Source organism: Micrasema longulum, unplaced genomic scaffold (genome assembly GCF_059751315.1).
Source record: "Micrasema longulum isolate JH-2025_06_02 unplaced genomic scaffold, ASM5975131v1 h1tg000295l, whole genome shotgun sequence".
Lineage (NCBI taxonomy): Eukaryota > Metazoa > Arthropoda > Insecta > Trichoptera > Brachycentridae > Micrasema > Micrasema longulum.
Window position 1 is genome coordinate 3,687 of NW_028277499.1, and position 72,089 is coordinate 75,775.

General features: G+C 34.8%; 5 protein-coding genes across 7 annotated transcripts; 2 read left to right on the forward strand and 3 right to left on the reverse strand.

The window, feature by feature from the left end:
• Positions 1–1,171: 1,171 nt before the first annotated feature.
• Uvrag (UV-resistance associated gene) lies at positions 1,172–24,766 on the forward strand. 3 transcript variants are annotated; one of them, XM_088224554.1, is made up of 9 exons: positions 1,172–1,305; positions 2,844–4,102; positions 8,573–8,741; positions 9,608–9,783; positions 11,253–11,479; positions 14,025–14,192; positions 15,072–15,243; positions 17,042–17,131; positions 19,518–24,766. In XM_088224554.1, exons 1-9 carry the CDS (start codon positions 1,296–1,298, stop codon positions 20,958–20,960), a joined length of 3,714 nt encoding a protein of 1,237 aa, XP_088080680.1. In that variant the 5' UTR covers positions 1,172–1,295; the 3' UTR covers positions 20,961–24,766. The 3 variants fall into 3 exon arrangements, with proteins under 3 accessions (XP_088080680.1, XP_088080681.1, XP_088080682.1); XM_088224555.1 differs by having other exon boundaries at positions 9,611–9,783; XM_088224556.1 differs by lacking the exon at positions 17,042–17,131.
• A 1,399-nt stretch (positions 24,767–26,165) lies between these two features.
• Positions 26,166–28,622, reverse strand: Chrac-14 (DNA polymerase epsilon subunit 3 Chrac-14). The gene has a single exon (XM_088224562.1). It carries the CDS (start codon positions 27,588–27,590, stop codon positions 27,216–27,218), a length of 375 nt encoding a protein of 124 aa, XP_088080688.1. The 5' UTR covers positions 27,591–28,622; the 3' UTR covers positions 26,166–27,215.
• Positions 28,623–29,109: 487 nt separating this feature from the next.
• LOC148282780 (uncharacterized) lies at positions 29,110–31,045 on the reverse strand. Its single transcript, XM_088224561.1, has one exon. The coding sequence runs from the start codon at positions 30,820–30,822 to the stop codon at positions 29,245–29,247; it is 1,578 nt and encodes a 525-aa protein (XP_088080687.1). The 5' UTR covers positions 30,823–31,045; the 3' UTR covers positions 29,110–29,244.
• An 11,013-nt stretch (positions 31,046–42,058) lies between these two features.
• On the forward strand, positions 42,059–44,781 carry LOC148282781 (uncharacterized). Its single transcript, XM_088224558.1, has one exon. It carries the CDS (start codon positions 42,314–42,316, stop codon positions 43,889–43,891), a length of 1,578 nt encoding a protein of 525 aa, XP_088080684.1. The 5' UTR covers positions 42,059–42,313; the 3' UTR covers positions 43,892–44,781.
• A 19,230-nt stretch (positions 44,782–64,011) lies between these two features.
• On the reverse strand, positions 64,012–65,906 carry LOC148282782 (uncharacterized). Its single transcript, XM_088224557.1, has one exon. The coding sequence runs from the start codon at positions 65,821–65,823 to the stop codon at positions 64,243–64,245; it is 1,581 nt and encodes a 526-aa protein (XP_088080683.1). The 5' UTR covers positions 65,824–65,906; the 3' UTR covers positions 64,012–64,242.
• Positions 65,907–72,089: the final 6,183 nt, after the last annotated feature.

Sequence of the window (72,089 nt, forward strand, 5' to 3'; positions counted from 1 at the left end):
ATATCGGGCGAGAGGGCGGCAGCGCGAGGAGCAAAGTGATGAGCAGCGCAAGGAGCATAGTGTGGCGGGGCTATATGAAGTTGTGACACAAAGTGTCAAGAATAAATTAAACCCCTCTCGTAAAGTTGGAGAAAATACCATGCATCGTTATTTTATTATCCCGTCAATATGTTGTAAAAAACAGGTACGCATCCATTGAACATACGCAATAATTAAAGCAAAACCGGATGTGGATCTTCTTCTTCTGACATACAACGAGCATATAGATAATACAGTAAATAAATCACTGAAATTACTTGGCTTCATTAACAGAATATCCTCTGATTTTACTAATGTCCGTACAATCAAAACTCTGTATTGCTCAACTGTTCGCCCTCTTCTTGAATATGCCTCAGTGGTCTGGTCTCCATTCTATGTCAATCGCATAAATCACATTGAATCAGTCCAACATCGCTTGCTTCGAAAAGTAGCGTGGATGCTTAGACTAGAGAGAGGTAATTATTTTTATGCTGATATAGAGTCAATCTTAAATATTTCTAGTCTACAAAAACGTAGAACTAATATTGACTCAATATATATGTTCGGCATACTAAATGGTATAATCGATGTTCCATCATTGCTGGGACAAGTAAAATTCAATATTCCGACTCGTAGGTTGAGAAACAATGAAATACTGTTCATCGATCAGCATAAAACAAACTATGGCCTTAATTCTCCAATGACCCGTCTTTGTCGTATTGTTAACTCAAGAAAAGATCTGGACTTTTTTGGTTTAAGTTTACAACGATTTAAACGAGCACTAAATAAATAGTCCAGATCTTGTCTCGATGTCCCTTATCTTTGTCAATGCTTCTTTTCTTTTTTTTAATGTTTTAAACTATTCTTTTATTGTAATATTTAAACCCTATAAATGGTATACATGGACAATGTCCGTTAATAAATAAATAAAGTAAGCGAATAGTCTGTGGATGCGGAGCTTTGTTACAACCTTGATAATTACATATGAATCTAGATAGAGTTATCGTGTTCTTACTCCCAAAACAAACAATTTTCTTATCAGACATTAGCCGCACGCCACGCATAGATTCTCTTTTCACCACTGGTTTTATATTTACAGAGAGATATTTGCTATCTACTCGTAGAGTCTTTGCACAGGATCATTCCTACTGTTGCTACTTTGCACATGGTTGGGATCAGTGTTATGACGAAAGGTGATTTCGCCTTAGTTCGATAGATATCATGTTAGGATCTGTGTAAGGACTTATCCAGTAGTGTCCTGATAATTCGATGTACTTATGTGCTTCGGTATACGTATTGTTTTTTTCTCTTTTTTTATATTGGAATTAATTTATTTTTTACCTTGCTTATAATAAACAAGGTTTATATTTCAAAAAGTGGATTTTTCTGCAATTATATAACTTAAAGTTTAGCTTCTTGCTAGCAGCAAAGAAGACATGCAATTCTTGGTAACAAAATTCTACGATGTATGCAAGAAAAGCGATTTGCTTATGAATGTTGATAAATCCAAAGTGGTGGTTTTTCAAAGGGATGAAAATATAACTAAATGTGAGATCAGTGTGAACGGAGATATTCTAAATCAGGTAGGAGAATTAGTCTATCTGGGAAGTATGTTCACTAGGGATGGAAAGACCGAGAAAGATATTGAAAGGAGGGTGAGTGCCGGAAACAGGGTGACCGGTGCACTGAAATCTACTTTGGCAAACAAATGTTTATTGCGGGAGGCTAAACTAGCGGAGCACAATGGAGTTTTAGTGCCAGTAGCGAAATATGGAATTGGAAAAATTATGATGAAAGTAGGTTAGATGCTGTCAAAATGCGATCCCTCGATGTATAATAGGTGCACAAATGTCGAGATCCGTGAACTTTGTAAGGCCATTATCGTCAGAATCAAGAAAGGGGTGCTGCGTTGGTTTGGACATGTAGAGCGAACGGACAACGAAATAACGGCTAAAAGGATCTACGATGCGAATGTTGATGGATGCAGAAAACGAGAAAGGCATGGCACGATCAAGTCCATCAAATACTTGAAGATGGACATGTCAAGAGTCGGAATAATCGGCGTGCGTGCATGAGAAGATGTATGAATGTAGAGGAAGTGAGGTCTGTATGCAAAGACAGAGTGATGTGGCGTTCTGTCCTCTCTGCCTACTCCTACGGGGAAACGGCGTGATGGTTTGTTTGTTTTGTGTTAAGTTTAGGTAAAGTGTTGGGATTAAAAAGGAAAAGTGAGCCAATCAGGATCTCTATACAGGGTGTTCTTTAAACCCTGTTACATCCGAAACCACGATGATCAGTATGGGATAGAAGACATATTAGCATATTAAAAAAATATTAAGAACAAAGAAAATTTAAAAAAAATATATATTAAACAAAACAAATGGTTGCACACAATCATAAAACAGAAGGCGACTAAACTACTCATAAATGAGAAGGTTTACGTTTTGACCCATTAGTTTCTTTGTAGACGTCGCTCAGTACGCAACTTCTGATTTGAATTCAACTATGCCGTGTTGTGTCCTTTTAAAGTGTAGAAATACTGCTAGGATCTTAAAGAAACAGGATGCAATTACATTTCATGTGTAATTAGCAAATTAATGTGTATGTAACAAATGCATTAATTAATTTTTTATTATTTTAAGCATTAAAAAACCGCCGTTTTGTCCAAAGTTGATGCACTAATCATTTGAAATGTCTGTCAATAGTTTGGCTTCTTCCAAATTAGTTTTTTCGCGTTTTCCTTTCAAAAAGAAAATGTGATAAGTTTTCTTTATAAGGTGACTGTGTACTTTCCCCCTAATGAAAAATGTTTTTGTTTGTTTCAGAGCTGATTCACAAGATGTCGTCGTTAAACGTAGTCGTTCGAGTGTGGCGCCACATGCGTCGCGACAGCCAAAGTGAGAATTCAATCAGCGAAATGAAGCATCATCAAACAGACACCATCGTGCAAACCTGGGGCGTCAACTTCAGTGGGCTTCTCCATATCGGAGCCACCCTGGCCCTCGATTTCACGCCCCACAGCTTCAAAGCGAACACACTCGTCTTCCAAATGATCGGAGGCTACTTTTGCTCGTACGAAAGCCTCAGATTAGAACCCGCGGTGCATACGAACTTCGAACACCCGGGAGGCATAGCCATAATGGGGAAGGAGGCATCACCCTCCAGGAAAATTCCCATACAAACCAAACTATATAAATCGGAGACTAAATCCGTCTCCCCGAGTAGGGGGTTCAAAAACGAAGTGTTCGAATCCAGGTGCGTATCGAAAAGCCACAGCCCGCCAACAGGATGTTTCAGACAAAACTTCGCCAGCGCGAAAACCCCGTCCATCAATGTGTCCAATCGACACGACAGCTATGCAAGAAATATTCAGGATTCGAGGCGGGAACGAAAGCGCAGCGAATCCTACAGTAACTCAATCTACGAACACTCCCCTAAGAGCGATACCGATATCGAAATACGGGAGTATTTGGCTAGCGACGAGAGTTCTAGCGTGCTGAAATCTGGCGGTTCTCTCAGCTCTTCAAGTAGGGATCTGATAAGAATGGACATCGAAGAGAGCGAGACGGCCGAAATTTTCGAACACACGAAATCAGATCCCGTTCAAAAGTGTCGATATTCATCTTTAAAATTTCTCAAATCCGAAATCCGTCCGAGTTACACAGCAGACAAACTGCAGAAGCTCCATCTCTTACAGTATTCGATCAAGAAACGGTCGCAGTTGGTGCAAGACATCAAAGAGCGCATATACCAGAAATCCGCCATGGAAAATTGCGAAAATCTCTCCCCCCATTGCTCGCTCGTCGACGATGAAGACTTTTCTAGGTCGGAGAAGCTGAGCATGTCTTCCAGAGAGTTCTCTTTCTTCACGGCTAAGAACCGGCATTCTTCCCGGAGTAAGGATCTCGGGAAGCTGTTTTCCGAGAGTAAAACTGATCTGTCGAAGGCGGATGGAATGGCCGATTCCAAATCACTACCACCGGACAAAGATAAATTTGCAAATGATAAAAAACAGACCGTGGATCCGAATAAACCGAGCGACCGCCGGTTTACGCTCCCCCTCAATAAGCTTTTAGAATTTAAGGTAAGTAAATAATTATATTATAAAGAAGAAAACTCGATTAAATCTGCGGCATCATTGAAAAAACTGTCATATAGATCGCGGTAAAATTGTTTCCACTTTTATGACAACTTTTTAAACCATCTTTTTTATAATTATAAATATTTCTGTTATTTATTATATAAATAAAACACGAGTGATACTTTATTCCACAAATTTGGAATATTCAGTGACCGGTTTCATCGCTTTCGCGACATCTTCGCGACACCTTCGAGACTGGTATCTTTATTAAAAAGTTAAATGTATTTACACAGAACAGAGGTAAGGATAGATAATTCAAAGTTATGTGTAAGTAAATTAAATAAAGTTATTTTTATCTTAAGGATCATTATCAACAAATTTTCTTTGGGTTAACTAACGAATTGATATAATGCTATTTTAATGAGTTTAAGTATTTTATTTTATTGTTGGTGTCCCATCCTTCGTGAGTGTGGTTTTGTAAATAATGATTTCTGAAAAACAAAGGGTAAAAAGTCATTAGTAAAATTATATTACAATGGGTAAAGTAATGGAGAATGCACGTGTGTTATCTGTTCATTAAGTAATTCTACGTCGGGTTTATTTTTTAATCTATTCATTTCGATAATTTCTAATTTGTCAAGTTTATGGCCTTTAGGTGCAATATGAATTATTTTTACATTATTTTTTAATTCGAAGGAATGTTTATTTTCTATTAAATGATTGGCATAATTTGAATTTTCTTTATTATTAGACCATGATTGTGTGTGTGCTCTTTTATGCGTGTTTTAAAGGCTCTACCCGTTTGGCCTACGTAGCATGTATTTTTACAGTCGTTACAATTAAGTATCACTCGTGTTTTATTTATATAATAAATTACAATGAACTTCCATCAAGAATTTTCACTTACAAACTTAAATGTTTTATTTCTGTTATGTTTTAAATATAGCAATTAAATTTAAAACTTAACTGTTTCTAAACGTTTGTCAACTGCGCATCATGATTTGTACAAGTCAATATGACGTTTTTGTTCAAATGAAAACTAAGACTAACCCTAAAGGAAGACACTTAAACAAAAAGGTCTATTACACTGCACCTGCTTTGAATTTAGGTTAAGACAATAATTTATCCTTATAGTATTTAATAACTAACTTAAAATATATATATATAATAACAGCTGTCAAACTAATTTCATTAGAGATGGGAAGTTACTGATCACTGATCAAATCGATTTTATCAGTTATTTCATGCAATCATAAAACTCTGTTTCCGAAAATTGATATAAAAAACGAAAAAACAAGCCTATTATAGCGTAATAAAATAAATAAAACAACTTTGTTTTTAACCACTAATTTTTATTTTTCACCGACCGGTTTCAAAGCAAACAAGCTTCTTTGTCAAGGTTTACGTAACTAATGAATCGATTCCTTTTTATTTTATTTCTATCATGTTCACTAAATACTACACGTGGACCCAATGAATCAAGTGGTTTTTTTTCCTTTTTCCTTACACGGGTGGTAATCTGATATCATTATTTTCGAAGTAAGACAGGAGAGGACTAAAAAAAATATTGTTTATTTGGTTATTAATTATTGTTTTCTTATTATGAATCGCTTTTTTAATTTCTAAGATTTCCAAGTTGTCTAATTTTAATATTTTATTTTCAACACGAAGAACTTTTAATCCAGTGTCTTTATTGAAGTTATGATTATTTTCTATCAGATGATTTGCGAATTCAGAAAAATTATTATTATTTAAGCATCTGAAGTGTTCTTTTACTCTAATATTAAAGTTTCTTTTAGTTTTTCCAATGTAGATTGAATCGCAATCATTACAATTTAATTGGTATATTCCAGATTTATTATATTAATGGACTTTGTCTTTGTGATTTTTTTTTAACAATGTTCCTATATTATTAGTTGTGTAGAAAGCCGGTTTAATGTTTGATGGTAGGGAATTTGATAATTGTTTTGAAAAAATGTCATTTATAAAAAGAATCCGCCTCCGTTGTTTACGTGGGTTTGCTTTATTTACTGTTGGAGTCGAATATAAATATTTGTTTCTAAGTTTGCGTTTTTGTTTTTGATTTAATATTTTATCAATTAAGTTCTCATTATATCCGTTATTATTAGCAATCTGTTTTATTGTATTAAGTTCTTTTTTTAAATTAGTATCATCTATTGGAACGTTAATTAACCCATGTATCATTGAATGGAATGCGGAATGTTAATGGGCAATTGTATGATTTGAAGAATTATGATTAATTGTGTCTGTATATGTTGGTTTACGGGATATATCGAAATCAATTTTTTTATTTTTTATTGTTAAAGAAAGTTTGATTTTTTATCTTTTTCTATTTCTTAAGTAAATTTTCTTTCTTTACGTAATGAATTTAGGAAATTTAGAAATGTCTGAAGTTCTCGATCCGACCCTGTAAATAAGCAAAAAACGTCGCCATAATTAAAAAAAAACACTTGATTTATTGGATTCACGTGTAGTATTTAGTGAACATGATAGAAATAAAATAAAAAGGAATCGATTCATTAGTTACGTAAACCTTGACAAAGAAGCTTGTTTGCTTTGAAACCGGTCGGTGAAAAATAAAAATTAGTGGTTAAAAACAAAGTTGTTTTATTTATTTTATTATAATGAATAACCACAAAGTTAGTGCTTCAAATATAAACTTTCTACTAACATAATTGTTCACCAAAAAATGAGACATTTATACCTTTTTCATGAACAACATCAAACTAATTATTTTTTTATTCGATCAATTTACATTGATCTATTTGTCCCATTTCTAACGTTTTTGCAAAATGATGTAACCTTGTAAGAACGTCGTTAATAATTAGGTTTATTTTAGTTTTAAAGCTGATTTTATATGTTAATGTTGATTTATGTGTCAAGCATTGTATTAAAAAAATAAATTAACACGCCAGATATGAATGATTTTTCGTGTGTCAATATAAATAACTCCTTTGACGTTACTACAAAGTTATGTCGTCACTTTTTCTGACAACTGTCATTCTAATCATGTTACATTTTAAAGACTATAGTTGTTTGCCTGTTTTTATTCTTCATTCGCGTGGCACACGCGGGCATCATTATTACGACATCAATTTGGCTTTTTTGACACATCAAATGAATTTCGAAAATTTTAAACGTAAAACCGGTGTGATGAAAACTGTAAAAAACGTTAATTGGGGGGAATATTTGTACAAGGATGTATGAAGAAAAATGGGTCCTGAACATTTCGGTGTAAAAAGCGGGAAATCGTAAAATTGAGGAATGCAAAACCGAGGTTTTACTGTATTTGCATGTTGGTGTAGTGAGTGTCCCGAGAAGAGACGGGTACGTCTCGAAACCGGTAGACATAAATAGGCGGTAAATGGTTATATTCTTATTTTTTAATATTTTTTTTTATTTGAAAATTTATTTACAAAACCTTACGGATTATTACATTCATTTTACAAAAAAATAATATAAACATTTTTCATTCATACTCTGTTGTTCAAAATAATATTTTTTACATCTTTTGAAAAGTTTGTCCGAGTCTTTTGTTTAGTTTTGTCTGGTAGTTTATTGTGTAATTTCAGTCCCTGTCTTGTTTTAGAAAGTTGAATAAGGTATTTGTCTGATATTCTCGTATTATGTCCATGTTGACTACAATTTTTTACAAGTTTTAGTTCTTCGTCTACAATTACATTAGTGGCTAATTTATGGATAAATTTTAATGATTCTAGTTGAAAGAGTTCAGTTATATTTAATTGCTTGATTTGTTTAAAAAGTTCTCTAGTTGTAGTTAGATAGGGAAGGTCATATACTAACTTTAATATTTTATTTTGTTGTCTTTGTAGTCTGTTTATGTCATTTTGATATCCTGCTCCCCATAGTAGTTACGTATAACGTATTTTAGTTTTTACATAGGCTTCATACATTAGAATTTTTTCCGTTTTTGGAACAAAGTTTTTGATTTTTAAAAAAAGACTCGATAATGTCGCCACTTTGCTAATTAAATTGTTGATATGAATTGTCCATGTCAATTGTCTGGCTATTGTTAGTCCTAAGTCTTTAACATGTTCAATTTCTTTGGGTCGTTCATTATTTATGTAAGCATCTACTTTATGACTTTTTTTTCTAGATTAAAAATGGATAATATTGCATTTTTTTTCATTAAGTGTAAGTAAGTTTGTGTTTGTCCATTTAGTCAACATAGTTAGGTCTTTGTTTATGTCATTGTTTGTTAATACGCCTGTTTGATTTTTATAGAACAGTCCAATGTCATCGGCATACGTAATAATTTTTCCCTTGAAATTGTACAGTGACAAATCATCAATGTATAAAATATATAATATTGGACCCAAAATAGATCCTTGGGGTACTCCAAAATTTACTGTTTGCAAAAGGCTTTTTTTTTCATTTACATATGTATACTGCTTCCGATTTGCTATATAATTTTAAAATAATTATTTTCAGTCTCAGCCATCGCCTTCCCAGCGATTGCGTCACTCACAGCTGACGCGGGTAGCGGAGGTGAGCAGATTCAAACGGAGGTTATTACAAGACGAACGCGACGCTTCCCTCGCGCGACTGAGGAAACTTCGCATGGAGAGGGCCAAACTGTTTGAAGAGAACCAAGACACTGGTTAGTATCGTTTTGGTAAGATTCTAATTAAAAATACCGCATTGATAATCATAACAACTTCTTCAGGACAATAATTTTTAGCAAAAGTTTACATAATGTTTAATAACCGAGCTATTTTAGAATTGTGAAGAAAGACACTTTGAAATCGTTTAAGTGTTTTAGTACATAAGCATTATTTTAAAGGTAAATTTGTGAACAGTTTCTAATTTAATTATTTATTTATATATACGCCCAATAGGCATTTTTAAGGACATATTTATGCATAGAAAATTATTATTAAAAAAGAAGAAAGACTTAATGGTATATAGTAGACTTTGTGAGAGTGGAAGCGGGAGAGAGGTGTTTATAATTGAATTTGATTCAGTGATCGTTTGAAAGAAAACAACTTGTTACCAAAGAAATCAAGACTGGTATGTTTGTTGGCAGACCTAAGAATTCCGGCCATAGGGGAATAAAAACCATGGTTATCGGTATGAAAGAGTAAGTTTTGTCCGAGGTTTCTAGTTAGATATTTGATTTCATTGAGCTCAGTAGTTCAGGCGCATCAAAGAGTGAGTTGAGAATTTTAAATAGGACTAGAAGGTCGGATTTATTTCGACGGTCTTGAAGAGAAGATATATTTAAGGTAGTTTCTAACTCATTATACGTATATTGGTCTCTGGATAAGCCCAACCTCCAGCCTATCTTTCTCAAAAATCGATGTTGAACTGATTCAATATTCTTGATGTGAACATCATAAAATGGATGATTTAATATGGTTGTTATAAGCTCCTCCCCATCCAATTATTCCATAGGAAAGCGAATATGTGATAGTATGTGATATTTCCTTATTGGTGAAATAGTCTGTAACTAATTGGGGTTTTCAGCAGGTACGGAGCTCATGCAGAAGTACCACTCGCTGTCGCGCAAGGCCGAGCAGTTGAAGGAGCTGCGAAAGTCGGAGGCGGCGCTGCGCGAGCTGTGCCTCCGCTCGCACGTGCTACTGCAGGCGCGGCGCTGGCAGCTGGTCGCGGACATCCAGCTCGTGTATCCCATAGAGGAGGTGAGTTCTTAACTGCCCAACCTGAGTCCCCCTGACTGCCTCGAGAGCATTGTTTACCGAAAGCAACCAATTACCATAGCTGAAACTAAATAAAATATACGAACCGAGGTTGTGAGGATTTCGAGTAGTTTCTGACAACATGTTTGGCTCTTTATTTTTATTTATTTATACAAATGCATATATATTACGAAAATAATATTTAACGCATTCCTTACTCCATGTGGCCAAGAGCCCCGTGTTGAGTTGGGATACAACATAATGGAAAGTGGAAGCACGTACATTATTCAATAATAGCAAAAATTATAAATAATTACAACAAACCATCACGCTGTTTCTCCGTAAGGGTAGGCAGAGAGGATAGAACGCCATGTCACTGTCTTTGCATACATATCTCGCTTCCTCTACATTCATACGTCTTCTCATGCACGCACGCCGATTATTTCGACTTTTGACATGTCCGTCTTCAAGTATTTGTTGGATTTTGTCATGCCATGTCTTTCTCGGTCTTCCTCTATTTCTGCATCCATCAACATTTGCATTAGCCATTCTTTCGTTGTCCATTCGCTCTTTATGTTCAAACCAACGCGCAGCATCTTTCATGATTTTGTCGATAATGCTTATCTCAGCCTTGCATAATGTACGGATCTCGACATTTGTGCATCTATTGTACATAGTTTTACCACACTTTCGCCTGAGAGATCGCATTTTGACAGCATTCAGCCTACTTTCATCCCTGTTTTTCCTTGTTTTTACTTCACTCCCATACATCAGGTTCGGGACCAGGACTTCTCTGTGAATTGCTAATTTTGCCTCTTGCGACAAGCATTTATTTGCTGAGGTTGATTTCAGTGCACCGTTCACCCTGTTCCCGGCGTTCACCCTCCTTCCAATATCTTTCTCAGTCATTCCATCCCTAGTAAACATACTTCCCAGATACACGAATTCCTCTTCCTGTTTTAGTATAACCCCATTCACAGTAATTTCACATTTAGTCAAACTTTCATTTCTTTCAAAAACCATGACATTCGATTTATCGACATTCATCAGCAAATCGCTTCCCTCGCATACATCGTAGACCTTTGTTACCAAGAATTGCAGTTCCTCTTTGTTAGCAAGAAGCACGATATTGTCAGCATACAAAAGACAATTGACATTTAAATCACCCATTCTTAAGCCTTTCAGTTCTTTCATGCAGTTATCGATATACACGTTGAACAGCCATGGTGACATCACACATAAACATATATTTCAATAAACATGTGGACAACAGACTTAATAGTATATAAATCCAAACAATATCTGGTTTTGGTACCGTGGCTGGTGTTGCGGACTCACGGATCAGAGGTCCGAGGTTCGAATTCCACTCTACCCGTATTTGGCCTGCCGGGCCCCTGAGCATCCAGAGCACCGCGCTGCCGGAAGCCCATGAACAGTGTATCGGTTCATCATCTCTCTCTCTCTCTCCCCAGGAGCCCGCGGGGTGCCTGAGCATCCTGGGCGTGGAGCTGCCGGCGAGCGGCGGCGCGCGCGACGGGCTGCGGCGCTGCGCGGAGGCGTCGCTCGCCGTGGCGCTGGGCCGCGCGGCGCACGCGGCCGCGCTGGCCGCCAGCCTGCTGGGCGCGCCGCTGCGCCACGCCGTGCGCCTCGGCGGCAGCCGCTCCAAGGTGCTGGACCAGCTGGCGAGACACGGGGGAGAGTGAGTACAAGACGTCTTCTTTTTTTCTTTCTTTCTTCACATTTGCTCCTAAATGGAGCATGTGGCCATCGCCAGATCCAGGAAGAGTTTCATACTACACCAACTGAGCTAGTCGGGCAAAGCCCTCCATGCATGTATATATTGGACACTTAAACAAAATGGAAAATCACACTGAACCTACTTTGAATTAAGTTTGAGACAACATTTTACACATTTTTTTATTTTCCATGATTTTATTTACCATTTTGGGCAAACGCAGCGGCGCGCGGCTCGGTGTCTTTTGACAGATTGATTAAGATTGAGTTCAGAACAATTTTCAAATTAAAACCGGGGTTATGATAAACGTAAAAAACGTTAATTGGGGGAAGGGCAAAGCCCTACATCTATGTTTATATGGAGGGCTTTGTATATGTTTTTCCTTTTTGAAAATGTTTTTTTTTGTATCTGAGCATGTTTTTTTATATTTTAATTTATACCTTTACTAAGTTTTTTTCTTCATTTTTAATATTATTACTTACTACAAACTTTCAAAATAACTATTTTACTTTGATTTTAATTTTACAACTACAGTAAAACCTCGTTTTTACGTTCCCCAATTTTACGATTTTTCCGCTTTTTATGCCAAAATGTTTAGGTCCCATTTTTTTCTAAACATTCTCATTAAAATATTACCCCAATTAACGTTTTTTAAGTTTTTCATAACCCTGGTTTTACGTTGAAAATTTTTCGGAACTCATTCGATCTGTCAAAAGACGCCGAACCGCGCGCCGCCGTGTTTGCCCAAAATGGTAAATAAAATCAAGGTAAATAAAAAAATGTGTAAATTGTTGTCTCAACCTAAATTCAAAGTAGGTTTAGTGTAATTCTCTATTTTGTTTAAATGTCTAATTTTTACATTTTACTAAATTATGGCATGCGGTTGACGCATGAAGAATAAAGTCTTTACATCAATTAAATTACAATGCAGAATGTTAAAAATTTTCGTAATAGATATATTATTTATTTAAAAAAATACTTGGTACACTTCCACTTATTTATTTTGACCAATTAGCGCTTTCACCCAATAAATAAGTGGAAGTGTACCAAGTATTTTTTAAATTAATAACTTATATGGAAATATAAGTTATTACATCATTACAATGGAATTCCATCAAGAATTGTCAATAAATAATTTAAATGAAAAAAAAGATATATTATTTGTAGTTATAAACATAATTTGGAAAGAAGATTGTTTAAACAGTTATCATAAAAGTGTGAAACAGTTCTGTCGCGATGTAAATGACAGTTGAAATTCTGTGGTGCCGTACTAAAAAAAGTGATGCCATACAAATAACATTTCCTTATATTTAGGGAAAAAGTCGTTGTATGCATTTTACGCAAATTTAAATTTTTGTTTTCGTGTTTTTAAGGTTAAGTTACCCACATAAAATTATTTTAACATTATATATTTTTAATTCAATTAAAAAAAAACCCATTCTGGTATTGATTGAAAAAATACAAAATATTTTTTAAGAAATCATACATAAATATGAAAAACCCCTAATTATGATAGTTTTTCCAATTTTCCGTAGATTTTCATTTCATCACTTTAGCGTTTTCCTCAGTTTAACACTTTTTTATTTCTCCCTTCAAAAACACCGGCGTAAAATGAACACAAATTTAATGAAAGATTTAAGGTTACGTTCCATGTCAAAATTCTAAGAACAATCCAACAAGTTTATTTAATACATATTCCAATATATTCAAAATAAATTATAAATGTATTTTATAAATACAGTTTAAATTAATTTACAAAATAAATAATAATCTCTTGATTTAAATAATGAATTTTTTTATGATAAATACTAACTCACCATTTAAATTTATTTCAACAGAGAGGGAAAAAGTTTTCGAGAAGAAATTTGGAAGTCTAGGCATTTACAGGGCTTATGACCTGTCATCGGCTGGTTTAAGTGGCCACTTTACACACTGTGTAACATTCACCATTCTGCCCATGTTTGAACATCCACATTTCCTCAACTCTTCCATCTGTTGACTTTTGTGAAGTGAAAGAGCTGAAACCTTTATCACGTGGGTGAGATTCATCCGGCTGTTGTTGAATTACTACCTGGTAAAAGAAGAAGTATAAAAATTGGAAAATTGTTTTCAGGCGTTGCCTAGTGGGTGATTTGGTTCAGCCGGATGAATCTCACCCACGTGATAAAGGTTTCAGCTCTTTCACTTCACAAAAGTCAACAGATGGAAGAGTTGAGGAAATGTGGATGTTCAAACATGGGCAGAATGGTGAATGTTACACAGTGTGTAAAGTGGCCACTTAAACCAGCCGATGACAGGTCATAAGCCCTGTAAATGCCTAGACTTCCAAATTTCTTCTCGAAAACTTTTTCCCTCTCTGTTGAAATAAATTTAAATATGAACAACTCCCTAGGGAGGAAATCCAGCCAGTCTGCAAGCATTTGGACATAATCAAACATTGTTGACTAACTCACCAGTTCGTCGGTGCTAAATTGGTCGAAGTCGGTGAATAACTTTGGTGCATTTTCAGGATTCCCCTGTTTGCGCGGAATAAGGATTCGATGCTGTTCCGCTACGGCTTGTACCTGCTCAACAGGAACATCGCCCAGCTGCTGTGGACGTCCCAACGCGTCATGACTCCCGACCCCGGGGACACCCTGGGGAACCTGAGGAGGCTGCTGACCCCACCAACTACGAGGTAATATTTCAAAAACAGCGCGTTAACGCGTTTACGGCACTTAACTGATAGCAGTATTTCTACACTTAAAAACGACACAACACGGCATATTTAATTCAAATCGGGAGTTGCGTACTGAGCGACGTCTACAAAGAAACTAATGATCAAAACATAAAACTACTCCATAAGAAGTAGTTTAGTCGCCTTTTGTTTGATGGGCGTATGCGGTTTCTGGACTATTCATAATTCTGTGGCAATTAACCTTGAATCTATGGTTACCCAATAATCCAAGCTAGATCTACATTGAGTGGAGATTTGTAACAATATATTTAAATTAAAAATCAATTAATTATTGTATATTGTCGCTTAGCTAATAACCGTGCGTGTGTCATTTTTGTTATTTTTACAGGATAAAGGAAACACTGCTTTTTTTATAAGCTCAACTAAAATACAACTTTAAATGCATTAAAATAAAATATTTATTCATAAAATGTTACCCATTATAAGTCTTATATTCCTTGTCAATGAGGAAGTTCAGTGCTATTGGAAATTGGATTTGGAAAATGTTTTCTTATGCACGGTAAAAATTAGAGCATTCAATTGTACGGCAAAGTTTCTTGAAGATTTTAATAAAAACAAACTACTTTAAACGACATCTCTAGTTTTTCCGAATCAACCAATGAAGGAGTGTTGTGATTGTTTCCGATTTACATGGAAGCAATTCACCAATCAGCAGAACTCACCGAAGAGAACAAAAAAAGATCCTGAAAAAATCTTAGTTCTGATAATCCGATCCATAATAACATATTTTTTTTAATATTGGTTTCGTTTAATAGTCTATTAGCATTTAAAAACTAAGTAAAATAAAAAATAAACATTGTAGTATTTTGCTTACTTCAGCCTGGATGCTTGGAAGATGTTCGGCTCGGCCTCGTCGATGGAAACTGTGGCCAATAGCGGGTGGTCGCCTTCTCCCCTCGGGCAGGCCGCCGGGGGGACCTCCTCCCAGAGCCTCCGCACCATGGTCCCGAGGCTCCACAGCACCATGGGACGCCCTTTCAACCGATTCAAGGTGAGACCCCATCAGGCGGCAAGAAATGAAGGACTTAATACTGTGCGGGTACTTTGACCACTAGAGTGAACACCCCAAATTCAGTACGCTCATTCGGGTTAAATGGCTCTAGCCGTTATTATTATAGAGACTATATGAAATGGCCCTGTTAGGATATGTGAGTATGCAGATACTGTAGACATGTATATTGTTGCCAATGAACGTACCTACACCTCTTACAAATTCATTTTGCATTTGTTGTTGTGTGTGGGTCACCAAGTCACTAAACCAAATTTTAGCCACCTCGCTACATTAAAAATCTTCCAGATTAATGAACTGTATCGAAAAGAAAAAGTTATCAATGGAATTTAAAAAGACAGGAAGGAATTATGTTGTGTATACATAAAACTTCTAAAACACAAAAATCTGATTTTTCCCTTGTCTCCAAACTCTAAATGGTGGTTTTTGGGTTAGTGACTATTGTCTGAATCTTAAAAAAATTATATTTAGGCCCGCTTCTCCAATGCTTTCGAGTCTTCCCGTTGAAGTCATGTGTTATCTGGTTGGAATTGACATCAGGTCCAGTAATCGCCGTAACCTCACAGCCAGTAGGTTCTCAGAAGATAGTTTCTACAGTACGTAGTAAAAGAGTAATCCTAATACATAATTGTCTCACACAATATTTACATCTCACTCTCGATAATAAAGGTAGATTTGGTAGTGAGAGAGACGATTTCACGCCTCATCCGCGTGAACAGCAATGTTTCTAGTACTCATCCTAGACTCCAGTTAGTAGCCCTCCGACTTTCATCCAGGGCGGTTCTTTTGCCCGCGCTGCGAGCATGAGCTAATGATTTTATCATGTTTTTAGCAATTAGATCAAAAATATTATCACTTTTGATTTTAATTATAAATAATTGAAGCAATTGTAACATAAAAATATAAACTTTTTTATTTATGTAGTTTTGTCCTTGTTTCTGTGTTTTTGTTGTGTGCATTTGTGTAATTAATTTTGTAATTGTTGTTCGATGCTTTTTTAACCCTTTGAGGCAATGTTTTTCAACCTATGGGTCGCGACCCCCAGGGGTGTCGCAAAGCCTCGCTTAGGAGGTCGCGGTCGCAAGCAATATAATACTAAAAAGCAAGGGTTTTGGATCATAGCTCTCTCTTCGATCCGTGCCTCATGTCTGAGGATGGTGATCACGCCTGGCTCCGGGCACGGCTCGTCTGCGGACAATCTCCCTCCACCTGGAACAGTCTTGTGCTCTTATACTATAATATAATACTTGGATCATATGAAGGGTAGGCGGAAGAAACACGCGCAGTCATGAAACCAGCATTTCGAGAAAAACGATTTTTTAGTTTTAAAACCGTTTTAAACATTATCGATGAATGTGGCCAATGCAATGACCGTTTCCGCGGTAATTCAAAATTGTAAATGAAAAAAAATTTTTTTTTTACTCGACAATATTTCATAGACCCTTATTACTTCAAAATTGTAAAAAAAAAGGTTCTATTTCTCTATTATGTCAGCATAAATGTCAACTACTTTCTATCTGAAATATTGAATAGTTCATTCTACCAAATTTTTTTATTTGTTTTTTGCAACTCTTTGACCTAACATGCCCTGTATTATTTATGACCTTTAATATTAAAAATATATATTGACCTGATATGTCATGCAATGTTGGTTGATGAAAGGTTTACCTTCAATGTTAGATAATTGGTTGACCTATCACAATATTGGTTGACATAAAATGTCATTTTATTGGTTGCCCTGATAGGGTGGACCTTGTTTGACCTGTTTTGGCAATTCCAGGATTCTGTTGACGGTACAAGCCCTAAGGCGGCAATGGTTATAAGAAAGCACAGAAATTCTCGCAGTGTAGGAAGCTATGTAGAAGAACAGGTAGAAAATGCATGAAATTACTTATATTGGGATGGGTATGCTTAATTTATTCAAATAAACGCTCTTTATCCAAACAATGATACAAATGTTACACCAGTAATCAGCCATTTGGCTCAGCAAAAAGATCTGACCAGAAATCAGAAGAATTTGACCTAACATATACCATACCATTTGTATATATGTATGTAAAACTTGTAAAAGCCTAAAAGGTGTTTAAATAAATAAAGAAATCACATATTTGATGAACTCCTGTTCGAATGCACTACAGTAAAACATCGTTTTTACATTACTCAATTTTACGTTTTCCTGCTTTTTACGCTGAAATATTTAGGTCCTATTTTATTCCATACATTCTCATTCAAATATTCCCCCAATTAACTTTTTCATAACCCCGGTTTTACGTTTAAAAAATTTCGAAACTCATTTGATCTGTCAAAAGGCACCGAGCCGCTTGCGCTGCATTTGCCCGAAATGGTGAATCAAGGTAAATAAAACATGTGTAAATTGTTGTCTCAAACTAAATTCAAAGTAGGTGCAGTGTAATTGACCATTTGTTTAAGTGTCTATTTTGACATTTGACTAAATTGTGAGATGCATTTGACGCAAGATTAGGAAGAATAAAGTATTTACATCAATAAATTACGACCCAGAAAGTTAAAATATTTGGCAATAGAAATATTATTTGAAGTTAAAGAACATAATCTGGAAAGAAGATTGTTTAAACGGTTATCATAAAAGTGTGAAACAGTTTTGCCGCGATGTTAATGACAGTTGAAATTCTGTGGTGCCATACTAAAAAAGTGATACCATATAAATAAAATTTCTCAATATTTAGGGAAAAAATCTGAATGCATTTTATGCTAATTCAAATTTTTATTCTTGTGTTTTATTAATATTATTCATTAAAAAGATACGAAATATTTTTAATAAAATCGTAGGCAGATATCAATAATCCCCAATTATGACAGCTTTTACAATTTTTCTGCAGTATATTTAGTATAGCCTAGTACAATACCTATATTTTTATGTAATTTATTTTTTTCCATGCATTTTTCTTTTCCTCGGTTTTACACTTTTTTTGTCGCTCCCTAGAAAAAGGTAAAACAGGGGTTTTGCTGTATTTCGTTTTATATTTATATTGTTTGGCAGTATTTACAAGTAATGAAATCTGTATTTTTGTTAAGGGTAAAATGTCCAAAGCAGAAATTGACAAAGGATGGGGAAAAACTTGAAAAATGACAAAAACAGCATATATAAACATTTGCCATCACAGTACCGATATGAGGGTATAAAAAGCAAACTTAGAAATCTCCACCAAAATGGAATATTTGTTGTTGATGCCAAAATAAACTATACATAATAACCTGCCTGCCTTAATAATAGCGTAATTAATTCAAAACTGTCTAAATCTTGCAAAAACAGTAGCTCAATCACAAATAACGATACCTCACAATGGTTGTTTATCACATTCGCTATCACAATAGAACATCCGTGAACACCTAATATTGAATGTCAAAATATTTACATTTCGTGATGCATAATCCTGCTGCGCAATCACATATTTGAATTTCACCGGTGTAAATATGGAAAATATTTCAAAACTGCTATTTTATTTATTTATCGATTATTTATCACGCTATTTATTGCATTTAGCCGGCGGTTGGCGAACCAAATATCAATAAAAGCAGTCGCCATAGTAATTGGAATTTAATTTTCACTTTTTTGTATCAGATACTCCTTTCTTTTTTGCAAATGCAATTTATTGTATTATTTTTTTATAGTAAACGCCGATTTTTCGCCAGTGAACTGTATTCATTTACGAGGAAAACAAAAAACAAACCGACACGAGCGTTGACTTAGACTTATGACTGCGATAGCTTAAGCATGTTCATTATTGTTCATTGTGATCGCTCAAATGCTTAGCATGTTTTTAAGCACATCGATAATTATTTGTGATTGAGCTACAGATTTCTATTATACTACTTGACTTCGCAAACTTAGCACTCTCCATTGATTTGGTGAAGCTTAATTAGAAATATCATAAATTAAAAAAAAAAGTTTTTTGCAATTATCTCAGTAACTCCTTCAATGGAGATTTCTAAGGCTTCTTATACCCTCAAATAATCTTCACAGTAGCGTTCCACATTTCCTGAGATGGAAGAGTTGAGGAAATGTGTATGTTTAAACATAGGCAGAATGACAGGTCGTAAGCCCCGTAAACCTAGACTTCTATATTCCCTCTCTAAAATGTTTTCCCTCTCTGTTGCAACAAATTTAGATATGAATAACTCCCTAGGGAGGTAATCCAACCAGTCTGCAAACATTTGGACATACTCAAAACATTGTTTAAATATAAATTTATTAAATGTGTTTTTTATTGTTTCAGTCATTACAGAGTCTGGAGATGAGTCCCACATCCGCCATGGGAAGCGAGCCCTCCCTTCATCACTTTATATCGCAAGCGTCTGACGCTCTCAAATCAGAAACAAAACAGTCCAATCCTGAAGGAGAAAACCTGCAGAATATACTCTCCTTCTCCGAGTCTGACCTCACCAAAGTTACGGACATAATTTCCCCGGAAAGCATTTCTTCTACCGTCGACTACTCCTCAATATCGGATGCAAAGGTCGCATTCTCGATGGGAGAAGATACCAACACACTAGAAGAGTCCATGCACGAAGGAAGGATTTTGAAGATCCTATCTAAAGAAGTCGATTCAGACGCTTCTATCGTTACCCAAAAGCCGTGTAAAGAAATCAGCGATGATATAGAAGCCGGAGCTGTGAATACCGAATTGGGCAAGCTACGAGAAGAGGTCAAATCTCTTTGGAAGAACTGTGATGAAAGAAATAAGATCGATTGTGAGGAGTGTTCGTGTTCTGATGTTGCGAAGCATTTGGATTTCTTGAATATATCTGACGATACAAACGTCAAACACAGCAGTTCTAAAAATGTAGAAGAAAATAGTGTTTGTTTAGATACAATCGTCGACGAAAACGATTGCGTCGATGCGAAAGACGACGTAGACATTGAAAAGCTGGGCTACCCTCCGTTCTGCAATCACCCGTGCTCTATAAAATGCCCGCGTATGACGGAAAACTGCCCGCAAATGCTGCATACGGGTTACGATCAATGCGACAACGGCGACGAGATTATGCACGACGTGATCGTTCTACCGAGTGCAGAGGCAATTTTGACAGCGAGTTCACATTTTACGGACTCGCCCGCGCTTTTTGATGACGAAAATGTCAAGCAAGGCCTTGAATTACGCACAGCTGTTCTGCACAGCCTGCAGCATCAAGATTCGCAGTACCAAGATGATCAAAGCAACGAGGAGTTGGTCAATCTAGCGACCGATGCGTTGAAATTAGAAGACGAAGAGTCTAATCTCGAATTCGACGCAATCGTTTCGGAGAATGAAACGTTCTCTCAAATCGAGGTCCAGTTTAGTTCGATTAAAGATAAAGGCCAAAAATGTGATATAAAAACTAAAAATAACACAAACTTAAATTTATGTAAAAATGTACAGAATGGGACAGTAATTCCCAGTGAAAATCCATGTTTTTTTAGTGAATCGAGTTGCAGTTCGGAAAATGGAAGAAGCGGTTGTAACATTCGAAATATTTCCACAGCCGCTTCTTCAAATAACGCCTTTGATTCGGCGAACGAATGCTTAAGTGATATTAGCGTAGAATCTTCCAAAGAATGCCATGAAAATCTAGATTTTTCCAGTACAAACGATGAGTTGTCTGCGAGCGACGCCATTTTAAACACAGAAATAAACAAAAGAGATGCCAGCAACGAGCTGTCCGTCAACGGCTATAGTTAATCATACATATGTTAGGCATTTTTTTGTAATAACGCTTGGAATGTTGATAGTATAAATCTTATTTATTTTAAAGGTATTTATTTAGAAAATATATTTATTGTGTTGGCGTTTATTTTGTAAAATTCCTTGTTTCACTTCTTTAGCCTTGTTCTGCTGGATGGCGGCCTCTTCCAAACGTTTCCGCTCTTTTCTATCACCCGCTTTTACCATCCATTTTCTATCAGCTTGAGGCAAAACCTTCGGGTCATCCTTTTTATTTCCTTCCAACAACCCTTTTGTTTGCTCACAGCCTCCACATTATTATTTTGGATATCCACCTGTCATCACTTTGTCAGTGTCCTGCCGGCTGCCATTTTGATTTTTCTGCACGACCCATGATATGCACATCTCCGGTTCGGCGCCTAATTTCTTAATCTGTCTCTCAGACATACCTGCCTTTCCATGGATCGTTGCAGTTATTTTAATTTCTGGCTACTTTTCTGTTTCACAGATATGGTTTCTAGTCCATATGTCGTCACTGGAAACATACACGATTCATAAACTTGTCTTTTTAAGCACACTGCGACTTGTTTATTTTTAAAAATGTACCTTGTCGAAAGCTGCCCAACTATGCATGATTATATTTTGGGTGGTGTCCAACTCAAACCCGTAAAGCATCAAAAAGATCTCGCCGTAATCATATCAATGGATTTAAAATGGGAAGCTCACATCACATCTATTGCCAAGAAAGCCAAGTCTTTACTCGATTAAAAAGGCATTCCAAAATATTACTCCGGAGATATTTCTGTAATATACAAGACCTTTATTGGAGTATGGATATCAAGAATGGAGTCCTTACTTTACTAAAGACATCGAGCTATTGGAAAAAGTCCAAAGATGTGCTACAAAAATCCCTAAATTACTCAAAAGGATGCCTTACCGTGGTAGATTAAAAGCATTAGGATTTATATCATTGGAATAACGACGGAAGAGAGGGGACTTGATGGAAACTTATAAGATACTCAATAATTACTAGAACTGCCCCCTGCATGAGATGTATCAATTAAATCCCAACATAAATTTACAGGGTCATAACTGGCTCTATCGTCCCCAATTTCACCTGAATCCCAAGAAAAACTTCTTTTCCAGCAGGGTAGTTTCAGACTGGAATAAATTGCCAAGTCTATTCCATTTCGGTAAACCAGTTCAAAAACCGACGCTTTTTTGAAGGAAAAAGAACTTGGACAAAAAGCAGTACACGAGATATGACGCATCAGCAAAGGCTGCCTGCCTATAACCAATAATAATAATAACTTAGCCCCATTCTTATTGGCACTCTGCTATTAAGTTATCTTAACGTTTACTGTCTTGTTTGGGCGGCTGATATTTTTTCTATAATTTATAACGGAGTTGGCAACTAATTACCGAGACAAATTCAAATTATTATTTTTCTCTGTAAAATTACCTTCTAACATATTCTTTATGTTTAAAGCGTTAACTTTCTGGTGAAACATTTTAACTGATGTTAGTAAATCCCTCTTTGTCAGGACACTCACTATACCAACATGCAAATACTAAAATACACTTTCACCTTTACCATTACTGTAGTATGCATAGTAAAATACATAAATTATACGCAGAGTTATAGGGGGATGCAATCATTATCACGTCCGAACATGCTCTAAAAATTAGTTTTATACCATTCAGTGGTATGTTGGAGAATGGGTGGGGGTGGGGGTCGGAAAGGGAAGGGTCTAGGAGGTTGAAAGTCACCCGATTGGTTAATTTTTAAATAAGTTCTCGCTGTTTTTGTTCGGGTTTTATTTTTTTTAAATCTGTAAAGAACGTCATTGAAAGTAATGTCCATCGCTATCGACTACTTTCTCCCATCTTTCTGGCAGCATACGAAGACCATCTGGAAAAAATGCCTTATCGTTTGAGGTTATCCACGAATCGAGTCATTTTTTGCAACTTGATTAGAATGGAAGCTCTGCTCAGCCAGGCCATGAGTCATTGATCAGAACAAGCGGTGAGCGGATGAAACAATGATCGGTGAATACGGTGGGGGAGCGGGGGTAGGTCTTCCATTTGAGCGCTTTTAAGTACGTTTTGACCGGCCTTGCAACATGTGGCTGAGGGTTGCCATGCTCCAAAATGATATATCCTCGTATTGCGGCCGTTTTTCCTTCAATGCTCGGCTCAAACGCATCAATATTGCATATTATAGTCGATAGCGATCTCCCATGATGATTTTGTTGGGTTTGAGGAGCTCATAATACACTACACCGGGCTGATCACGGTGAGATGATGATTATGTTCGGTGATGTTCCCACAGAGCATGGTCACCGTGAGTCTCCAGGGGAATTCTACGTGCTTCAGCTGCAGATTAAAAAAAAAAAAAGTAGTGCAGTGAAATTCCTCGCAAATTCTCTTTTCTTAGAACAAATTTCGACATTAAACACTGAAAATATATCTTAAAGCTGAAATACTGGAAGTATATTTGGTAAATTGTTCAGGAGAGCGCTTTGAAGTTGTAAAACTGTTTCTAATGTATCTCTCCAAGTAAAGGCACAATTTATTGCTGTTTTTTTGGATTCATAGACTTTTGATAAGAATATTTAAGAAAAAAACGTCTAAAGTGTGGACTATCAAATAACTATGGGACTTCAATGTTTTTTGTTCTAACCGCCTGGCATGCGCCCTAATTCCTCCTCAGACTTTAATATAAAAAGTCATGTAGACTATTGAATGAAAAACAATGAATTTATAAAAATTTCTTTAGGCAAAAAATTACGTGCCATTATTTAAAACATGAATTATTTGTGAAAATAACTGTTAAAAATAAATTTAATTACATGATATTAATAGCAATAAAACATTAATTGAATAATGAAATTAACGGCAAAAGAAATGACATAATGACTGAGTATTGTTGATTATGATGTTAAGACTTAATCTTGCGCAAAATCCCTCGCTGTGTCAGAGGTAGTTTGTTATAACAATTGTGTAATAGATTCGGTATCCACTGCTTTAATACCAGCAGAGTATTATTACTGCCCTACAGTTGTACTGGTGTTTTATATATTTTGTATACCGGAGGACTCCAATGTTTTTAGCATGAATAGAATCTGAATATATGAACAAAATGACATTCATAACTCAATTTCGCAAAAAAATATTACTTTCAGCTCTAAGGTTATGGGCTATGTTGATTACACTTTGGCGGAATAACATATACTGCCCATTTCAAGCTTAATGGTGAGCTTCACTATAAAGTTGGCTGTAATATTGAGAGACATCATCATTCCCTTTCCGCACCTAATGGTGCATAGGGCACTGCATTGGTACACCAACACAGCGTATCTTGAAAATTTTGTTACATGAAGGTAAGATGATCACTCTTACGCTTCCGGTGCCATTCCAGGGGATATTGAATATTCTAGTGCAAAAACACCTTTTTAAATAAATATTTCATGTCGACCATGTCGGGAGTCGAACCCGAGACCTCTTGCATGGTAGGCAAACGCGCTGACCATTATACCACGAGGCCATCGAGAAACAGCGAGAACTTATTTAAGTCCCATTACTTTATCAAATTTTATTTTATATTTTTAAAAAATGCATGATCTCTTCGGCTATTTTCATCTTTTTTGATACAAAATGTAATCATTATAATATTATATTAAAAACATACCTATAAATTGTGATATTTTTTGTTATTAGTGTATAAATTATATAATGGAAGTAATGTCATGTTGTTTTAATTACGAAAGCGTAAACATGTATTTTGTTTGAATTGTAAACAGAAAAGTATTATTTAATATATAAATATAATTTTAATTACATATTACTTGTTGGTGATTTTTTATTTTAAATCCTTTGCAGCCCTGGGTATTCAAACACTTTGTTCCAGACACTCGTCTTCCTTTGAACATCTTTTACAGTCTTTCCATCCAAACATGATTGATTCAAACATGAAGATTGCAAAATGTAATAGATATAAAGAGTAATGTTCTTATATATAAAACAATCATATGCCCAATGTCCCCACACATAAATTACTGTTCTTCCATTCTTTTTTATGTTAAGAAGGAGAAATTAAAAATTTACAAATTCTTCAAAATAAGGCGATGAGGATTATACTCAAAAGAAATATCTATTCTAATGTAGAAATAATGCACAAAGAAATTGGCTTGCTCACAGTAAAGCAGCAAATTAAATATAATGTAGCAATTTTTATGCTTAAAATAATTAAGGGGATGAATATAAATTATAAACTCTAATAAAAAAACTGAATTTTGGAAAAAAATTGATCGGAACCAGCATGAACACGACCACAATACTAGAGAAAATAACAAAATTAGACTTCCATTTAGGAAAAAGGCAAAGTCACAAAATTCAATTTTATTTAAAGCAATTAAAAAGTACGAGTATTACGAAATGGAAAAAAATATTTATGAAGAAAAAAACATATCAAAATTTAAAATAATGGTCAAGACATATGTGATAAACAATTTATAAATTAAATATATTTGCAATGTTATTATTAGAACACACATAACAATATGTATGATATGTGTGCCCTACTTTAAGATTTAAATAAAAAATATTAAAACAATAATAAAATTTTACCAACAATGACATACATATGATGAAACAAGGGATAAAAAAAAGATAAGATTACCGATGAGGAGAAAAACAGAATCTTGAAACTCATTGTACAAGGGATTGAAGCTGTACAATGATTGACTTTCAAGCTCAATTGAAGCTGTACAGGCACCACATCCAACAGTATGAAAGCTGTCTAGAGATCAGATATTTACTTGGTGAAAACCAAATGCCACCTATATAACGCTTGTTCGGATGTGAATCGTAGCACCTCACTAGGGCCCAAATAGCAAAATTCTGTATTTTGAGAATGGGTGTCTCAGAAGAATCTTGGATGTGCGGTGGTGGTTTGAGGTAGTAAGAGAACGGATGCAGCAAACTCTGGAGACGACTGTCGTCAAGCGGAGGCAATGCGGGTATATTATCTGGATGCACTGGGATATAGGGGCAGGGAGAAGTTAATTAAACATATTAAATAAAGCAATTCAAATATTCATTAGAAAATCACTCCACTTGCATCGTAGACCTTTGTTATTGAGAAATGCGGATCCTCTGTTTTTACATACAAATAATATTTATTATAAATTTCAAGGGGTAAAAAATAATAAAATAAAAGAATTTTAGATTAAAAAAATATATTTAACTTAAGTTACTTATAACATTAATAGAGATAGGTATATTTACAAACTTATTTAATACATTTGGACGCCGTGGGATACTTTAAATGTTCACAAAATAGAAACTTCTTAGAAACTCTTGACCAATTCCAGAAATTTATTATACTTAGTGGTTACCGAGTGCCATTGACATATAATACATAGACATGCACTATAGAGTAATATATTTTTAAAAGTAGTGAGAAGAAACCGTATCTATAGTTACTATATTCCTCAAAATATAGCTTGATTAAAATGACAGCTGCCAAACTAATGTCACCGGCGATAGGAAATTACTGATCACTGATCATGTACCGATTAAATCGATTTTATCAGTTTTTTTGTGCAAACATAAATCTCTGTTTCCGAAAATTGATATAAAAACGCAAAAACAAGCCTGTTGTAGTGCGTTTAAGACAATTATTTAATAAAAAATAAGTCATAAAATACTTTTTTTCATGAACAAAAACAAACGAATTATTATTTTATTCGTTCGATTTACATTGATGAATTTGTCCAATCTCTAACCTTGTAAGAACGTCGTTAATGATTAGATTTATTTTAGTTTTAAAGCTGATTTTATATAATTATGTTGATTTATATATCAAGCATTGTATACAATAATAAATTAACATGCCAGATGCGAAAGATTTTTCATGTGTCAATGTAAATCACTCTTTAGACGTCACTACAAAGTTATTTCGTCACTTTTGCTGACTACTGTCATTATAATTAAGCTATATTTTAAGGATTATAAGTACCGTTTACATATACTAAGGCTGCATTAAACAAGCATACATATGCTATGATAAATATCGATATTAGTTAATACCGTCTCAGTATATATCGACGTAGCTAGCCGTTCATAATCGCATCCCAGATGCAGCAACACTACTACCGAACCACAACACGTCACAATGTCATAAATTATTTTTAAAAAGTAACTTATTTCTAATTTTACACCTTTAAAGATCGTTTTTCTTTCACGCAGACACTACTAACGCGAAGATTGTCAGTCCTCTATTATTTCTGATAGATCCTGTTCCTTATCTTCTTCCTGGTCCCTTTTCTTCGCTGCGGACAAGCCCTTTTTCAGTTTCAGGGAGGCTTTGTAGATTTCCAGCGAGTCTTTGAGCGGTTCTATGAACTTCTCGAACTCTATGTCTTCCATGGCGTCCAGCACGTCCTGGCCGGTCAGCGTTTTCCTGCCCGCTTTCTTGGCGACGTTTGTAGAGGCCGAAGTGACGTACAGTACGAAAACTGAGGCTACTTTCGCTAAGCCGGTTCTGGCCTCCTTGGCGATGGAGACGCCGTCGGGAAGGGCTTCCTTCACGAGCCGAGACACCACGGATATTGGCAAGTTTAAATCTTCGAGTCTTTCAGCCATTGTGAATAAATGAGTTAATTAAAGTTGCTTTTTTTACAATGCCGGCCTCTAACGTCAACTCAGCGCGAAACCGCGGGAACTTTTGTAAGGTTATGTTTTTTCTTTCCATAGATAATACATACAGATCGTAAGATGGTTGACAATAAATGTCATCCAGTAAAATGCATAGATTTTGGTACCTATTTATGAAAAAAATATGCCAGGTGAGTAAGTTTTCAGCAATTTTGTTGCTTTATAATAAACTGTTTGATTACTAATAGTTACCATATATGTATGTGTATATAAAATTGTAAAATATATACATTTTTTTCATTGGCATCGACCCTCTACAAAATGTTAAGAAAAAAATTAAAGCATACATTGGTCTTTATAGATGCAAGTCACAAAATGGTTTGAAAACGTAGTTTTAGATGTAGAATCAATCACAATACCTACTAGATAGTCGGTGTTAACGTAACCATAGTTACTAAGTTTGTTTTTTAACCAGGGCTGCATTTAACGATTATATATATGCTACCAAAAATTGGAGGATTCTCGTTTTTGGTAAGTAAAAAAGTTTGTATTTTAACGTTAACAATCAATATTCCTTGTTTTGATTAGAATAGACTGTCAAACTACACCAAAATTAATATTTTATTTATAATATTATCATCGCAATGATTTTTAAAAGTTTTGTAGGTCTGAAATTACTCAGCTCGTGGCGTTACTATTTCTCTTCGGAGAGTTGTCCCGATTGGTGGGTTGGCTTACCGCAAATCTATCACAACAATTTATCATTAGCTGATTTAGAAGATCTTCTGACGTCTATTAAAGTAGCTCATTCTTATTAAAACGTATTTTTATAGGGCAGCGAAACAACGACTAAAAAGATTTTCGATGCGAATGTTGATAGATGCAGAGAACGAGGAAGACCGAGAAAGACATGGGATGACTAAATCCAACAAATACTTGAAGATGGACATGTCAAAAGTCGGAATAATCGGCGGGCGTGCATGAGAAGATGTATTGATGTAGAGGAAGCGAGGTCTGCATGCAAAGACATAGTGATATAGGGTTTTATCCTCTCTGCATGCCCTTGCGGGGAAACGGCGTGATGATTTGTTTTTGTCAGGCTCGTGGTGTAATGGTCAGCGCATTTGCCTACCATGCAAGAGGTCTCGGGTTCGATTCCCGACATGGTTGATACGAAATATTATTTAAAAAGGTGTTTTTACACTAAAATATTTCATAAACTGGTACTTGAAGCGTGAGACTGATCAGCTTACCTTCAGGTAACAAAAAATGATCAAGATACGCTGCGATTGGTGTACCAATGCAGTGCCCTATGCACCCTTAGGTGCAGAAAGGGAATGATGATGGTTTGTTTTTGTATTTTCATATATTTCAATACGTTTTCGAGAAACCTTTACCGCGCGTAAGAAAACATTTTTTGTCTGCAATTTTCCGTAGCACTGAACTTCCTTATTGATGGGAAGTGCTCTCTCTAAAAGTTAGTAAGTGGCACTAAAAAAACAAAGTATTTTACACCTACTTTACAATGCTGATAATTTATTGTACACAAAAAAATGTCGATCAGGTCTTACTGTCTAAAACAGATTCTGTAAGTATTATCTTTCACAAAACCAAATTTTGTTTACAGAAATCCTACAGAAATTTAAATCAAACACTTTATCCCCGTTTCTCTCACTGCTGCTTCCCATTGAATATAATTATCTTCGCTTAGCGAGTTGTCATCACAACTCGAGTGGTTTTCGTTACTGATGAAGCACGTCGGATAATTCCCTTCAGTGAGGTACTCTCGGTCCAACTGCACCTCCCTCAAAGTGTCCAAGATAGGAAATAAGCACCCGCAGTTCCATGGGTTCCCGTGGAGACTAATCCTCAGCCCATATCTTCCCTTGAAGATGTTGCGCGGAAGGTAGGTTAGCCTGTTGCACGAGGCAGCCAGGTGCTTAAGATTACCGATGCTCAGAATGTCATCAGGAAGCCGCTTCAAAATATTGTTTCTTAAATCTAAACTTTTCAATTCTTTCAATTCGATAAATGTAAGAATATTCAACGTGTGTATCCTATTGTTATTAAGAAATATGGACTTCAACTGTGTGTTGCTTTTGAACAGAGAATTGTCAAGCGTGTTCAGTTGATTCCCAGATAGATTCAGGGTCTCCAGATTTTCGAGATTGGCGAAAAAGAAGACCAGAAAACTTTGAATTGAGTTGTACGACAGGTCCAGTGTTCTTAAGTTGCGTTGTTCACTCAAAAGTTTCTCGTACAACCAAGACAGTTGGTTGTGGGAGAGGATCAACGTTGTGAGGTTACTGGCTAACGAAAACGTTTCAACGTGAAGATTGGTGATGTTGTTATAGGACAAGTCCAAAGTTTCTATATTCGTACCGAACACTTCGGGTCTAAATATGTCCGCTACATTGTTGTGCGAGAGGTTTACAAATTTCATTTCATTAGTAAGGCAAGCCAAACTCACAGCGTTTATGGAATTATGCGCCAAATTCAAGTATTCCACCGCTGATTCTTTAAAGGTGTTCTTTGGCATGTTCATAATTCCAGAATGTGACAGAATCAGCGTTTTGAGTTTTTTGGCATCTTCGAAACATTTGTCTCCGAGTTTCACAGGAGTGTACGACGCGTTCAAGTGCCTGATGGACCCCCCGACTTTGAACTTTGTAAAGTCAATGCTATCGGGATTGCGCGAGAGGTCAACGATCCGAAGACCTCCGAATGCGTTTAGATTCGGCAATGAAAAGTAGTTTGAGTTTTCGCGAAGGTTCGACAGATCCAAAGCGTATAAATTCGGGACGGAACTCAACAGCGAACTTCCGGGACATCGCCCGGTTCCCGACAGCCGCAAGCTTTGAAGATTGTGCAAATGTTTGAACTCCGGTCCCTCGAAACAGAGATCTGGATTTTCGGACAAATCCAAATTGATCAAAGAGCTGGCGTTGACGAACAGATCGGGCGACAAGCTTAGCAGTTTGCTGTCTTTTAAAACGAACGTTTTGATGCGAGGCCATTCATATTTAGCGAATGATTCCGTCAATGTCGTTTGAGTTACTCCTTTTCTTCGATAGTTTGATATGTGGTTACCGGTTTCCCCCGATCCACTGCACACTAATGTTTCGACATTCCACGCCATCAAATCACAGTTTAACTCACTGACACTTCTCCGTACCAATAACAAAGATATTGCTAGAATAATCCACAAAAAATCTGCCATTTTAGCAGTAAAAAATAGTTTCTGATGCACTTTCAAATGACAAAACACAGCGGAGAATAAAAACAAGCTACTCCGTAGAATATAAACTGGTAGCTGCTGTAGGTACAGTGCGATAATCAAAACAAGTTTCCATTTCACATTGGCGCATCAAAACAAAACGCTCGTGAATTTGACGCAACATAAATATAATACAAATAGGATGCTCCTTCGCTTAAAATTGATTAAAATTAAAGTGGTTTATTCTATATATATTCAGAATCGTGTCTTTCGAAGTGCAGATCCGTATTAGAAAATTCTCTTTTTTAGCAAAAATTCATTAATATTTATTTATTTATTATACGGCACAAGTGCCTTTCTACAATATAAAATATAACATCATAATAAGTTCAGTTCTACAAAAAAAAACAACATTAAAACATGGGTATATAAAAAGAAAAATATATATTTATAGGTATGCATTCACGGAGACTAGATCGCTGTGCACGTGCAAACCACGTGATACCGCATGATTGGCCCGTTTCACACCACGGCAAAAATCTACACGGCACGATAAAATACAATAAGGTTGATCGATATTAATTTATTGTTTTCCAATTATATATTTATTTAATGCCTGACAAACGCAATGACCAGTACACCATGAGACCGAATAATCTCCAGTCGATTTCCTTTTGCAAGATTCTTACCTGAGAGTACTCGCTAAATTTAAATACCTAATGATTTTGATGAAATTATCAAATCTTTTTTGTTAAGTTTTACTATATTATTTTAATCGGGTTGTGGTCCCGTGGCTAGTGTTGCGGACTCACGGAGCAGAGGTCCGAAGTTCGAACCCCACTCTCTACCCTAACTTGGTTTCCATTTTTAAATAGTGAGTTATTAAACTCGTTCAAAATATTCACCAAAATTGAAATGTATGGGTAAATTGTAAGAACGCTAATATATATATTTTTTTATACATACGTATATTTATATATTTTAATATATTAACTGAGGCGTTTTTATTGATATTTTTATTAAAATCATTAACTATGGAGTTTTATAGAAAAAAACGAAAAATATAAAATATTGTCAAATTTAAATAGGTACAAACGAATCTAATAAATGTCAATCCACTATAATTTTACTGTGCCGTTTAGATTAAGATGATATGTGTGAAATGGGCTATTCTCTGTCGGATATCACGCGGTTGGTTTGTTTATTCGGAAATTCTTGTAATAATGAACAGACTTTAACAGCAGATCATTAGCACAAGTAGCTTTTGCAAATGAATCGTTAATTGCTACTACAGAACATCATAAAATATTTATAGAGAGATGATTTGAATTCACGCAGACTCGAGTTAAAAATGTCGATATGAGAGGTACATTCGTTTCCTAGTCTGTGTATGCGCGGTGTAGGTGAGTGACAAATATTGTTAGTTTGAGAAGGGTGACAATAATATACAGTATTTTTATTTATTTCGAATACAAACAGATGTACAGGTTAAATTAATATTTTTTTTATATAAAATGTATGCATAGTAGGGCCTGCCATCCAATTATATGTATTCACTAAATAATACTGTAATAAAGCGACGACGGCTTGAAGTTTAAACTATATAAATAATAAATATACTATATATTAAAATAAGATTAATATGAACAAAACAAGGATATAGTGGAAAGGAAAAGAAGGAAATTGATAAGGAGTGGTAAAGGATGATTGAAGGAAAGTGAGAGTGGAAAATCGCATTTGATTTAATGACTAAACGAATTATGAATGAAGAGCATGAATCAAGCCTATTAATTCTCTTCTGTACATACTGTATGGAGTGTTAAATATATCAAGACTATTAACTTTTTTGTTAAATTTTTCACATATACGAGAGATCGTAGAATGTTTCCGATGATTAGTTTTAAATTTACGAATACAGAAAATATCAGAGAGTCTAGTTGGCCTGGAGGGGACACGGTAAGCAAGTAGATTAATGAGTTCCGCGGAATCGAATTTATTATTGACAATTTTATAAAGCAGGATCTGATTAAACATATCTCTTCTGTGTGCTAATGAAACAAGGTTATAAAATTTTAATGAAGCTAAATAATTTGGAAAATGCAAATTAAATTTGTATTCTAGTTTTTTCAGGAATTTTTTTTGAACACTCTCGTATTTTGTCTAGTTCTACGTGCTGGTATATTAATATTAATTCAATCCAGGAGTTTGCAATATTCGAATTTAGATATAATGATTTTATATAAAAATATTAAGTCTGTTATTGTCCTGCGATCTTCCAGAGTAGGTTAATTCAAAGAATTTAACAAATACATGTAGGTAGTCAATTTGTTCTATAGGAATATGAAATTAATATTTTTAATTAAAAAAATTGCATACTATCATCTCTTATCATAAGTTTGAGCAATCACTAATACATATATACCAGATCTTGCCTTGAGGTGTTTTTTTTTTTTTTTTGCCCAAGCTTTATTTTATTTCACTGAGAAGCTTCAGATCTACCTACTTTTTTGATACAAAAAATGTTTTCTTGGGCGCGGTAAAAATTAGAGCATTAAATAGGAAGGCAAAGTTTCTTGGAAATGTACAAAACTCAAATGTCAAAAATCTGTGCATTTTTTATGCCGAATTGTAGATAATTTAAAAAGATGGTTGTCGGCGACCGCGGCTCGATCGGGTCCCGGGGGCGCCGGCCGCAGCCCTCTCCGTGTCGGACGAGCTGCATTGGAATTTTCGCGCGTTCAGCAGCGGCTGACCCGAACTTCGCCGGACCACGAAATGCATTTAACAGTTTTGGAGCTATGAAAAATAAATGTCTTTGCCCGAGCTGGAATTTCAAGTAAACTATTCAATCTTTGACTAGATCTATTAAAAAAATTAGGAAATAAATTTTGGCGCATATGAACATAGTACTATAGAACACATTACTGGCAATATAATTTTCGTAGCTTCAAAAGTTCAGCTTCCTGAAATAATTGGTTGGAGGGAAAAGTTGAATTTTTATTTATTTATTAATTTACACGCCCTACGGGCTTTTACATATATTAGAAATTACATTCAAGTGCAGCAGTGAAACATAAGTATGTAAATTTAGTTAAAATTAAAGATAACATAAGAAAAACTAAAAGATACAATAATAAGTGAAAATAAGGAAATGTACCAACATAGGTATATGGGTACATGGAAAAATATTTAATAAATTTACATATGAAAACATACACACATACATACCAGGGGCGAACCGTGTATAGAAGCGATTATGCTCAGCTTACCATTATATTTGACTAACCATAATAATGTTTTGTTGTAACTTTATTTACAGAAAAACAAATAAATAATTACCATTTATTTTAAATCATTTCCACCGTTCGTATTTTTGTCCTAATATAAATATAAAATTTAATAAATCGCGCCCTGCGGTTTGCCAAGAAATTAGACCATTATTTCAGCTTATTTTTTCATACAAATAAGTATACTATATTTTGAATGTATTAACCCCATTGCGCGTTTTTTCTTCTAGATTAAACATGCAGATTACACAAATTATGTGAAGATTCTTGATTTGGAAAACAGTATTTCAAACATTGTTTCTTAAAGACTATTTTTCTTTGAGATGGTACTTTTGACATAAGACCATAATTACTTTGATGCGTCATATTGCAGGACATATAGCGCTCCACGCGGCCGTTTTTAACACTATCAGTTACTAGAAATATGCGGCCAGTTGACATTTCAAATAAATAGCTAATATCGACTGAATTCATAGTGGTATTTTTTATTTATTTTTTAATGAATCAAATATAAAAGTAATGGAAAATATATCACGAAGTTACATCGTTTGAGTTGATTTCACACAGAACCACAGATAAATATGAATTTATAGTAAATATTACTTACATTATATTATTTACATTCTATGTAGTTACAAATATATGATATTTATTTACAGCTTACCTGTAAATAAAATCACCATTCGCCACTGATACATACACATGCATATGCATATGCATACATACACACACATATATACATACATGCATGTACACATACATACATACACATACACATACATGCAAGCATAATTTTAATAATGAGTTTTTGTACGGTTTCTGAAGGTTTAATATGATTATTATAGGCTCCCCCTCATCCAAATATTCCATAAGAAAGAGAAGGCCGTACAAGAGCATGATAAACCATTTTTTGTTACACAGCGTGTAAATTGGCGTCTAACCAGCCAATAACAGGTCATAAGCCCTGTAAATAATTCCCCTCTCTGTTACTATTGCAACTTGGAAAAAAAATTGACTAGCTCCTGAAGCAAATTCAGTGCCCTGGCGGATAAAGAAATCAATTCAATTAATTTATTTAAAAATAACATATACATTACAAACATATATTCAATACGTACATATTATAAAAAATAAAAAAATACACGAAAGAGACTCATGTCAAAGTAGTAGGAGAATCCTGCTCGGAAAACCCCTTCGGATACATGATAAAAGTCAACAGATGGGAGAGTTGAGGAAATGTGGATGTTTAAACATGGGCAGAATGGTGGATGTTACACAGTGTGTAAAGTGGCCACTTAAACCAGCCAATGACAGGTCATAAGCCCTGTAAATGCCTAGACTTCCATATTCCCTTCTCAATAATGTTTTCCCTCTCTGTTGCAATTAACTTATATACTTTTTTCATTTGAATTTTATAAATAAAAACTTTCTCAGAACTCCTGTACGCTTAACTCAATTTCGATAAAAATGGTCTGTTAGACAAAAACTAATTAAAGCAACGGCATTTCGTCTAGTCTCTTGACGGAGAGACTTCATACCCATATTGACCCATTATAGACCCGTTACTTATTCCTGTTTAACTGGATTTTAACCCTTAAATGCAACGCGACGGAAATTTATATCATGCCAAATATTTAGGCTTACTTATTTTAAATCATAAATAGGAAAAAAATGTCAGGTAACAATATCGAGAGTTCATCTATGGATTTTAGAGAAAGGAAATATAAAATTCACCTCTTGTCTATGATTTATATCACGTCGCGTTGGGGAAACAATGTTCTATGGTAGATTCATATTTTTTTTTATATGAAAGTTTGAAATGAAGATATATTATTTTTTATTATATTTTATTTATCTCGAATACAAACAGATGTACAGGTTAAATAAACAAAATAAAAACTACATAAAATGTAAACATAGTAGGGCCTGCTATCTAATTGTATGTATTCACTAAATTATACTGTAATAAGCTTTTTTTGATATTTTTTTTTTAAATTTTTTTTTCGTTCTAAAAAAATATTTTAATGTGCCAATATGTCTTCTTGCTCATACTGACTATCGTGGTTTCAGATGTGGCAGGGTTTAGTGAACACCCTGTATAATAAACATTCGCTGTAAAAAAACATATTTTGTTTGATAAAACCCTTTTTCAGCATGTTTTCATTCCTGAAGTTTTACATTTGAATTTCTCAGTTATTTTATTTTACTTTATTTTATTAACATAAACGGCAAATCTGCCTTTAACAAACATTTATAATATTAACATATTTGGCTTAATATATATATATATATATTTTAAAACATGAATTTCCTTATACCCAAGATTTATATTTAAAAAATTAACCTAAAAATTATACAGCATATTCAGTAGAAAGTTTAAATAATAAAACATTCTACAGTAAAACAACAAGATAATCATAAGTACTGTTTCACACAGCTAGGCAAAGTGAACAAAAAACTGTATACATATATATTATGAAATGCATGAATAAATAAATATAATTACCATTCACCATCTTTGAAAAAGTTTAAAAGGTTTGTTCTGTAGGAACAATACCCTACACTAAATATATCGGTATAATCAAAATGTGGAGCGAAAACGTTGATATATATTTACTTTATGAAAAATATACAATTGAATAAAATTATTGTGAATAGGGTATTAAAAGCAACCTTAGAAATATTCACCAAAAACGGAAAATTATTTATTTTCAATTATTCAATTTTTAAATTCAATTCTTTTATTTTAATAGCATAATTATACATTTTTACAATTTAAAAAAAAATCTTTTGTTATATTTTTACTAAAACTAAAATCCCACCAAGCCACTTTTTGTAGCTTGTTGGTGAATATTATATTTGTACTGACTTAATAATATTATTTACATTTATAAAAACAATGAATAACATATAAAAATTAACGGCCGGAAAAATCAGAATAAACATGTTTATTATATTATTTTTTAAATACAAGAAAATATATGAAAAAATAAAATATTTACACCTAAGCTACTATTCATATATAAACTCTTGATCGAGTAGCCACTCTCTTATTTTGCTCTTGTTACAATGTGAGTTAAATTTAAGTTCTTTTGGTAATAAATTAAAAATTCTAGGTACTAAATATTTGAGAGTTCTATTTCCATATTTATTACATACTTTTGGTACTACCCAGCCATCATTAGACGTGAAGCGTGTATTATGGTTATGTTTGAGAGGAAACATGAATGTATTGATGCCAAAATAAACTATACATAAAAACCTACCTACCAATACTATAACTACAAAATAATAGCGTAATTCAAAATGGTCTCTAAATCTTGCGAAAACAGATTTCAACTATGCTACTTGACACCGCAAACTAAGCATTCTCCATTGAGTTGGTGAGGCATAGATTATTACAAATCTCACAATTATTTTTTTTAAGTTTTTCGCAAATATCTCGGTAACTCTCTCAATTATACTATGACGTAAATTTATACCACCATGCTATTTAAAAAATATTATACTTTTTATGACATAAGGATTTTAAAAATATTTTACAAAAGCAAAAAATCATCCATTTATTTATTTATTTTACATAAACGGCATAAATTGCCTTTAAAATATATTGAACATAAATATGAAAAAAATAATACACATAAAAACATGACAAAAAATTACAAAATTGCATAACTATAACCATAGTAACAAGTAGGTAAATACACATAAGCAACCAAAAATATTAACGAAATAAATACATAAATATGAAAAAACAGGAAAAACATTTTTAAATAAAAAGAAAAGTTATAACTATCAAGTCCAGAACCAAATATATCAGCCTTGTCCTCATACTGATTGCCATATCTATGGAGCCTAGGGATAGGCGAGTGCATGTGATAGTTGGTCCTAGAACTTGCAGAACAAAAAGGAGATCTGTGGCGGGTATGTCGACCAGGTACACGGAGAGGGTTAAGGGTTAAATTAAGTAAATCATCATCATTCCCTTTCCGCACCTAATGGTGCTTAGGAAACTACATTGGTAAACGAATCGCAGCGCATCTTGATCATTTTTGTCACATGAAGATCAGTCTTACGCCTAGTCTAGGGATTAAGAAATATTCTAGTGTAAAAAAACCCTTTCATATCAACCATGTCGGGAATCGAACCCGAGACCTCTTGCATGGTAGGCAAACGCGCTGATCTTTACACCACGAGGCCGACAAGATTTGAAAGATATTTTGAGTTTATCCAAATCCAGTCCTTGTCTACAAAAAAAAATGACAAACTCAAAATAAAACAACAACAACAAACCATTTTGCCGTTTCCCCGTAGGGATAGGCAGAGAGGATAGAACGCTGCATCACTCTATATTTGCATACATACCTCGCTATCTTCTCATGCACGCACGCCGATTATTCCTACTTTTGACATGCCCATCATCAAGTATTTGATGGACTTGATCGTGCCATGTCTTTCTCGGTCTTCCTCGTTTTCTGCATCCATCAACATTCGCATCTTGGATTTTTTAAGCCGATCTTTCGCTGTCCATTCGCTCTACATGTCCAAGCCAACGCAGCACCCCTTTCTTGATTCTGTCGCAATAATGCAAGTCTCAGCCTAACACAGTTCACGGATCTCGACATTTGTGCGCCTATCATACATCGTTTTACCACACATTCGCCCGAGGGATCGCATCTCGACAGCATTCAACCTACGCTCATCATCATTTTTCCAATTCCATACTTCGCTCCCACGCATTACAGTTGGCACTATAACTCCACTGGGAACTGCTTGTTTTGCCTCCTGCGATAAACATTTGATTGCCAAAGTAGATTTCAGTGCACCTTTTACCCCGTTCCCGGCACTCACCCTCCTTTCCATCCCTAGTAAACATACTTCCCACATACACAAATTCTTCTACCTGATTCAGAATATCTCCGTTCACACTGATCGCACATTTAGTTATATTTTCATCCCTTTCAAAAACCATCACTTTCGATTTATCAGCATTCCATAAGCAAATTGATTGTTGATAAATCCACCTGGTCCATGAAGAAGTATAGAAATTGAAAAAAATTAAATGTTCAGGCGTCTCTTAGTATGTAGGTGATGAAATTCAATTAGATAAATCTCACCCACATAAATAAAGGTTTCAGCACTTTAACTTTACAAATATCAACTGATGAAAGAATTGAAGGAATATTTATTATTTATTGATTATTTATTTGACGGACTTATGCAGTCCATTCTAACGATGGTAAATACAATTTCTTATAATAAATACAGGCACTAATAGCATAAAATACAACTACATAAAAATATGCTAGGACAAAAAAAATAAAAATTACTACCTCAAGACAAGATCCAGGGTCTATCTTAGTGATTTTTTAAATCTATAAAGACTTACACCAAAAAAGTCCAGATCTTGTCTCGAGTTTACAATACGACACAATCGGGACATTGGTGCATGCGAGCCATAGTTTGTGCTGTGTTGATCGAGGAACACCACATTATTATTTCGCAACCGGCGGATAGATGTTCAAATATGGGCAGAATGGCGAATGTTACATAGTGCGTAAAGTAGCCACTTAAACCAGCCAATGACAGGTCGCAAGCCCTGTAGATGCCTAGACTTCCATATTGCCCTTTCTAAAATGTTCTTCATCTGTGTTGTAATATGTTAATATGAAAAAACCGAAAATAAATAAACAAATAAAAGCTGCGAATTTACATGATTAATTTATTAATTGCTGAAGATAATGTCAAGGGTCACTGAACGGTTGGTTAGCGGTGCAAGAAGAGAGGGAAGGAAGATTAAAGCAGAAAGAGAGGGAGACATATTTAGTATCGTTGATAAGGGCCGCACTCAGGAATTTTTATTAAAAGTAAAAAAAATTTTTTTTTTTGGTATTTAAAATGCCAAATACGCGATTGTTTCACCATCCCTCTCATTATCGAGCCTGCTGGTGCATAGGGCACTACATTTGTTTACCAATTGCTGCTGTGTATGTCGTACTTTGTATCTACATATTATACACTCACCCCATGGCCTTAGAAATGTGTGTTTTTAAATGAACCTTTTCCTCACGTCCCAAACACTAGCGCGTTACGGTGCTGTGTACCTAGTCTAAAAAATTTGAAATTTGAAATTGGAAAAATGTAATGATTCGTTTAAATGTAAACGTTTCGTGCCTTGTGGGTCCCGTTTTCGGGTTATTCAAAATATGCATATTTTAAACCTTTGTAGAAAGATTATCCGACGTCATCGCATTTTTTTGAAATTTTGAAATTTTTTTTTATTAATAAATTTCATAAAAGGTACGTGTTTTTTAAAAATTCTATACATATCTACTTTTACACATCTAGTAAATGTTATCACTGTAACTCTACAAAAAAAGAGACTAACTCTTGTGCTTGGAGAGGGACTTACACTGTTGTAGTTGTTTATTTATAAGAGTTTATATAATTTTGAATATACGAGTATATGAGAAAAAATAAAAACAAAAATGTAAAAGTAAAAATAAAAAAATAACTTGAAAAGACCCTATTGATAACATTTTTTTCATTTTACCTCATTTGGCCTTTTCAAGCATCAAATATGTAAAAAACAAAATCGGTTTGTGGTCCTGTGGCTAGTGTCTCGGACTCACGAACCAAAGGTCCGTGGTTCGAATCCCACTCTACCCCAACTCGATTCCATTTTCTAATAGTGAGTTATTTACAACTCGTTGAAAATGGCCCTCAAAATTTAATATTTGGGTAAATCATAAGAACACAAATATTTCTTTTTAAAAAAAAAATAATAATATACTCGTACTTCTGCCTAGACAAGGGTTAAATATTTAAATTTTGATGTACCACAAATATTTCAATTTCAATTTCAATTTACCCAAATGTTTAAATTTTGATTTACGTACACAAATACTCTAATTTTATCACAAAAAATTTAATATTGGTTTTTCCAAATTTTTCAATATAGATTTACGCAAATATTTTATTAACATATTACAACAGAGATGAAGAACATTTAAGAGAAGGTAATATAGAAGTCTAGGCATCTACAGGGCTTATGACCTGTCAATGGCTGGTTTAAGTGGCCACTTTACACACTGTGTAACATTCACCATTCTGCCCATATTGGAACATCTATATTCCTTCAATTCTTTCATCTGTTGATGTTTGTGAAGTTAAAGAGTTGAAACCTTTATTTATGCGGGTGAGATTCATCTAATTGAATTATTTCACCTACATACTAGGCAACGCCTGAAAAAGTCTACAAAAATTTGGACAAACTCAAAATATTGTTGCAAATATTTTAATTTTGATTTACCCAAATATTTCAATTTTTATTTATCTAAATATTTCAATTTTGATTTACCCAAATATGGGGGCTCATTTTTAACGAGTTGTAAAAAACTTAGCGAAGAAGACGGGAATCAAGTTACAGGAGAGTAAAGTTTGATCTTCCGATCTTTTAGCGACCTCGCAACACCAGCCACGGAACCACAACACTGTTCCTACGAATTAATATTATGTATTGGTGCGTATCCAAAAAACCCTTAGGTACTATATATAAAAAAATAATGGCCTTTTCATACACTGTGAATGAGCAAGTTCCGTGGTTTTTAAAAAAAAGGCGACTCTTTCTCCAGCAAGCACTCTCGCCACTTCGTACGCCAATCCCGTGTTTCTTAGTTCCACCGAATACAGCCAAAGATCGACGATCTTCCAGAGCAACGGGAGCCCGCAGGTTTGAAGAAGAGGCTACTTGGGTTGAGGCTCTCTTGAGCCGTGTGCAACGCGTGTCTACGGCAAGTCCACCCAACCCGTTATATGAAGTTGCGGCGTATGAATTTTTAGTCGAGAGTATTAAAAAATCAATAATTATTCATAAAATGCTCAAATGATTCTCATCCGGTCCTGAGATTCTGGAGACCGGGATTCTGGATGTAGAATAACCACTTTTATATATTTTTATATCTGTTTTGTGTGGAGAGCTTCAAATACATGTGAGTCGAAGATTTTATAATGATCTTTTGTGAATCCGACAGCAATCCAACTTGTGTTATTGTTTTTATTTGATAACAACACACTAGAACTTGAAATAATTTATCACAATCGCTGTTTATATTACGACACGAATTAATCGAAAACATAAGTTAGTAAAAACGCGCTGGTCGTCTTGTAAATTAAATAATGCGTAAATTAAATAATAAGGTGTAAAAATGATTGCGTTTCATTTGAAAATTGTTTTAGTGACACTTTTCTCAGTGAGTAGAGGTGCCTGTGAATTGAGATGTGAAATTATGACGTGGAATATCGAGACATTAAAGTGCAGTGCAATAGGAGACAGGGGTAATCACATTTCGCACCAACCAAGACGACGAACGACTCAAACGACATTGACGGAATCTTTCGAGAAATATGAATGGTCTCGCATCAAAACATTCATTTTGAAAGACATCAAACTGCTGACTCTATCCCCCGATTTGTTCGTCAACGCCAGCTCTTTGATCAATTTGGATTTATCCGGAAATCCAGACCTCTGTTTCGAGGGACCGGAGTTCAAACATTTGCACAATCTTCAAAGCTTGCGGCTGTCGGGAACTGGGCGATGTCCCGGAAGTTCGCTGTTGAGTTCAGTCCCGAATTTGTACGCTTTGGATCTGTCGAACCTTCGAGAGAAGTCAAACTATTTTTCGCTGCAAAATCTCAACGCATTCAAAGATCTCCGAATCGTCGACCTCTCGCGCAACTCCGATACTGTTGATTTGACAAAGTTTAAACTCGGGGCGTCCATCCGGTACTTGAACGCGTCGTACACTCCTGTGAAACTTGGCGACCGGTGTTTCGAAGGTGCCAAAGAACTCAAAACGCTGATTCTTTCACATTCTGGACTTAAGAACCTGCGGAGGAACACGTTCAAGGGATCAGCGATAGAATACTTGGATTTGGGGCATAATTCTATCAACGCTGTAAGTTTGGCAAGTCTGACGAATGAGATGAAATTTGTCAACCTTTCGCGCAATAATATAGCCGACATATTTAGGCCTGATGTATTCGGTTCTAACCTGCAAACCCTCGACATGTCATATAACAACCTTAGCCATCTTCATCTCGAAGCCTTTTGGCTCGCCACCAACCTCACAACGTTGATCCTCTCCCACAACCAACTGTCTTGGTTGTACGAAAAACTTTTGAATGAACAACGCAATTTAAGATCGCTGGACCTTTCGCACAACTCAATTTACAGTTTTTTGGTGTACTTTTTTAACAATCTAGAAAATTTGGAGACGCTGAATTTGTCTGAGAATCTTCTGAATACTTTGGACAATTCAATTTTCAAAAGCAACAAGCGGTTGAAGACCATTTTTCTAAATAACAACAAGATACACACGTTGAATATTCTGACGTTCGCAGAACTGAAAGAGTTGAAGGTTTTGGATTTGAGAAACAACATTTTGAAGAGGCTTCCTGAAGACATCCTCGCGATTGGAAAACTGGAGAATCTGGCCGCCTCGTGCAACAGGCTAACGCATCTCCCACGGAACATCTTCAAGGGAAGATATGGGCTGAAAGTTAGTCTCCATGGGAACCCATGGAAATGCGGGTGCCTGTTCCCCGTTTTGGACACTTTAGGGGAGGTACAGTTGGACCAAGAGTACCTCACTGACGGTGACCATCCAACGTGCTACATCGGGAAAGGAACCCACGCGGGGTGTGATGATAACTCGCTGAGCGAAGAAGACTATATTAAATGGGAAGAAACAGTAAGAGAAACTGGAATCAAGTGCTTAAAATGATATGTCATTGAACTAAAACATAATACCAGCTATTATTGTGAAGGGAAATTGACTAAAATTGCTTTACAAACTAGCGACTGAAGCATAGAATTAAGAATGGTCCAGAAACCGCATACGCGCATCAAACAGAAGGCGACTAAACTACTCATAAATAAGTAGTTTTACGTTTTTTAATAAATTTTTTTTTTTTTTTTGCACCACAACAGGCCAGGAGGCCCAATTACAGTAGTGAATTACATCACAGAACACCCAGGCTTGAAAAAATCACATTTAATTTTTGTGTTCTCACCGGAAATCGAACCCGGAACCTTCCGTGTGTGAGTCAAGCGTCTTGACCGCTACACCACAGAGGCCGCGTTTTTGTTTTTGTTTTTTTTTCCCATTTGTTTTTTGTACACGTCGCTCAGTACGCAACTCCCTATTTGAATTTAACTATGCCGTGTTGGGTCGTTTTAAAGTGCCGAAATACTGCTGGGATCTTAAAGAAACAGGATGGGACCACATTTCATGTGTAATAAGCAAATGAATGTGTAAGTAGCAAATCCATTACATAAAAATTGAATTATTTTTCCATTTGTCAGATTGTCGAAGAAATCAAAATGGACATTTCGAAAGTGTTGCCAGGGTAGTAATTTTTTTACCCTACTTTGCTCGTCATTGGACCTTGAATTAAACAACTCTGAGGTGGACATTTGAATGACATTATTATCTTTAAAACATCAAATATTATTTAACATGATATTAAAATATCTGTTTTATGTAAAATAATATTTGTTTTTTATTTTATGTTCAAAATTCATTAATTCAATAACTTTTATTAAATGACCCTTTACTTATTTACTCTGTTGTGTCAATCAATATTTCCGAGTGATCAATAAAATTTTAGAGAAATTAACATAAGCTTTTTTTTTTACCTCACATTTGTGTTATGATTATATATTTTCCCACCTGGCAACATTACGTGGCGACTTCACGAATGCGCGCGGCAAAAGTGGGGAAAAGTGAGGGGATATTTGGACATAGTCCGATGTATTTAAATATGATTTTCTACGCTCCTACTGGAATATTCTTAATTCTATAGACCGAAGCCTGAAAAAGTCTAAACGATCTATGAGACGCACTGAAGCAGAAAAAATCTCGAAATTGATAGCTCGCCGACTCAAAATGGAGGACTTCATCTAAAAATATTATCGCTCAAGTTTCTTTTTTTATCCAACAATGTTTTGAGCATGTCCAAATGCTTGCAGACTGGCTGGATTTTCTCCCTAGGGAGTTGTTTATGTGTAAATTTGTTGCGACAGAGAGGGAAAACATTTTTGAGAAGGGAATATGGGAGTCTAGGCATTTACAGGGCTTATGGCCTGTCATTGGCTGGTTTAAGTGGCCACTTTACACGCGGTGTAACATTCACCATTCGGCCTATGTTTGAACATTCACATTTCCTCTTCCAACTCTTCCATCTGTTGACTGTTAAAAATAACTACCTGGTAAAAGAAGAAATATTAAAAATTGGAAAATAATTTTCATGTGTTGCCTAGTAGGTGAATTCGTTCAGCCGAAAGAATCTCACCCACGTGATAAAGGTTTCAGCTCCTTTACTTCACAGAAGTCAGCGGATGGAATAGTTGAGAAAATGTGGATGTTTTAACATAGGCAGAATAGCAAATGTTACGCGGTGTGTAAAGTGGCCACTTACCAACTAATTTTAGAGACGCCCCTTCTTTATTTACATTTAAGTCAAGATTGAAATGTCACTATCTAAATATTTAAATTGTTCCTTTATCCTTCTTCTTTCCTTCCCATCCCCTCTCCACTCTTCATAGTATAGTGTAAATTATTTTTATATATATTTTCATTTTGTTAATCTTTGTTTTTAATTTTTGTATAAAATTGTAAGATTCAATATGTCCATGTATTTATAATTTTCTCAAACTGAACGGTTTGGGTAGGTCGGAATAAATTTCCTTAAAGCAATATGCCCGCCCATATTGTTTATGTATATAAAGTGTCAAAATAAATATTTAAATGACAGACCATATGCCCTGTAAATGCCTAGACTTCCATATTCCCTTCTCAAAAATGTTTCCCCTCCGTATTGCATTCAAATCATGCATGAATTTGCTGTCAGCATTTTTCGGAACATAATTTAATACTATAATTGATTTGTCGTTAACTTTGTGGAATAACTATATATTTATTTACATTTAATATTTGACTAATATCTGATTTAATATCTGACACATGGCTGTGAAACTTTTGTGTTCACGAAAAAAAAATTACACAAATTATCAGTGACACAGAGAGCCACGGAAAGGAGAATGCTGGGTATTTCGTTGAGAGGCAGAAAAACCAATACACGGATTAGAGCGAGAACAAAGATCACCGGTGTGGTCCATAGGGCTGCCAACCAGAAATGGAGCTGGGCTGGTCATATAGCCAGAATCACAGACTCTAGATGGACCAAAAAATTCCTGGAATGGCGACCCAGAACGGCTAGAAGAAGTGTCGGCAGGCCTCAGACAAGGTGGTCTGATGACATAAGACGAGTTGCAGGAAGTGGTTTGATGCGGTTGGCTCAGGATAGGGAAATATGGAGACTAAAGGGGGAGGCCCATGTTCAACATTGGACAAGAGACGGCTGATGATGATGATGATGATGAATATTTAATAATGTTTTTTAATACGATTTTTTAGTATGACTATCTATAGGATGTCTTTTTTGCGGTTTTTCTTGTTTTATATCGATAATTTTTTTTTTAATTATAATTTTAATGACGTGTCTCCTTGATGGTGTTCCGCCAATTATATGCTCTTATTAAAAGTCAACAATGATTTAAAAATAATAAATTATGATTTATTAACAAAAATAACAATTACTTTATCTACTACATACACAGTTAGGTAATATATTTTTCTGGATCATGTCTAGTCTGCCTAACTAGGTACAACCTGTTTTAAGGCAGACATTTTAATGCAAAATGAACAATAATATTACGACCTACTTTTTAATTAACTATAAATTTATAAATTATTAATTTATACCATTTATTATGTAAGAATGTTTTTGAGTAAATTTTCCGATTTTTCTCGACCTAAACCCAGTCACCAATTTTCACAAATTTATTTGATTGAATCCGGGTCATGGTTTTGCAATGTTCGGGTAACATATTGTATATTTTGGGGCCCAGAAACCTGAAATTTCTTTGCCCGAATTCAGAGTTTGCGGTAGACCCCATGACCCATCCTCTAGTTTGACTTCTGGTAGTGTGGGAGTGTTCCTTTTGGGATTTGATAGAATAATTTGCTTTCACAAACATTATGAATTTTCGGAAACAGAGTCTCATGTTTGCATGTAAAAGCTGATAAAATCGATTTGATCGGTACATGATCAGTGATCAATAATTTCTCATCACTAGTGACATTGGTTTTAGTTTCAGTACTGCAGAGCAGCGTTTATTTTATAATAAAAAAATACATAAAAGAATTTGTTACCCACTAAGTCTAAAGACTTTTCGGTGTGAAACATTTTTTTATATTATTACGACAGGTTTATATTACATTTATTTTATTTGTATTTTACAGATTTTTTTATAAACAGGCACTATAAAGTATCTAAAAGATATTTCTTCAGTTCTTTTTTTTTCATTTAAAGATTTTTCATGTTAATGATGGTTTATGGGAGATCATTGAACAATCTTGGAACAACGCGATTTAATGTTCGCTCTCCGAAGTAATTTGTAATTCGGGGAACAGACAGGGAGCCCTTAATTTTTAATCTAGTGTTGTGAGTGTGGGAAACTCTTTTTTTATATTCCGGATCAACAAAGTGATCTACAATCAATTTGTAGTCACAAAGTTGTTTTACCGGCAGGACATTACAGAATTTAAATTTGACAGCTGTCATTTTAATCAAGCTATATTTTAAGGACTATAAATATATAAAAGTAGATTGTGATATAAAAAAAAATATTTACTAAAAAAAGAGACATTAAATACTTTTTTTCATGAATAACATTTACGATTTACGTTGATCAATTTGTCTCATCTCTAACATTTTTGCAAAATGACTTAACTTTGTAAGAACTTCGTTAGTAATAAGGTACATTTTTGTATTTATTTATTTTAAAGAAACAAACAGTCGACAACGATATAGTAACATTAAAAAAAAAAACAGTTTAAAGACAGACCAGCAAAGTTTCTAAATAAGAATCATACATATTATTAAATTGTGTTACAACAAAAGGGTGTGTTTATGTGTATTTGTATGAGAGTAAGTGTAGATGTGTGTTTATGTGTATTAGTGTAGAAGTAAGTGTTCAGGTGTGTGTAAGTGTGAGCATCATTAAATAGTAAGTGGGATCGTATCGCAGCCAGAAATAAGGAGTCTTAATTTAAAAATTAAGGGGCATATAAAATATATCTATGGCAAAAAGCATTATAGTTAGAGCAAGAACGATAGACGAAAGAGTGTTGTGCATAGTTAGTGCTACAGACTGGCAGATGGAACAAATACTTATTTATTGTTACGCGAAAGGGGACATTGAGATTTTAGTTTTAAAGTTGATTTTATATAATTATGTTGATTTATATGTGAAACAATGTATTAAAAACATAAATTAACATGCCAGATACGAATATTTTTTTGTGTGTCAATATAAATCACTCCCTAGACGTTACTACAAAGCTAAGTCCTCACTTTCGCTGACAACTGTAATTCTAATCAAGCTATATTTTAAGGACTATAGTCGATCTTGATTTATTTATTTATTCATATCTTATTCCATTATAAACTATGATTAATAATTAAAATAATGTGACCTCACCGGGTTACCCGTGCCGAGGTCACTTAATAATATACTTCAAAAATATATTTTTACATTTGAGAACAGATATAAGGCTGTAACTTTCCAAAAAGATACTAGCTCTCGTACTTGGAGTGGCTTACACTGTTATAGTTATTTAGTGATTTAACGTTATATTATAATTGACATATTTTCTTCAAATGTTGACGAAACATTGAAGAAAAAAATAATTCAACGGCTAATATGCAACACGGCTTTATATTGATTATTATTGTTATGGAATGTTATTTTGTATGAATAATACGTATGCTTATATTTTAGTTATTATTATTTTTTTTCTTACTTTTTAAATTTATATAATTTATTTGTAAAGGAAAAATCTGTACCTTAAAGCTGAAAGGCTGGAAGTAACTTTTTTTGCAAAATTGAGTTATGAATGTCATTTTGTTTATATTATATTCAAATTATATTTATTTATTTATTGACTTACACGTTAGGACGTGCTTTTGCAAATTAAAAAAAAAATCTAATAAATATTAGAAATGTAATATTTTGAGTTTGTCCAAATTTTTGTAGACAAGGACTGGATTCAACTCCCTGGGGAGCTGTTTATATTAACATATTACAACAGAGATGAAGAACATTTAAGAAAAGGTAATATAAAAGTCTAGGCATCTACAGGGCTTATGACCTGTCAATGGCTGGTTTAAGTGGCCACTTTACACACCGTGTAACATTCACCATTCTGCCTATATTTGAACATCTTTATTCCTTCAATTCTTTCATCTGTTAATGTTTGTGAAATTAAAGAGCTGAAACCTTTATTTATGCAGGTGATATTCATCTAATTGAATTATTTCACCTACATACTAGGCAACGCCTGAAAATGTTATTTTTTCAATGTCTATACTTCTTCATGGACCAGGTAATTTATCAACAAAATTTTGCTCTTTAACTTCACGAACATCAACAGATGAAAGAATTGAAGGAATGTAGATGTTCAAATATAGGCAGAATGGTGAATGTTACACAGTGTGTAAAGTGGCCACTTAAACCAGCCATTGACAGGTCATAAGCCCTGTAGATGCCTAGACTTCTATATTACCTTCTCTTAAATGTTCTTCATCTCTGTTGTAATATGTTAATATTATAAATACATTTAAGTGCAGCAGTGAAACATAAGTGTGTACATTTAGTGAAAATTAAAGATAACGTAAGAAGTGAAAATAAGGAAATGTACCAACGCGGGTATATGGCAGTGGCGAGCCGTGATTTATTTTATAGGTAATCTATTAAAAATGTTCATTAATTTGTACTACATATAAGTACTTACATAACATGTAAGTAATGTAATTATAAATTACTACTTTTTCTGTAATTCTGTGAAAATCAACTCAAACAACAATTATTACTAACCACGCGATATACGTAGCTTTATTCTACACTATTTTAATAGAATACTAAACTCATACAAAAGTTTATTATCACATACCACAATGACATTTAGCAAATATTTTCATTATGATCTGTCATTGACAGTACTGTCAAGACTTGAGCACTGGTTGATTTCTTTTAAAATTAATAATGCCTAAAACGGCCACTGCGAACGCCACCTGTCCTATGTGATACAAAATATGTCAACGGTATTCCATCAAAGAAAAATAGTCCTTCAGAAGAAATGTTCGAAATACTAGTTTCCAAATAGAGAATCTTCTAAAAATATTTGTAATCTGCAAGTTTGTTTTAGTACTAAAAAAGCCGACTTGGGTTAAAGACAAAAAATACAGTGTACTTTTTTGTATGGAAGAATAAGCTGAGGTAATCGGCTAGTTTTATCGTTCAGTGAGAATGGACTGGGCGCTGGCGCTGGGCGTACTTCATAGATATTTTTTTGTAGAAATATATAAACGGTGATTGAAACGGTGATAAATAACAATTACTTTATATATTTTCCCATAAACATGGTTACTATAAATTATTATAATTTAAAGTCAAATATAATGGTAAGCTGTGCATAATCGCTTACTTTGACGATTCGCCCCTGGTATATGGGTATATAAAAATACATTTACTTGTAAAAACAGAAAGCAATGGCAAACTACTGCACTATTTTGCCAAGAAAACCACCATGATCAGAAATATTTGAGAAGTGTTCATGGAGATTACGATCCTCAGCATTGAGGGACCGACTTGGAAGAGGAATAAAAACATACACACACACAGAACCCAACAGAATATACACTCGTTCAGCAACACAAATTAACTGTATTGTCCCATTTGTATCAATTACTCAGAATGCAAAAAATATTTAAAAAAATATTCAATACTACTTTTGGCCCTCAACCAGAGGTAGAAGTTTTCGAAAAAGTCGATTTTTTTCTCTAAGCCGGCTGTCATTTCGAATTTGAGTAAGTAAATCAGTCCAATTTAATTTTATAATGTGCATTAAATCTTATTAAATAAGCATCTAAGGGCGTGAGTTGCACTTTGTTTCGTAACAAATGGGTAGCATTGTTTTAATGGGCCATTGTTTTCGTCAATATTGGTCAGGCGCTTGACGGAATCAGTTCCGCGGAGTGTAAACTTTTTGCATTTCGGTAGTTTTAAAGCGTGTTCGAATTTGTAATGTAATTATGTTATCTATTTACTGACAAAAAATAATTTTATCAATATAGATAATTAACAAAATGTTCAGACAGTGATAAACTTCAAACCTCGGTTGAGGGCCAAAAGTAGTATGGAATATTTTTTTAAATAATTTTTACGTTCAATGTGATTTAAAATGCAACTTTATAGACCCCTTTCACTTTGATGTCTAAAAAAATAAAAAACCTCATACATCATCGGCTCACTCTAATGTACATATATACACATAAGTAAATACATTATTATAAAGATACATGAAAGAAAAAATAGTAAATAAAGAACAATATTAAGAAATGTTATTTAGATAAATTTATAACCTTTTGAATGCTTAACCTATAATTATATTAAGACAGAGGAAATATATCAACTCACCATACTCATTACCTAGCCGCTGGCCGCTGGCTGCTGGCCGCTGTAGTCTAGGTATTGGTGAATTGTAGTAATGATTATGACCGCCAGGAGATTCAAAAAATAACTTTAGCTGCCATAAAAATAACATTACAGCCCTCCGGTATACCACTACTGAAATAGCTTGTTCTAAAACACCAGTACAACTGTAGGGCAGTAATGATACTCTGCTGGTATTAAAGCAGTGGATACCGAATCAATTACACCATTTTTATACCAAACTACCTCTGACGCAGCGAGGGATTTTGCGCAAGATTAAGTTTTGACAGGCGTCGTGGCGCAGTTGGTTAGACGGCCGACTGTGAAACTGGCGTCGAGGGTTCGATTCCCGCCGTTGCAAGAAAAAATTCATGAAAGATTTTTTCTTAATTGGTCTGGGTGTTGTGGTGTATTTTTCATGACCTCCTTCCATATCCCCTCATTCCCACCTGCTGACAAGCCTCTAAATAGAGGCTAAGGGATGGAGGTAAACACGTAATATTGTTCACAATGTCATTGAATTTCAACAAAAATAAACATGTTAATCAGAGAAACTTAGAGCAGGGGGGTTTTTCCCACTTATCTAAATCACCCGTCGATGGGAGGCGTGCTCTCCCGAAACTTTAGTAGTGTTCTTGTAAAAGAATACAAATTGTGTAACACTCATAACAAAGTTTTATTTTCATAATAATTAACATATTAAATTACATTACTTTGTATTTTATTTTATTTTCTTTTCTTTTATTTAGGAAACATACAGTACATTTACAAAGTTTGTATTTTACACAATTAGACTTAATTCCAATGGACCAGTGAAGTTTCCATATTATAAAGCAATTATATGTAAGGTTAATTATGAAAGTATAAAAAAGAGAAGGAAAAAGAAAAACATAAATGAAAGTTGTTTAAAAATTAAAATTTAAGTGAAAAAAAGATATTTTAAAGTTTGTAGTTTGTAGAGAGTATTTACAAATGGAAATAATATTAAAAATGAAGAAAATTTGTAAGAGTAATTAAAAATTAAGAATTGAAATAACGAATGAAAAACATGCTCAGATGTAAAAATAAAATAAAATAGTAATAACATTTTTAAAAAAAAAAGGAAAAACTTAAATATACACATATTTATTTTAAGGGATTCAAATAAACGATGAGAAGAATCTTTAAGTGAAATATAAGACAACAAATTTAGGTCAATTCAAAAAACATCTTCAAAATTAATGACACATTATAGTAAGAGCAGCATAATATTGATTTTATTTACATATATAATATAAGTAATTAAAAATAGTTTAAAAGTATAAAAACATGCCAATGCAGCAGACAAAAAATAAAAAATAAAGAAGGAATAACAAGTATAGCAAGTAATATTTGAAATTTGAAAAAGCAATATAAGGAGAAGATTTTAAACCAAGAGAAGTCGATAAAATTTCATTAAAGGGATTTTAGTAGTAATACAAATTTCAAAAGAGAAATTTGATTTATAATAATAATATTAATGTATGTAATTTGAGTGATATAAGAGAAAAAGGGACCAACGGGAGTTTTATTCAAAAGTTTTCAATACACTATTTTTAAATAATTGTAATCCTGTATGATAGATATCTATATGGTTAAAAAAGCTGTTAAAAGTGGAACACGATCTGTGTAAAAACGAATTCTGGCAATAGTTCGTATTGACACTAGGTATTCTAAAGGTTGGGTGATTTCGTAGGGCACGTGATGGACAGTTAATTTGAATTTATTTAGGAGATGGGACGAATCAGCTAGACTGTTAATAATTTTATAGAGCAATGTGAGGTCTATTAATGTTCTCCTTTTTTCAAGGTTAATCAGTTTGTGAAAACGTGCAGATAAGTCATGATTTGGAAATATAAGAGAGCATCGGAAATTCAAATGTTTTAAAAATTTTTTTTGTACTTTCTCCAGCCTGTCAATATAAGTAATGTATTGTGGGTTCCAAATGATAGACGCAAATTCAAGATGGGTTCTTACATAACTATACTAAAGATTTTTTATTGTTAGATCATTTTTAAAAGGCTTAGAGGCTTTAAAGGCTTTTATATGAAATATTCCCAATCAGCAAAAGTGCTGATATGAGGGGATATTATATATACTAGCGGACCCGTCAGACGTTGTCCTGCCCGAACGTTGGCTTGCCTGCTATCATCTTGGAAAAATACTTTTCATCTAGGTACTTATTTGTGATTAAATTCCAAAAATAAAAATTGTGAATTTTCAAAAAATATTGAATTTAAGTAGGTACTTGTTTATGGTTGAATTCCAAAAACTAAAATAAATATTTTTTCAAATATGGCATTCTTTTTGCAAACGTCAAACTCCGGTCGTCTCACCAACAAAGCGGTGTACTTATGTAGGAATACGATTTTTAAAAATGTATTGAATTTAATATTATTTTAGTGTTAACAAAAATCTAATAAAAATAAATAAATGGGTAGAAATCATAAGGAATTTAAGGAAAGAATCTGATTGAGATCCAGAAAAAACAAATGCTGTTTGTAAACATTCAAAAACAAACTTTTTTAATACACAAAAAAACATCTTTCCATTTTTTGCAAATACATCAACCCTGGTAGATTGATGAATAAAACATCTATGCTCCTAACTTTTTTTTACATATTCGATTGAAGATTTTAATATCTACGAACACGCGCAGCGCAAAGATCTATATTTCTCTGAAAACCGCACGTAAATCGGTCAAGCCGTTTAGGGGGTGTACGGTGACATCACACGTACAGAGGAATTATACATATAAATATAACACAATAGTTTAAATAAAAGGGCGATAAAATAACATCACATATCACTCGTCACACGGGCTGAAAGAACTATTTTATTTAGGTATTTTTTAAGTACGTATATGTTTTGTATATTTTTTAGGTCATTAGAAAGTGAATTGTAAAATTGTAATTGTAAGTGGTTGTTCGCAAGTTAAATTATTTGATGCTCTTGTATTTATTTTATGTATGTTGTAGTTAAAATTAAATTAAATATTTGTCTTTATTTAATTCTTTTTCATCTTACTACTACTACTACTACTACTACCATCACGCCATTTCCCCGTAGGGGTAGGCAGAGAGAACGGACCGCCACACGCGTCTATCCTGGCATACAATCCTAGCCTCTTTCATCTTGTCATACATGCCCTTCGGTTCTGTCTGCTTTTGACACGACCAGACTTAAGATTTTGGTTTATCTGATCATGCCACGTCTTCCTCGGTCGTCCTCGTCTAACGTTGCCGTTCATTTTCGCCATATATGCTTGTTTTACCATTATCTCGTCGTCCATTCGTTCTACGTGACCAAACCATCTCAGAGACCCTTTCTTAATCTTATCAATTATACTTGTCTCAGATTTACACTCTCGCCTGATTTCATCATTCGTAACCCTGTCATACATTGATTTCCCACACATTCGTCTAAGAGATCGCATTTCAACCGCGTTCACTCGGCTTTCATCCTTCCTCTGCCAGTTCCATGTTTACTTCCATACATAAGTGTTGGGACTAAAACTCCGTTGTGCACTGCCAGTTTAGCTTCGATTGACATATTTTTATTAAAAATTACTGTGCTTAGTGCTCCGTTCATTTTGTTGCCCGCATTCACTCTTCTTTCAACATCTTTTTCTACTCTTCCATCTCTTGAAAACATGCTTCCTAGATACACAAATTCTTCTACTTGCTCGAGACATTCGTCTTAAATATAATTTATATTTTTTCTGTGTAAATTAATTCCTCTTGATTGAGCATTTTTGTTATTCTATATACATCTGTGGTCCTAGTACAGTTATTAAAATTAAATGTTACTTTAAGGCGACGAAATGTCCATTTTTATATAATTCATTTTGATTTACCTAATAAAATAAAATATAATATAATTACGTGAAGGCAAGAAGATCAGTCTTACGGTTCGGGTGACGGTGCAGGGCCCCGATTACAATGGGAAGTGAACAGAGTTATCTTGGGAGTTTAGTGTTTTTTTTATTTGCAAATATATCGTATTTTTTGGACCATACGGCGCACTTTTTTACTCGGAAAATTCAATGAAAAATTTGAGTGCGTCTTAAGCTAGGGTTTCCTAGGACAGCGGTGCCCGTATTTTAACGGCCGTAGTGAACGGTGATGCAGTGGACAGCCGTCGTAAAGGTGACTAGAGTGTGGTTTTCTAGGAAAACGGTGTTATCAACACCATTTAACACTGTTTTCCTAGGAAACCACTCTCTAATCACCTTTACGACGGCTGTCCACTGCATCACCGTTCACTACGGCCGTTAAAATACGGGCACCGCTGTCCTAGGAAACCCTAGCTTTATCGTTTGTAGAATACGGTACACGAATTTTAAGATTTTTTTAGTCTCGTACAAACCGAAACTCAAAAGCGATGAGTTTATTTTTCAAAAGGAGATATCACGTGTAATGAAGGTCTGTGAAATACTGTCCAGTAAGAAAAAAATAAATATCTAATTATTAGTGGCATAAAAAATACTTTTAAATTTGTAATTTTGAATTGCCGCAAAAACGGTGATTCCATTGGCCGCCTCTAATACTAATTTGAAATTTGCTTAAACCTATATCACGAATATTGACGTCAGAAAAACCGAGGTCAAACACGTCGCATTTTTCTAGCAACGAATTATATATATATGGAAACATTTTTGCACAATATCCATATTCATTTTGAGAATACAGTTAATTATTCTCAATCCATTTCATAAATTTTTATCGGTATTCGTAGTGTGTGCTATTTCCCTATTACGGGAACCCGTTGACATATTAATATATAGACATGCCTCATGCCCAAACGCTCAGTCATGCTGTCGTATTTAGTCGTTCTTCGGCCGCTAACTAGGTGTGGCGTTAAAAATCGAAACAAAAATGCCTACTTGTGTCATGAATGTGTGTAAAAAATGCACCTTCTCTTGCCACCTTCAAGAAACGCCTGAAACATTATTACATATCGCCAGAATCCTGAACTCCTTGAGTTTTTACTGATTTTTTTCTCAAATGTATTTTTTCTATTCCTTTTTCTTTCCTTGGTTCCTCGTTTTCTCTCCCTCCAAACTCATTATCTGATCCCACATTTTCCTCACCATTTAATACGTATAACATAATGTACATCAAAAACAAAGAGAAAAAAAAGTGCAAGCCTTATCTCCCAATTAAAAAACTTAATTTGTACTTTTTTCGTGAACATTATCAAACGATTTTTTTTTCGATCAATTCACATTGATCAATTTGTCCATCTCTAACGTTTTTGCAAAATGACATAACCTTGTAAGACCGTCGTTAATAATTAGGTTTATTTTAGTTTTTTTTAAGTTTTAAAGCTGATGTTGTATATTTATGTTGATTTATAAGTCAAAATTGTATAAAAAAAAAATTAACTTACAAAATACGAACGGTTTTTCGTGTGTCAATATAAATCACTCCTTAGACGGTACTACAAAGTTATGTCATCAGTTTTTCTGACCACTGTCATTCTAATCATCCTACATTTTAAGGACTATAGTCAATTTTTTTTTAAATATTTTATTTTAACATATGTATATTTTAACATATGTATATTTAGGATTTTTTAGTACAAAATTTTTGACCCATCTCTTCTTTTGACCAGTCTGTTTTTTGGTTGGCTGGAGGATATTTCTTTTAGCAGTAAGTTCGCCAAAGTACATATTCTTTGTACGCACTTATTGTTAGTTTCAAATAAATAAATAATAACCTTTCGGATAAACATTGTAAAAAGGCTTGTGTATTTTTTCATTGGTAAAGATTTGTTCATGAGTTAAACAAAGCTTAAAACAATTAGCATTCAAATATTTTTTTTAAACGTCAAATTACGCCTGGCGGCGTAATTGCGAAGCTCTTCTTAGTTACAGTGATGCACTGATAGGGATTCTCAACTGGTCGCTTGTAGATAACGTTTGCAAGAAGGCTGCCAATCTTTCTGGAATGCTTGTGAGAGCGGGAAACCCAACATGGGGGTGCTCTCCTGCGGTAATGCAGCAAATATATTATGGTGCTATTGAACCTCTTGTTACATAATATGCGGCCAGCTTATGGTGTGAAGCGATAAAAAAGAAATGCAATAAGAAAAAACTTGACAGCTTACAAAGAGAATTTGCCATAAGATCTTGTAGAGCAGGGGTGCTCAAACTTGAACTGCTGGCGATCTACCTCAATATTGTTATACTACGATCGATCGACTCTGAGAGGCTGCAAGTATGTGTGATGCAGGATTGTCGTCTAGGTAGGGTGTATCGTTGCACAATATGCACGGATATTTTTCTATAGATCGACTCAAAAAGCATTTGCGATCGACTTGTCGATCGCGATCGACCGTTTAAGCACCCCTGTTGTAGAGGATACAGAACAATTTCACTCATCTCAGCTCAAGCCCTAACAGGGTTTACACCGTTAGACCTTAAAATTCAAGAAAGAAAGGACATTTATAATGTCAAGAAATTTGGTAAGCTGTATTCCATTCCAGATGATCGCAAGTATCAAGGAACTGCAAACTATTTTGATTTACCTCACCCGTGTGAAAGAATTCCCGAAAGTGTTCTTTTACTTGACAAAGATATACCTCCTTATGCTCCCAATGAAATAAGAATCTTTACGGATGGTAGCCTGCTCGACGGCATAGTGGGAGCGGCATTCGTTCCTATTGAGGTTGATAAAGAATTACCAGGCAGAACTTTTAAATTAGATAATTTCTGCTCAGTTTTTCAGGCTGAACTACTCGCAATACGAGAAGCTCTCGAATGGTTATGTGGGAATATGTTGTTGGGTGTTAGTTGGAGTTCCTACCCCAGTTAGAGATTGACAGAGAAGACACGAGGCTGGTGTTTAATGCGTATTTATTACATGGCGAATAAGATACAGCACTTGGTTGTGTAGCACGAGCGTAGCGGCGATGATAGGTAGAAGTAACTGCACTTGAACTACATGCTGGAACTGACCATGTTCCTTTGTAGTTCATTTCTTCATAGTAGGGACGAAGTGAATGTACTGCAGAACGGTTAAACGTATAATACTATAAGAGTTGCATTATACGAATGTATTGGATTCAATGGAAAATGATGACATTGCATCGTCGGTCATTAGTCTACTTCGGGTGAACTAATTTAACACGCGTGTGTCATCGACTATGTACTATGGACCCTACAGTTATTTAAAAAACCACCAAAGAGGTGGGTTATTGCAAAAATATTATCAGATTGTCGTTCGGGCGTTCAAGCTATAACTGATACTCGGTCAGTAAATCCATTAATTGTAGATATTTAGAGTAAAATTAAGCATCTTTAAATCAGAGGGATGATTATTCAAATATGCTGGATAAGAGGACATGCTGGTATCGTAGGAAATAAGAGAGCAGATGAACTAACAAGAACCGCAACTTGTAAAAGAACGGCACCTTTTTTCTCAGAATTTCTTAGCTTTGCTCAACGCCGTATAAAACAAAATATGCAGCAGCGTTGGGAGGATCATTACCGCGCTTCTTCTACAGGTAAAATCACTAAACCCAACGCTGACTGATGCAGCAAACTTCCGTCGTCATCACCAAAGTACTTTCGAAACGACCCAAATTTTTACCGGACACGGAGCTATGAGAAGTTACCTATATAGGCTTAAATTAAGGAACGATGACTATTGTCCATGCGATGATATTTCTTCACAGAGTATCGAACATCTGTTATTTCAGTGCCCATTTTTCAGTTTACAACGCCATAATCTTGAAGCAGAATGCAGGAAAGATGGGATATCTTTAACAGATATCCACACTGTCGTTAAAAGTAGTTATCACGCGCCATTTATTTTTTTATATTTTTTATTCATATTTTTCGCTTACAAACTATGATTAATAATAAAAATAATGTGACCTCCTGGGGTTTCCCGTGTCGAGGACACTTAACAATATTATTTTTTGAAATTACATTTTTCTTGAACTTTGCAACAACGGTGATTGGACTCATAAAGGTAATAAACCAAAATCAGTGATAGAACATCCCATTTCCAAGACAAACAAAAACGATATTTTTTCGAGTACCTTAGCCTTGTACATGACACGTAAGCCTACAAATACAGGGGTCCAAATATATATATATATTTTTTTTTAAAACTGATAGGGATGCGTTTTTAAAATGTAATAAACGTGAAATATTATTTATTATTATCTTTTCGTAGAAAATCCAATGGAAAAAAATAAATGGGTCGAAATTAAAAGAAATTTAAGGATGGTTGGGATCCACCAAAAACGAATGTTGATTGCTAACCAAACGAATGGAAGAATCGAAGGAATATAGATGTTTAAATATGGGCAGAATGGTGAATTTTACACACTTTATTTTTTTAAGCAATATTTTAATTAAAATTTATTTCAACAGAGAGGGAAAACATTTTTGAGAAGGTAATACAATGAAAGCCCTTTCCCGAAACTGTTCATAAAGACTTGAGCCTTTCTTCAGTTTCGCATATCAATATCCATTTTTTTTTTTAAAACTAACTAAGCGAAAATGTAATATTTCTTTACAATCAAACCGCGAAAATAACAAAACAAATAAACTTTAAAAACTTTCATTGTACCCCTCACTGCAGTTTTGTCAGTTTGTGATCAATCAAATACACATGGTCAGCACAATCACCCTTTTCTAATTTCCCAGTATTACAGTGGAGGAATACAGTGTTAGTTCTAAATTGAGACCGCGGCCGTACGCTCCAGATCCCGCATCGGAAAGGAAGAAGAACGTAGTAATACAAACAAATCAATCAAACGACACGAAACCCAAATACATATAGGAAACATTAGAATAATTTGCCCTATACAACATGCACTCAATCAACAGAAGAAAAACAATACGTATCTATAACAAATCACAGTGGAACATCAAATCATCAAGACACTACCGGCAAAATCCTAACACAGATCCTAACACGATCCCTATCGAACTCAGGCGAAATTACTTTTCTTCATAGTACTGAATTCCTCGCAAAAACCATTTTCCTAATACCAACAGTAGAAACAATCCTATGCAAAGACCTTAATAATGAGAAGGTAATAGGAAGTCTAGACATTTACAGGGCTTATGACTTGTCATTGGCTGGTTTAAGTGTAAGTGTATAAAAATTGGAAAATTGTTTTTAGGCGTTGCCCAGTGGGTGATTTGGTTCAGCCGGATGAATCTCACCCACGGGATAAAGGTTTCAGCTCTTTTACTTCACAAAAGTCAACAGATGGAAGAGTTGAGGAAATGTGGATGTTCAAACATGGGCAGAATGGTGAATGTTACACAGTGGCCACTCAAACCAGCCGATGACAGGTCATAATCCCAGTGGATGCATAAACTTCATTGCCTTCTCTAAAATGTTCTTCTTCTCTGTTGTAATATGTTATTTATTTATTTTAAAACTTCAACTGCAAAGAATAACTGCTTTGGCGGACTTATTGCTAAAAGTAATATCTGCCAGCCAACCAAAAAACAGACAGGTCAAAAATTTAAAATAAAAAATGAAAATATATACTTATATAAAAAAACCTAATTAATTAAATATAACGGCTGTTTTTTGACTGGGAGAAAAGGCTTGCTATAAATGTTTATATTAACAGCTCCCTAGGGGATTGAATCCAGTCCTTGTCTACAAAAATTTAGGCAAACTCAAAACATTGTTAAAATAGAATCTTTATTATGTACCAAAAATGAGTATCCTTAAATTTTCGGAAGCATATTCATGCTCGTTGAATGCAGCCCTTGAATTATATTATTAACAGTACTTATAGTCCTTAAAATGTAACATGATTAGAATGACAGTTGTCAGAAAAAGTGACGACATAACTTTGTAGTAACGTCAAAGGAGTTATTTATATTGACACACAAAAAATCATTCGTATCTGGCCTGTTAATAAATTTTTTTAATACAATGCTTGAAACATAAATCAACATTAATATATAAAATCAGCTTTAAAACTTAAAGAAAACCAAAATAAACTTAATTATTAACGACGTTCATTCAAGGTTACATCATTTTGCAAAAACGTTAGAGATGGGACAAATTGATCAATGTAAATTGATCGAATAAAAAAATAATTTATTTGATGTTGATCATGAAAAAAGCATAAATGTCTCATTTTTTGGTGAATAATTGTGTTAAACACTTGTTTTTAATAGGCTTGTTTTTGCGTTTTTCATTTCAATTTTCGGAAACAGAGTTTCATGATTGCATGAAATAACTGATAAAATCGATTTGATCAGTGATCAGTAATTTCCCATCACTAATGAAATTGCTTTGATAGCTGTCATTCTAGTCAAGCTATATTTTAAGGACTATAGTAACTATGAGTACGTTTTCGTTTAAAATATTTTACTCTATGGGTCATGTCTATGCATTGTATGTCAATGCTGGAACCCCTAAGTACGTCTCTATTTTTTTTTATATACGTCGGTAACCAGCATTACACAGAAAAGTTCGTTTTTAACTTTGACAGCTCGTCGCTTCAGTTCGTTTTTGTCCAACAGACCAAAGTACAAATCTGCAGAAAAAGAGGTTTAAAGTTTTATTACGAAATAGTCATAAAATAATGACCTTATCTTTAGACAAAATTCGTTGAAAAACCATAGAGAATTTTTAAAATATATTTTTTTATTTAAATTTTATAAATAAAGCTTTCTCAGAATTCCTGTACACAACGAACTAAAGCGACGAGGCGGCTTCTGGCTGGTTTGATTGTTTTGGAGCTAATTCCTGTCGTCCTTATTAATGATATTATGTAAGGCAAGTTTTAAACATATTTCGGTGAAATTAAATTATTAAATTAAGTATGTTTACTAGGGACGGAAAGGCCGAGAAAGATATTGAAAGGAGGGTGAGTGCCGGAAACAGGGTGAACGGTGCACTAAAATCTACTTTGGCAAACAAATGTTTATCGCAGGAGGCTAAACTAGCAGTTCACAACGGAGTTCTAGTTCCAACTCCAATGTATGGGAGCGAAGTATGGAATTGGAAAAATAATGATGAAAGTAGGTTGAATGCTGTCGAAATGCGATCCCTCAGACGAATGTGTGGTAAAACGATGTATGATAGGTGCACAAATGTCGAGATCCGTGAAGTGTGTAAGGCTGAGACATGCATTATTGACAGAATCAAGAAAGGGGTGCTGCGTTGGTTTGGACATGTAGAGCGAATGGACAGCGAAAGAACAGCTAAAAGGATCTACGATGCAAATGTTGATGGATGCAGAAAACGAGGAAGACCGAGAAAGACATGGCATCAAATACTTGAAGATGGACATGTCAAAAGTAGGAATAATCGGCGTTCGTGCATGAGAAGATGCATGAATGTAGAAGAAGCGAGGTCTGTATGCCAAGATAGAATGTTATGGCGTTCTATCCTCTCTGCCTACCCCTACGGAGAAACGGCGTGATGGTTTGTTGTTGTTGTTGTTTTTAAATTAATTTGATTGTATAAACATATATTGTAAGATAATAAATAACACATTTTATCGCTTGATTATCATTAACAAATTACAACAGGGATGGAGAATATCTCAAATAAGGAAATATGGAAGTCTAGGCATTTACAGGGCTTATGACCTGTCATTGGCTGGTTTAAGTTGCCACATTACACACTGTGTAACATTCACCATTTTGCCTATGTTCTAATATCCATATTTCTTCAATTCTTCCATTTGTTGATTTTAGTAAAGTTAAAGAGCTGAAACCTTTATTGTTGTGAAGAGAATCATCTGACTGAATTATTGCACATACTAGGCAACTCCTGAAAACAATTTTTCAAGAAGAAGGTCCAAGAAGAAGTTTGAAAATTGAAAAATTGTTTTCAGGCGATTCTCTTCACAACAATAAAGGTTTCAGCTCTTTAACTTCACTAAAATCAACAAATGGAAGAATTGAAGAAATATGGATGTTCGAGCATAGGCAAAATGGTGAATGTTACACAGTGTGTAAAGTGGCAACTTAAACCAGCCAATGACAGGTCATAAGCCCTGTAAATGCCTAGACTTCCATATTCCCTTATATGAGGTATTCTCCATCCCTGTTGTAATCTGTTAATCTTAATGACTCCCGAGGGGGTGAAATCCAGTCTTTTGTCTACGAACATTTGGACAACCTCAAATATTCGTTGATTATCAGTTTGAGACATATTGTTTATAAAACAATAAACGTTAAACAATTTCTAAAGTACCAAAAAATATGTTCCCCGACAGGCACTAACACATTAACATGAGCGTATTAAACATTCGAACGCACTGTTCGGCCAATTCAAATCTTTATTAACCTTTGTGTATGTGTGTGTGGCAGAATTTTTTCATATAAATCATGTCAATGTGCATAGGTACTAACATGAACAAAGATGCATAATATGTTTACTCGGTTCACCGATAGGCACTCACACATTACTATTAAACATTCGAACGCACTGAAATTGCTTCAAATGTTACGAAATATACCAGTCTTTCCTTTTATATTTTATATCACTGTCTATTTCAACAAACTATTTTGGTTACCTGCACCGCGCGCTCCCAGGTAGTATAATCTTGGTCACTTAGAGTGTTATCATCACAAGCCCGGTTCGGCTTGTCTCCCACGTAGCAAGTTGGGTGCGTACCCTCGTTGAAGTAATACCTGTCCAACTGCAGCTCGTACACGTCCAAATCGTTGATGATGGGCGACAAACAGTCGCACTTCCAAGGGTTTCCGTGCAAGGCCACGCGGGCTCCGATCCTCCTCTTGAAGAATTCCCGCGGCAAATATGACAGCCGGTTACAAGAAATGGAAAGAAAGTTGATATTGCCGATGTTCAGTAAGTCATCGGGCAACCGCTTCAAGTAATTATTCTTCAAATCCAACGTCTTCAGCTGCTTCAGCGGAACAAACGTCAGAATGTTCAGAGCTGACAGCTGGTTCTCCTGCAGGTAAAGGTGCTTCAGCCGTCCGTTGTTCTGAAACACGCCGTTCTCGAGCGAATATATTGTATTCCCGGCCACGTTCAGCGTTTCCAAATTCTCTAGATCCACGAAAAACGTTTCGTAAAATTTTGACATCAAATTATAAGACAAGTCCAAGGTCGTCAGCGAAGTCATTCCCGAGAAGAGCCGGAGAAGCAACCAAGACAGTTGATTGTGGGCTAAACTGAGCCACGTCAACTTGTCAGTCTGCCAAAATGTTTCCACAGTCAAAAAACTTATGTTGTTGTAGGACAAGTCGAGCGTTTCCAGGCCTTGCTTCAACAAACCAGGTCTGAACAAATCGTTGATTAGGTTATGAGAAAAGTTAGCGTACGCTACATCTTTTGTAATGCTGTTTAAACCACTTGCGTCTATCGAATTGTAAGACACGTCCAGATATGTGATTGCAGTTCCTTTGAAAGTATCTTTGGGTATTTTTTGTATTCCAGAATTCACCATGATCAGTTTCCTCAGCTCGACGGCGCTTTGAAAACACCCGTCTCCCAGCTTGACCTTAGTATAGGAAACATTCATAGATTTCACCGCAGCGCCGATATTAAATTGGGTAAAGTCGACGTCGTGGTTCCTCGAGATGTCGACGACTTGAAGACCAGCGAAAGAGCTCAGGTTACGCAAAGCGAAGAAGTTCGATCGCAAGCGAAGGTTGGAAAGATCTAGCGAGTACAGTTTGGGGACATGAGTGAGCAATGAGTTCCCGGCGCACCTTCCTGTCCCCGATAGTCGAAGAGTTTGAAGACTGTTTAGATATTTGAATTCTTCGCCGGTGAAGCATAAGTTCGGGTTTCCGGACAGGTCTAGATTGATCAGATTGCCAGCGCCGATAAAGATGTCCGGCGATAGCGTCAGCAGTTTCGAGTCTTTTAAAACCAGTGTTTTGATTCTGTCCCAGTCGAATCTGCCGAAGTAGCTCGTCGGTACAACGTCTGCGCGATCAGACGCGCGCAATCTGTTAGAGATATGATTGTCTTTCTCTCCCGCGGCCAAGCACTCCAGTAACTCCAAGTTCCATAGTGACGTATCGCAACGCAATTCGCCGAAACCAGTTTGCCCTTGAAGTAACACTGTTACGAAAAGTAGGAAGTCGCGAAAGGTCAGCATCGTGTTCACCGCTGAACTTGAAAAACGTCAAAATTCTTCAGAATGCGCAATGCTTAACACTGTTTAAACCACTTCCACATGGAAACTGCATTAAGGACACTGTTTCGTCTCATAATCAGATTATGTAGTGGAGGTATAAATACACTGAGCAGGGCTGTAGTAAGAATTTAAAAAAGTATGATGACTTTCGAATATTTTAAGAAACAGAAAAAGGATGCACAAGGTCGTAGGACTGCGTGGGGGAAGGGCGGAGTGAAGATGAGCCGGGAAGATTTCATGCGTATGTGTATGTACTTCTTCCTTGGAATATAACAATACGAATAGGTTGGTATTATGGACAAAGATTTGAAGTTAGATGGAGATGGAGATCTTTTTATGTTTTAAAGTATAAATAGTTCTATACTAATATAACAATAACGTAAAAAACTAAATCTGCTTAATTATAAATGCATAGCTAATTAAATATAATTTTTATATAAATACGTAATATTACAACAAAAACAACATAGTAAAATCTATATATATAAAAGGCAATGCTCGTATGTGTGTCCTCGGTGGACTGAATAACTACTGGATCGATTTACGTGCAGTTTTCAACGAAATGTAGATCTTTGCCACGAGCATATTTATAGCCATTAAAATCTTCAATTTATTAAGTAGAAAAAAGTTAGGAGCGCAAATAGTTTTTTATCCATCACCAGGGTTGCATTCAACGATAATGCGTATAGTAAAAAATTGGGAAGACTTTATTTTTTAGTGCATAAAAAAAAATGTTTTTGAGTGTTTACAAACAACATTCGTTTTTTATGGATCTCAGTCCATTCCTAAATGCATTGTACCCCTGTTGGTGAGAAGAGCAGAGTTCGACATTTGCGAAAAGAATTATATATTTGAAAATTGATTATTTAAAGTTTTGGAATTTAACCATAAACAGGTACTTAGGTACCTACATAAATTAAATATTTGGAAATGAATTATTTTTTATAAACGAGTACCTTGGTACCTACTTACCAATTAAAAGTTACAACATATTTTTTTATGTTTAAGTATCCGAACGGTTTTTACTAAAGTTTTTTTTCTCAGCATACTTAATAATGTTTAATCTTAAGACGAAACGTGGTTCGACTTTCTTCATACAAACGTATCCCCGTATTTTTTCCGTGGATTATGGTACTAAGCAGTTTTTTTACACACACTATACAGGGGTAGACGCTCGAAGTGTTACCAACTTCACGCTACTGTAACCAAACGGCTGATGACAGTGCGATCATGTTTTGACACGTGTCCGTCTGTTATATTGTTAATAATTCTACCGAAGCATATCGTTTTACGTCACAGTTAAAAAAACTTATCGAAATGGAATTCAAACTCAACAGTGTTATTGCTCTGTATTTGGCTGGAAAATCGCAACCAGCCATTATTAACGAGCTACGACATTTACATGTGAAAAAAATGTTTGTGTATCGGACCATTTCACGTTACAACAATAGGGTATTTTCACGTTTTTTTTTTATTTTGCTAAAAAATTGAAAAAAAAATTACGATGGTAACTGTACAGTTTTTATTTTTTTAAGTCCACGCGTTAATTTTTCAGAGCGGTTTAAAAACGTATACTTTGAATTGGCGCCAAAACGAACATTCGGATGCCGTATGGGCTTGTGACGTCACGCGTTACGAATTTGACTGACCGTTCAAACAAATTCATACGAATTTGTAAAGCCTACGTGTTGTTTTTGTTGTAATTGGTTGTTTTAACTAGTTAACGCGCATAAAATGTCTTTAGTTATAAGATACAAGTACTGTTTAATTCCGATGTGCACAAACACTACGGTGAAGACGCAAAATAAAGCTTTTTTCGCCATTCCTAGTACCTAATGAAAAAATGCAGAAAAAATGGTTTAACGCATTTGAACGTTATGAAACGAGATGTTAAAAAAAACAAACCACTATTCTTTTTTCCGTAGGTCTTGTTCAGTACGAAATACTATATATTTATGGTGTAGACTGTAGACTATAAACATTTACTAACAGTAGGTACTGAAATTAACACTTATAAAGCTTGACAGGTACTACAATACTAAAATAGTTTATTCTTTGAACGTTATTGTTTATATTTGTATTATATTTCTGTACTTATGTTACTTAGTTTAATTTGTGAAACTGTTGGTTTTCTATATGAATAAAAAATAAAATTACAAAAAAATTGCTGTATGAAAACCCACCTTATTTATTTGTGAAATTTATTGCATTTACAAAATGGCAACTGACCTTGAGATGCTGGACAGTCTTCACACTTGCAGAAATCTATTATTTCCTGGACTTCATCGCAAATCAACGTCACCGAGAATGATTTGGTTCTAACTTTAAGTTCTGCTGGGGTGACTCGACCTTTTACCATTCAAATATCACCCGTCCGTTTTACTTGAATGTAATCTATGGCACTGTCTCCGTAATTTACCCTAGCTGATATATTAAGTAAATCACATTTAATAAAAAAAGGCATTAACACACACTCGAGCAACAGAGATGTTTACAAGTAATGGTATTTTATGGATCATGTTGTGTCAAAGTCACGTTACTTTCCTTTTGCATTAAATGTACGCTAAACAATATATTTATAGTACATGCAAATAATACAACTATTTGAATGAATACATTCTGGAAGCAAACATTATATATTTGCTTACCTTACGGCCTTTACATTTCTATACTCGAACTTAAAAAGTTTGTATTGGATGAGAAAAAAATACCCATCATGATTATATCTATTTTGGGCAAGTTATTGGACTTCCTTTGTAAAAAACCAATTTTAGTCATAATGCTATGGATGTTTATAAATGAAAACAAAAAAAAAAACAAAGGAAAAGACGAAATTTAACTAGAAAAAACAAATAAAAAGCCACAAGCCGCCCGCGTCGGAGTATCTCAGTATAGGATTTGAGTGAACGTAGGATATATAAGTCACGCGTGACGTCATCAACCCTTTTGGCCAGTTACGGGCCGTTTTATTTCTATCAAACTTTAAATAGGAAATTATAAATGAAAACATTCGTTTCAGATTTTGATAGTTATATGGTTCGAATCGTAAAAATATTCTTTAAATACTGAATACATTAAAAATCATATCCCCAGTTTATGAAAATACCCTATTCTGGTAGCATAAAAAAACGCCATGAAGGGGGACATTAAAAAACAGCAACACCGACAGAAATGGTTCAAAGGGTGAAGGCCAGAATTCAACGTAATTCAAAGCGCAGTTCAGTCGGCGAAAAATCTCAATTTGTCTGCTCGTAGCATGGGGCGCATATTAGAAAATGAACTACGATTGAAGCCCTACAAAATACAAAAAAAGTGTAAGATTTAACGCCTGCACAAAAGGCAGCTCTTGAGTAAAGGTGTTAAAACACTTGCACGTTGGTGGCGAGCTAGAAAATTTAGTATTTTCTGATAAAAAAATATTACGGTTCAGCTATATGTAAACAATACAAACGATCGTGTATGGTTACAGTGCAAATTAAAAGAAAATTTAGACCAGCGAATTGCTCTGCGAAAGCAAGCGCCAGCATCAGTGATGGTTTGGGCCGCGGTAACTGCCACAAGATGCTCGCCACGCGTTTTCATTGAACAGGGCGTAAAGGTAAATCAGCAAATCAGCCAATCTACCGTGAACAGATTTCAAATGATGCGTTGTTACCTTGGGCACGTGAAAAATTCAATAGAATCTCATGACTCGGCACCATTCCAAAAAAGCTCGTGAAACCTAACGGTTTTTGCAAGAAAAAGTTTCCAGCTTCATTTCATCACAACAGTGGCGTCCATACTCCCCGGACTTAAACCCAATGGACTTTTTCATACGGTCCATTCTAGAGGCCAAAGCATTAGCTAAAAAACATGAGACGGCCAACGCCTTAAAGATTGCTCTTCGCCGAGAGTGGGACAAAATACCATCAGCCCACATTCGTGCAGCGTGTGAAGCCTTCTTGGACAGACTCGACGCTTTTATCCCCGCTAAAGGTGGCAACATCGAACAATAAAAAAAAATCAAATGTTCATACGATACACTGAAGTTTTTAAATTGAAAAAATTTGAATTGACAAAAATACAGAATTTTTAATTGGTAACATTCGAGTGCCGACCCCTCTAGATATTTATCATTGGCGTGTGCCATTTATTTCGTTTTTCTAGAACCACCCGAACCCGTAAAAAAACACAGTTTTATCTGCTGTCTTCGGGCGCACGTTATATAAATACAACTATTTTTTTAAAAGGCAATGCCAATACAGAAACGTTTATTCTGATACTCTGTCTAAAAAAACAACGAAATCGATTCAGTTTTGAGGTGCGGGAAACGGGACAGCGAAATAACAACTTTCGATTGGGTAAAGGTGTATTTTAGTATTCGAATGTCGGTGTAGTGAGTGTCTTGACGAAAAACGGTAGACAATAAGTCGGTAAAGCTAGGGTTTCCTAGGACAGCGGTGCCCGTATCTTAACGGCCGTAGTGAACGGTGATGCGGTCGACAGCCGTCGTAACGTTGACTATAGAGTGGTTTCTTGGAAAACGGTGTTATCAACACCATTTAACACCTTTTTCCAGGGAAACCACTCTCTAGTCACCGTTACGACGGCTGTCCACCGCATCACCGTTCACTACGGCCGTTAAGATACGGGCACCGCTGTCCTAGGAAACCCTAGCTTAAGTGAACACTAATATTTATTAAGCTTGTTATTGTGCTTAAATTTAAAAATAAACGGAAACGCCTGTCTAGTTCGGCACTTATCGACTATTGCAAAGGTTAATGTTGAGAGCTATTATTGTGTTGATTTAAATGATAAGACTAAAAATGCATTACAGCTAATTATATGACGTCGATACCAACTTACTACTACAGATAAAACTAGGCGTTGTTTTGGATGGTCCTAGCATCCATAAAAAAACAATTTATTAATAGAGCAAAACTATAGAGACACGCCAATGGTAAATATCCATAGTGAACAAAAAATCACCGTTATAGTGCAATAATCCAGGGGTAAATTACGGAAATACGTTAGTATGAAGAAAGGTCAGACCGCATTTCCTATTAATCCACAAGATGGCCCTTGAGATATAATATATCGAGCCATAATCGGCAGAACAAAGAAAGCGACAGTTGCGGCGAATTGCGTTTTTTAAAGGAAAAGTGTACCTTTTTACCCCCTGAACAAATGTTAAAAACATCATAGCTCTATAAAATTCCCCTGCCTTATATAAGGATATTTATTTTATTTATTAAAAGAAAGCAACACCTATTATAACAACAAAAAAACAATATTTACAAATAAACCAAAATTATAGGCCAATTATAGTTTTTATTTTATTTATTTATTTAATGCACAAAATACACAATTTTACATAGACACAATTATATGTTTTTTTATGTCCCGACTTGTTAGAAAATTCCGTGTTAAGTCGGGACTCTTCGATATATAAATCAAAAATATTTATTGACATATTAAAACAATATACAGGTAATCAAAAAAAATATGCAAAATAATCAAAACAATATACAAAATATACAAAATAATAATAGAAAAATAAAAATAATAAAAATTTATAATACATGTCGAAAATGGAATCAAAAGTTATATAATAATACGTATGACAGTGATGACATACACATATACGATATACGTATATGGATAATAATGAAAACAGCAGCAAAAGTTGTCTATATTTTCGGCATCATTCCACTCTTAAAAAAAAAAATATGTTGACATACTATTTTTAAGGTAAGCAAAACAACGTAACTGACGTCAATGTAGGCGGTTACGCTAGCTTGCACCACCGTCAGAGTTATAGACAAAACAGCTTTACCGCCACTATCTTAAAAGCGGAAGATATTTCATCTCAAGCAACTACATTTTATTTTATGTAACTCAAATATAACTTATGGCATAATAGGATGGGGAGGCACTATGGAACATATAAATCCCAAAAGGAACACACATCTACACTACCAGATGTCAAACTAGAGGATGGGTTAAAATTACAACATTTTCACTAGGGCTCAGTAGGTAGCAATAAATTTAACACAGCAGCCTAGTAAATTTGCAATACACAATAAACATAGTACATGTGGCGCAACCGCACGATGACACACAATGGTAGATTTTTCACATTCGCACGCGAACTACGAACTGGGGAACTAAACAATCATTGCTTTGTTTGATAGTTTTACTTTCGAAGTTTATTTACGAAACCTAATTATAATTATTTAATGGCAAAC

What these genes read in the sequence shown, in the direction of transcription:
- Uvrag (XM_088224554.1), top strand. An exon ending in CTGACCCCACCAACTACGAG is followed by an intron (nt 14,193 to 15,071) that starts GTAATATTTCAA and finishes TGCTTACTTCAG; the next exon opens with CCTGGATGCTTGGAAGATGT. An exon ending in GCCCTTTCAACCGATTCAAG is followed by an intron (nt 15,244 to 17,041) that starts GTGAGACCCCAT and finishes TGGCAATTCCAG; the next exon opens with GATTCTGTTGACGGTACAAG.
- Chrac-14 (XM_088224562.1), bottom strand. Translation starts at nt 27,590, where the DNA reads ATGGCTGAAAGACTCGAAGATTTAAACTTGCCAATATCCGTGGTGTCT.
- LOC148282780 (XM_088224561.1), bottom strand. Translation starts at nt 30,822, where the DNA reads ATGGCAGATTTTTTGTGGATTATTCTAGCAATATCTTTGTTATTGGTA.
- LOC148282781 (XM_088224558.1), top strand. Translation starts at nt 42,314, where the DNA reads ATGATTGCGTTTCATTTGAAAATTGTTTTAGTGACACTTTTCTCAGTG.
- LOC148282782 (XM_088224557.1), bottom strand. Translation starts at nt 65,823, where the DNA reads ATGCTGACCTTTCGCGACTTCCTACTTTTCGTAACAGTGTTACTTCAA.